Source organism: Cheilinus undulatus, linkage group 16, assembly GCF_018320785.1.
Source record: "Cheilinus undulatus linkage group 16, ASM1832078v1, whole genome shotgun sequence".
NCBI lineage: Eukaryota > Metazoa > Chordata > Actinopteri > Labriformes > Labridae > Cheilinus > Cheilinus undulatus.
In genome coordinates this window covers 8,295,281-8,367,369 of record NC_054880.1, presented here as the reverse complement: position 1 = coordinate 8,367,369, position 72,089 = coordinate 8,295,281, and the positions used below count along the sequence as shown (strand labels likewise).

The following is a 72,089-nucleotide window of genomic DNA, read 5'->3' as shown; positions in this document are numbered from 1 at the left end:
GTTTGTTTTGCTTCATTGTTTGATTGTAGCCACTCTAGGTGGAAAGGAAAGCCCAGTGAGGGTTGAATAGAAGCCAACAAGTACTACTCAAAAACGAGAAGGTTTTTGGTGGAAAGACGTAGAAATCTATGTGATCTTGACTGTTATTTTGTCCGCTGAAGGCAGCGTCAGCCGATCAGAAAAAAACCAGATTCTACAGTCTGAGGTGAAGTACAAAACTAACCCCAGAAACTCTAACTCATGAGGGTTTTTGATATTGTTATATTATGCAATCTGTCGAGTCTAATTGACTCAGTTTCCATTTTGCTTTATGAGAGTTTAGGTACATTTTTGGCTGAGCTTAAAATAAAGTAAAAAGGTTTTTCAAACTCATATCTTAGCCTCTGGTTGGACTCTGCTGCTAGAACTGTTGGAGTAACCTCACACACTCTCTGGGTTTTAAATTGTTCCCATTTCTCTTTGGATTGCTGAAGATGCAGATCCATCGCAGGACGATTTTTCTTCCAACCCTTGTAGGTGAGACTCAAGAATCCACACGGCTTCTCTTTCTTCTTTTCTAAAACACAACAGGCTCACGTTACACACATTCAAAGGGGGCTTGGTTAGAGAAGTAGGGATATATTAAGCTCTGAGTTCTCGCCGCCTATGAGGGGCAGGAAACCACAAACCCTACTAACACTACAGCAGATACGAGTGAGGAGGGAGCTGCAGACTAAAGTCAGACAGGATCAAAACATTCCTTGTAGCTATTCAACACTCAGAGTTTGAATCAGATCACTGCAGGGGTTCATACCTGACTGAGAGATGATTGTGACGCCTTTAGTAAAACTGTACTTCAGCTCCCCTAAACACTCCAGTCTGAAGAAGAGCACCTGGCTGTAGTTCTTTGGGAGGCTGTGGAGTGTGGTCGTGCAGTTCTTCTTCCTCAAGTCTCCATCCATGCTCCCCTAAAAGAAAGAGAAGGCTGTGGGTGATTATTCAAAAATATATGAAAACCAAAATCTTAGAAAACCACTAAAGGAGATAAACCTCGAATCCAAAACCCAATGCTAGCGTTGTAGTACTCAAGAACGGTTTTGGAATGTCTTGGACTGACCGAACTCGGGATTTTCTACAAAGACCGGTCGAGACCAGCACCGATCTGATATTCTTCAACTTCATCAATGTGATAATAAGGAGAAGCACTTGCTAAAACAACAAATAGCTACACCTGCGAAAACTCAGACATCAGTCCATCTTATTCCTAGTCAGAAAGTAACTTTACGCCTCATTTACCTGACAGATCTAGATAAACATCTCATTTTCAGATATTTAAAATAATTCCAGACTTTTCAGTGGCTTTTAAATACATACAAGGATTTATTTTTTACAAGGAGTTAGTTGAACAAATTTGTAAAGATTTGAGGTTTTTGAATGTTGTGCTTTGAAAGAGTTGCAGACACCTCGTTTTTATCTGTCAAATTTATTTAAAAAAAAAAAAGCTAAAATCAAAGACAGAATGCTCTTTAACTGTTCGACCTTGTTATGCTTTTTAAGAATTGATTTTTATGGTCTTGGTCTTGAATTGGTCTCAACCCCCCAAAGTCGTGGTCTTGTCTTGGTCTCGGTGCACTCTGGCCTTGGGCGAGTCTTGGTCTCGGATAGTGTGGTCTTGAGTGCAACCCCATACCATACCCGTTTTTAAATCTCTTCTTAAGACCCATCTCTTTTCTCTGGCCTTTAACACACAGTAGTCGTCCACTTATATATTTATTTGGTATTTTTATGGGGGCCTTTTCATGTTACTTATGTTTTATGTCTTTTAAATTGATTCTGTATTTTATATATGTAGTGCTCTGCTAAGTTTTTATGTACCTTTATTTATTCTGTACTTTTATTTATTCTCCTGTACAGCACTTCGGTCAACTGCGGTTGTTTTTAAAGTGCTTAACAAATAAAGTTGGATTGGATACCATTACAGATGCAGGCTTTTGATCTGTGCGCTGATAACAAGCTGGATGGTCCCCCTGCTCTTTTGTCTGCGTGACACGGCATCCATGGTTTCCAAATAGAATTTTAAATTTGATTTATGTGACCACAGAACAGTTTTCCCTTTTGCCTCTGTCCATTTTAAATGAGTCTAAGCCCAGAGAAGACCGCAGTGTGTCTGGATTGTGTCCACATATGGCTTCATCTTTGGATGATACAGCTTTAACCTGCATTTGTGGCTGTCAGGGACAGACAGTGATTTTCCTGTTTTTAATGCAGTGCTGCCTGAAGGCCTGAAGATCACAAGCATCCATTACTGACCTTCAGCTTTATCCCTTGCACATGATTCTCTGAATCTTTGACGATATTAAGGGCTATAGATGGAGGGATATTCAAAGTGTTTGCAATTTTATATGGAGGAACATTTTTTGGAAATTGTTCCACAATTTTTCAATGCAGTTTTTAAAGATTGGTGAACCTCTGCTCATACTTCTGAGAGACTCTGCCTCTCTAAAATGCTCCTTTCATACCCAGTCATGTTACTGACCTGTTCCTGTAATTACTTGCAAAACGCTCTTCCACCTTTTTTTCCACATTAGTATCACCTATGTTTCCAGCTTTTATTGCGCTGTCCCTACTTTTTGGAGATGTGGTGCTATCATCAAATTTAAACAGGGCTAATATTTTTCATGAAATAGTAAAATATCACTGTTTCAATATCTGATGAGTTTTTTATGTTCTACTGTGAGTTAAACATGAATTTATGTAATTTGCAAATCATTCTGTTTCTGTTTTATTTACACAGCGACCCAACTTTTTTGGAATTGCATTTACTTCTTATGTTAATGTTTATGATGTGGAGCTAGGTTCAACTTATTTCAAACTGATTTATGACGTTTGTTGATGTAGTGAAGTGAAATATGATCTGGCATTTGTCTGGCATCAACACGGAGGATTTTATTCTGAAATTTACCCAAATATTTAATGTTTTTGTTCTCATCCGGCCCTGCTCGATCTGCTCCGAGCTGAATGGGTGCCCAGTGCTCTGACATGTGGCAAAAATAAATACATAAATTCAGCCATAGCCTGTTCGTTATAGCTACTAATAGAGATTATACAACCCCAATTCCTTCATTCATCTGGATCTGTGTAGCCATCAGGGTGGGTTTTAGAGAGAGACTCCTCAGTAGGACCGACCTGTAACTTGTTGAGTTTGGGGTTGCGTTCACTCAAGACATCAGGACCATAGTGTTTTCCTCTCCTCCAAATAGCTCCAGCTGAGCAGTTCACCTGCAGTTCTGGTTCATAGCTTTCAGGGATGCTGAAACCACATGGGATAGTGAGACAGGGCCCAGCGACACCCATGATCCTTTGAGGCAGAAACACATTCCAGGTTTGACAATAGACACCTGGAGGGGAGAATGGTCAAATCTCATTCGGGTACTTTATCTGTGTAGGAAGCTTTGATTTCACTGGCAAAAAAAATAAAGAGGTACATCCACTTGTTGAAATACCCAGCATGCAATTAGGGAAGTACTGACCTTGCATCAGAACAACAACTAAAGCGACAGACGTCAGATCAACACCCATGTCAAACTCTGAGACGAAGACTTTAAATCCAAGCTGTGGACATAAAAACTGCAAAATAAGACAAAAAGAAAGAGAAAGTTAGAGAGGAGCATCATTTTAGTGACTTCTTCTCCAGTCAGCACTCACTCAGTCTAGAAATGATTGAAAACTGAAACCTTAGCTCTGCTTCACATCCATCCACAGCCAAGACAAACTTGCACAAGTCAAAGGAGTTACAAGAACTGTTTTCATGCTTTTATTAAAACTTTTCTATTTAAGGAGAAATAAGCAATTTCTTCATCTTCCAAACAGTAAATAGAAAGTTTATTCTAATGAATAACAGAAAAAGCATTAAAGCTCTAACAAAGGCTGGTAAAAAAGGCAAAATGTGCACAAATGAACACAGATTTAAGAACCGTCTTACCTGGAACTGATTTTCAGGGCAGTGAAAGAGGAATAAACATTTAGAGGAAGAGCTGATGCAGAAAGGAAATGTGTGGTGAAGTAATTTTTTAAATTCCTGAAAGCGTGTTTGCACAAACAAGTCCAGCTGTGCAATTGTTTATGCAACTGTAGAGGAAGTGTTGACCAGTGAAACGCAGACGTGCTGCAGCGATGGCATCTTTTCTAGTTGTATTAATCAGATTTCAGGGGTTTCAGCTTGGAAAAAGGGATTTCATTGCAGTTCCATTTCCTGGTTGAAATGAGCCTCAAAAATACAGAACCATTGTTATTCTGTTATTTTTCTGTCAAAAGTGGAGAAGAACAAACAAACAAACAAAAAAGGCAGAGTCATTTCCCCATTTCTTGTTTCCGGGGGAAAAAAAAAATAAATAAAAATTTTTTTTTAAAAAAATCCTGTCGGAAAAACATAAAACAGGAAAGCATTTTTTATAAAGGGTCCAATTTTTGTTTTTATCAGTTCTGTTAATTCATTTGGTATTTCTTTTTTTTTTTTTTAAATCTTTTTCGGTGGCTGACTACTCAAAATGATCAACAAGAACATCGACTTTTGTGCACTTTTATTTTTTTTCACTGTGGCAGATTTAACAAAATAATCACACATTTACTGCTAAGTCAGTTAAAATACAATTAAATTTTGACAGAAAAATATTTTTTAAATATTCCTGTTTCTCTTTTATTCTTTACTAAGAGATAGCTATTAAATGTAAATTTTCTCTTTATCAATCACATTAAAAATTAACCCTTAAGTTGCCAGTTTTGATCGAATACAACCAACTGCCATATTAAAAAACACAAAAAATGATCACATTTATTGTTAAGAACAAAATTGGTCGGTTAAAATGCAGTAAAATTATGATAGAACAATATTTGCCATTTGTATTTTTGTATTCTTGTTTTAAACGCTTGAGGAAAAGGAAATCCTGATTCAGTGGGAAATGGGAACACTTCAAAATAAAAGCCCTCATGTTAAAATTAAAGCCTACATAGATATCTATTGGGTTTTGCAGTATAGTAATAGGCATTTATACAATGTATCAAAAATAATAATGTCTTGAGTACTGGTGAGGAAGGGTAATAAATAAAACTTTCCACCAAATAAAACAGTCGTGAATTGAAATTTTCACTCCTGTGGGATGAATACCCCAAGAAGTCCTGGCTGATTTATTCATATTCTTTTTCCCCCCTAATATTAATATAGTCCATTAATTCACCAGTAGTTTTTCCGTTGACCTTATTTTTTTATACACTGTGTAGAGCACATATACTTAATTGGCACAGTTCGTCAAGCTACCTGGGTAATGTTTTTTAATTTTTCTCCTTGTTTTTTAGTTATTTCCTGTTTTATTTTGAAGTGTTACTTACCCTTGACTCTGTCTTACAGATCCTGCTCCTCGTGTCTGTTCGAAAAGTCCAAATAATACCTCCTATGTCCTTTCCTATACATTTTTACTTAACCCCTGTGAAAAACGTCACAGGGTCAAGGAAAGGTGTGAGTAAGAGGACAGGAAAGGAGAACAGCAGTGATTAGGGAATCCGACTGCACTTTCCCTAGACGGATGTTACGGACGTGACGTGTGTTATTTGTGTAAAAACTACAATTTAACGTTGATGGACTTCAAAATTCGCACCCACCACTCGGTGCATTCTCCTTGTTTTTATGTGCAGCGAATGAAACGTGAAAAACTGGGCGATAAATCTGAACTCATTAAGATTTTTTATATCCTAAAGTCTTTTCAGGAGGAGGAGCTGTGACTGTGAACATCTAGAACAGCAGAAACTTTACTTTTAATCTGAACTTTCTGCAAAGGCAATGCGACTAGATGAATAATGTTCAAGACCTTTTTTTCACAACGATATTAAATATTTTTTTTTATTCCCTACCTATCCATTTTCTTTAATTTTCTCATCTTAATTTTATTTGTCTACTCTGGTTCCGTCTTTCTTTCCAGTCATCATTCGAAACGCTCTATAAACCGTGTCTTGCGTAATTATGATGATAAATATAATAATCACAATATGGCAACACGCTGACTTTATTGCTGAAATTGGTTGTGATTTACAAACGTTTATCACATTTACTTTTATATTTCAAAATGGCAAACCAAATGCAGTTTGAAATAGTCTACTTGAATAATCAGTTTACTGTTTGGATAAAAATGGGAATGTGAAGAAATAAAATTGTTATCATAAGTAGACTGATATAGTTTTCATGTCTGTAATAGTCCTCCTTTTATCACATGAGTTGTAAGTTTGACTGAATTTTACAGTTTAAATCAGGGCTAGTAAAGTTACAAAGTAATCGCTCGTTTTGATGAGCGGTCAACAGGTGCGTCACTTTAAATAAAGTTTACACAAAGAATTGTGGGTCATCTTTTCATCTCTCCTTTGGTAAAGGATGGCCGTTTTCCAATTTGCCTACTATGCTAGCAGTGCGTACTGATTTGCCCAAAATGTCGTATGCAGTATGTAGTATGGGAACAAAAGCAAAAGTTGCATTATGCCAAAAATACCTAACCTGACACGCCAGATGGATTTGAAAAAAACTTGGAATGTGATCGGAAGAACGTTCAGTCTGTCATATCTCTACAGGCCAAATAGAGCAACAAAACACGTGACGTAGCCTCTATAAGCGACGCTTGTGATGCTACGGAGGATTAACGCAAAACATGGCGACTATAGACATGTCAGTACTCGACTTTTGTCGTTTTTGAAAAGAAGACAACTCACTGCTGTTCTTTGTTCTTCTTTTAACAAAGAAATGTTGTCAAGTTCTGATAAAACTTACGCTTTAGCAGCATCCATGCTAAGCTCTTCCTCCATAACTGCACCAGCTCTTGCTGCTGCTTGTTTACGTCACGACTCTGCCGTGCCTGAAAGTACTACCCCTCGTCACTGATTGGTCCTGTCACTTTCTAACTGGGCCCAAACAGTTCAGATGGGAGATGGATTCGCCAGTGAAAAACAAGGAAACAGGCATATCCATCTGCTTTGATGGATTCGGGAAAATTTCACAGTATGCATCGGACCAGTCTGCTTCGCCTACTGTTCCCACGAGGCAAAGCACCGGGTCAGAGTTCGTAATGGCAGAGAGCAGCGAAACCTTCACTGGAACGGCTGATCGTTACAAATGGAAGTGCTATTACTTTTTATCTTTACCTTTTTAACATGTACTATAGTGAAATAAGTTGTAAAAAGGTCACTGTTGTATTTGTTTTGCCGTTAAGGCTCGTAACGGCCGGAAAGGTGCTGTCAAGTGTGTTCTTTCACTGCACTATACATGCTAAGCTAAAAACAATGGCTATAAAAATCCCGAAAAATCAAATAAAGTTTTTTTTCGGTACGTAACTGGATGGAAAACACTGTAGGGTCGTTTGCAATTGACCAGGGTATGATGCACTTCTGCGTACCAGAAACCAGCTAAACTGGGCCAAGCATACTCAATAACATCTGACTGGCAGTCATACTGCATACTACTGTCGAATGCATTACGCAGTGCGCAATATATACTGCATACTGCGTTTGGCAGGGGTATGCAGTAGGCCAATTTGAAAAACGGCCAATGGTCCAGTGTTTCCTTGGCTAAAGGAGATAATAAAGGAAATAATGAAGCTCCCTTTCTCTTCAGTTGAAGAATTCAAATGGCCTTTATCATGGCTGACAATAAAATACTTCCGGGTCGTTTCACTCAGTTAGGAACCTTCCAAAGCAAAATGGACTATTCAAACACACCCCTTGTGTTTCCCACCTCATGTGTCCGCTCCTTCCCTGATTACCCTCACCTGTGTCTCCTCAGCCCCTGATTGTCCATGTATTAAATCCCAGCGTATGCTCCCTCATGCCGCCAGTTTGTAGCGTTCTCCCCCCGTGTGACCTTTTGTTTTTTCTTTTGTCTCTATAGCCCCATAACTTTTTTAAACTTCAAGTGTCATAGCTGCAACACACATATTCTTAAAGCCTAGTGCGAGCCTGTGCACCACAGGATTGATGTTTTGCAAGATTTTTAAGACAGTAACTCCAGGTGAGACACAATGGTGAAAAAATAATTGTGAGCTTTAAGGGTTAAGAGGGCAAATCTTTTACTTTTGTCCATTTAGAGGAACCCAAACGAGTGAAAACACTAAATGTTGTCAGTAAAGCGGACATCAAAAGAGTAATTTGTCAAATTTTGCACATTTTGGAGGCACCAAAGGTATTTTGTCAAATTTTGTTGATTCAAACTTTATCCATTTAGAGGGCAATGTGGCATCCAAAAGGGAACTTTTGGAACGTTTTTCAAACATTACTGCATCAGAAGGGGCATAACCCCCCTTGCCCCATCTCTGAGTCATCCAGAGGTTGATTTAGTTTTTCATCTACACACAGATATTTTTGTTGGACAACAGTCTCCATACAGCACATTTGCAAAGAACGGCAGAGAAAGAGCATAACACAAAGTGTGGAGAAAGGTGCATTAAAAAGCATGCAACTTTCTGCCACCAGAGGGCAGCAATGGCGGGATAAATAGCTGTAAATGCAGCACATATTCAAATCAACACAGGCTTATAAGCACATGCATGGTTGAACCACCAGAGTGTGCCATAAGGAGATATTTTCACTATTTACTGTTCCCTCAGACTGAAAATTCATTTGTAACTTTATCCCCTTTAATTACTGTCATTATCATTTTATTTTTGGGGAGACACTTCTTGAATGGTCAACATCGGACTAAACCTACATGTTTGAATAGATCTGCAACAAAGATAGTTGCTGCTGGTGCAACAGTCATTTATATCTATCCTCTCATTTATCTACACTCATGACAAAGTGAAAATAAAATGTTAGTATTTTTTCAAATGTATTAAAAATAAAAACTGAAATACTGACATAACTACTCAGATCCTTTGCAAAACCACTTCCCAATTATCTCAGGTTCCTCCTATTTCTCTGGATCTTTGCTGAGATGTTCCTGCAGCTTGATTGGAGTCCACCTGTGCTAAATTAAACTGATTGGACATGATTTGGGAAAGGCACACACCTCAAAGGTCTCACACCTGACAATGCACATCAGAGAAAAAACCAAGCCATGAGGTCAGAGGAACTTCCTGCAGAGCTCTGAGACAGGATTGTGGACAGGCACAGATCTATCTATGCATGGAGTCTGCAAAAATAGCCCCTGAAGAAACAAAGATGAACCTGTTTGGCCTAATTTCTTGTTATGTCTGGATGAAACCAGGCACCGCTCATCCCCTGCACAATACCAACCTAACAGTGAAGCATGGTGGTGGCAGCATCATGCTGTGGGGGTGTTTTTCAGCAGCAGGGAGACTGGTCAGGGTTGAGGGAAAGCTGAATGGAGTGAAGTACAGAGCCTCAGCACACAGCCAAGACGACACAGGAGTGGCTCCAGGATGACTCTGTGAAAGCCTATTCAAAAAGACTCAAACATTAATGAATGCTAAAGTTGCTTCAATTAAATACTGAGAAAAGGCTCTGAGTACTTCTGTCAATGTGATCGTTCACTTTTTTCCTTTTAATACATTTTTAAAGACTTCAAAAATTCTGGTTTCATTTTTGATTTATTTCAGTTTTAGGATGAGTACAAAACAAACAACAACAACAACAAAAAAAACAGCAGGGAGAAAAAGAAACTGACTTATAAATTCTGTTGGATTTATTGAGTTTTTTAAAATGTTTTTGCTGTAGTCATCAGTGTAATAGACTTGCATTTTTCCCTGACTGTGAAGGCAGTGGCTGCTATAAATGATGGTTCTCTCTGAATGTGTTTCCCAAAGATTCAGATAAAAAAAAAAAGATTCTAAAGAAGTGCAGATGCCTTTCCTCCTTCTGTGGGATATTTACTGACCTTTAGCAGCATTAGGAGGGGTCAAGTCACTCACTTGGCCAAACACAACCAAAGAAGGAAGTGATCACTGATTGTGACATTATTCAGAGGAAGAGGAAAATATGAATGGATTCAAGCTAGGAATGGGCCATTAATTGCAAATAACAAAATACCAGTTTAATTCAGTTTTGTGTTGCAGCAGCAGATATTTTATGCTCTACACATTATGCAGACATTTAAGTGTCATTTTTAGATTTTTAGATTCTCAACAAGATTATTTTTATTTTTGCCTTTTGACCTCCTGACAAGCGTCCAGATCCTTTTCTCGTTGACATGATACCCCAAACTTAACCCCCAGGCATCACTAGGGACATTTTTTGTTGATTAGGGCAAATTTTTCCTCTTTCTCTAATCACCATTTTGGCTGTGTTAATGCATATGGTCTAATTTTTTTGCAACAAAGTTTCTTTCTAGTCAAATTTTTGAATTCAAATTTCAACTGCTCTAATAGGTCAGGGGAACACTGAAACAAATTTGGAACCTCTTTAATGGGAAAATGGCTGGTTTTAGTGATGAACAGTAAAAATGACAAATTTGACTATTTTTTGACCATTTTTCTCAAAAGTGAAACAATAGCATTACAGAATGCATGATTATGTCATGCAATGGCTATGAGATTTAAAAAAATGTGGTTTGAATGGGAGTCAATGGGATGTTTTTGTCCACAAGTGACTCGAAAGGGTGATAAATTTTAAACTTGACGCTACACAAAAACTAATAATGCATCAAAGTCAATATTTTTGCTAATTATTAACATACCCAGGACTGATTTAAAAAACAACCCCCACAACCCCAACATTAGTTATCTGGAAAATATTTACTGTTTTGTGTGCTTTTTTTTTTTTTTTTTTTTTTTAGAAAAAATATGACCATCCTGTAATCAAAAGGGCATTAAAGGGTTAAAATCCTAAAACTTATTCAATATTCAATTGTTTTGATCAGAACTAAAGTTGTTCAAAAGATTTGACCTAAAAAGCATAAAAAATATTAATGTTTGATATTTTTATTGCCCTCTTTGAAAGTGGATGTTTTTGTCCTTAATGACTTGAAAGGATTGTAAATTTTAAATCAGATGCTACACAAAAACTAAAAATGCATTAAAGTCACTATTTTGGCTAATTATAAACACATCAAAGCTGGATTTAAAAATAATGCCCCAGCCATCCAACATATGCTTTAAGGAAGATATCACATTTTTCACTTTTTTTTCCATAAAAAACAACATTGACTTTAAGTAATCAAACTGGCTTTTAAAGGGTTAAAATCCTCAAAATTATTAAATGTTTGGTAGTTTTGAGCACAGCTGAAGTTGTTTAAGAGATTCATGCAAAAAAAGTAGAAAAAAATATTAATCTGTTAAGTTTTTACAGCAGTTTTTTGGACATGGACATTTTTGTCCTTAATGGCCATTAAGGGTCGTAAATTAAAGTGATGCCTGAGGGTTGAGTTTAAATGAATAAAAAAAACAAAAAAAAAAGAACAAATGTTACTCTCAAGGGACTCTTTTATGCAAAGCTCAGTGGGGAGATAAAAACAAACCCAAGAAAACGAAAGCTGCATTTGAACGACAATAACAGGGGGAGAGATTACAGGATTATTATGACAGGTGATTTTCACACGCTCACTGATTCAGCATTATGGTGAGCTTTATTGATTCTGCTCTTTGTTTGTATCATTTTATTCTGGAGTATTTATCCCCCACACACAGATGGCAGCTGTTTTGTTGATTTCTGATACCTACTGAAATGTGCGACTTTCCATTTGAATGCAAGGGTAAATGGTTAGGGTTAGGGTGAGGGCCAGGCTCTATCATTTCACAATGCTGGAGTGATTTCAACAAAGACAGAAAAACATGAAAACGTTGTTTTTCATGAAACCAGTTTGTGGCAGAGACTGCTGCTGTACAGGGTGCATAATATTCTTGATCTGAATGCATTGCCTTGCTATCAGGATGACTCTGCTTTGTTTGTGCCAGAGGAAACCCTCCTTACCACTGAGAGTTACTGCAGCTCTGTCAAAGTGAAAAAGTGTGGTTGAACTTTGTCTAGTGTGGACTCTTTTAAAGTAAATTTGAGTTTAACACTGTTCACTGTACGACTCCTTAGTAGCTACTCAGTTCTTAAAGTGTACTTTAAATACGTTTTACTTTAACTTGAGTAGATTTATAGACCAGTACTCTTACTTTAGTTAATCTTAACCGGAGTCACTTTTTTCCACCTGTGCTGGCCGGGCTGTGGACACACCTGATATATAAAAATGTCCCTGATGTGTGGTGTGACTGCAACAGAGCACAGCATGCCTACTAATCTATCAAACTAAACACACAAACACACACACACACACACACACACACACACAATTTAATTGGTTCTGGTTAAAAATAATGATGCTGAGAAAACTGTTAAGATGAATTCCCTTAAAATGTTTCCACAAGTCAAATTCAAACATGGAGCTTTATGGATCATTCTGAGGAAGAGGGAAATAAACATGATGTTGTTTATTCTAGTGTAAAACGGTCATTCACTCCGTTTGGAGGAATCTGATTGGCTGAGCCGACAGAGGGTCATCCACACTGTGTGTTTATGAATCAGTGTGTTTGTGTTGTTACAGGGAAAAAAGTGTGTCTGAGAAAAGAGAAGCAGCTGACAGGAAGACAGGGTCAAACATAGAGAGAGAGAGAAAGAGGAAGGGTTGAAGTGTGTGTCTGAGAAAGAGAGAGAGAGAGAGAGAGAGAGAGGATACAGTCTACACACTTGCATCCTACACTTAACATGAAGTAGAGGGACTTCTGCATGAGCAGGGTTCATGAAGATGCATCTTCATTTCTCTCTCTGACCGCTGAGACTGAAGCAGCCGACCTCTGCTGAGATATCAGCCCCACATCTGCAGGTAAGAAATCACAGCACATCTCTGGAAATCGAGTTCTTTGCTGCTAAATGACTTTAGAATTATCAGACACATAATGTGGAAAATGATTATTTTGCTCATTTAACACTATCAGGTCCTTCTCTAAAGTTTGATCAAGTTTGCAGTTTTCTCTTATTTGATGAAGTTTCATGTTCATTCAGTTAAGTGATTAATAAATTCTTATTTTATCCATAAACTGAAAGGAAAAGAGAAATATCAATGTAATTGAGGGGCTTTTTCGGGACATTTTCAAATGCAAGTTTTACTTTGACTTGTGTAAATTTTGTTGGAAGAACTGTACATTTAGTACATTTTAAAAAGCATCAGATACTGAGTAAAAAGAATGTGAGGCTGGCCTTTTGTTTGACTTTGACCAAAGAATGATCTCACAAAACATCCCAGAACAGTTGCTGCATTTGACTGAATCACAGAGGCACGGCTTTACCTGAACAACCTGGTTGGAGATTCAGACTCTACCTATGTATCGCCACTGAGGAAAAAAATCATACAAGGTTAAAAAATAAAACTAATACAATTATCAAAGCAGTGCAGCAGGTCTTCAGACAGTTGTCTCTGAGCCTCTGATGTCTTTTCTTAACTTCTGACAGAATCAAAAACTCTGAGCACAGAGGTGATGTTAGGAAGAAGGGAAACGTCCCACAGTGAGAGGGGTCAAATGTGAGCTGGAGCGTTGCCTTGATGAAGAATGAAACCAATTTTTCCAAACTATTGGTCTCTTTGGGTCAGTGTATTCTCAGGCGGATCCATTTCCTGGTTGAAAGCAAACTCAAAAATTGGGAGAAACTCTGGTTGTTTTGCATTTTTTCTTTTTCGACAAAAAATGGGGGAAAAGGAAAAATGAGCTGTTTTCTCATTTTTCCATTTTGGCCAAAGAAACGGAAAAACTAACTAACTAAAAACTAACTTTGCTATATACAGGGTATCAAAATAATGCCAATATTAAAACTTCTGGTGATTTAATTGACTACATTAATTTTAGGAAGGAAAAAAAATGAATATGAATAAATAATCCTGGTATCCATCCATGCACACAGCAGGAGTCATTTTATTTATCAGTGTGTGTTAATACTAAATATGTGAATAAATAAATGCATCAATAATAAGAGCAAAAAACAAACAAATATTGATATAAATGCTTTTAATATGAAATTTCCCAATGGGTCACATGATTTCCGTTTCCTCAAGTATTTAATCAAAACAAGAAAATAAAACAATGGAATTGAAAACAAAAAAAGTTGGACCTCTTTCTATTTATTTATTTATTTATTTGGTTAGTTGTTTTTTTTTTTTTCCTTTTTGGTGACAAAATGAAAAATGGCCTGTTTTTCAAGTTTTTTGCAATTTTTGATTTTTTTTATCAAAAATGAAAAAAAATAAAGTAAAAATAAAAATGAGAAATGGCTTGTTTTTCAGTTATTTTGTCAATAATGACAAAAAGAGAATTGAAAAAATAAGAATAAAAAAAGAAATGGTTTGTTTTTCTCTCTTTAAAAAAAAAAAAATTTTGTCAATGATGAAAAATAGAGAAAACGGCTATTTTTTTCCATTTTTTTGCCAAAACTAAAAACCTGAATAGCAAGAGTTTTTCTCAGTTTTGTAAGTTTGGTTTCAAACAGGAAATGGATCTGCCAGAAAATAATCTGACCTCTTTGTTCGACCCTTCTGGAACCCACTCCTCCAAAATGACCCTCTCATGTCGAGGACAAAATCTTTCCTTTATCAGTGAGACCATTTCTGCTTTCATTTTTATTCTAAGTCATCAACAATTTCCAATGATTTGTTCAGTTTGCTGAATGTTTTCTGAAGTTTCTGGCGTGTAGAACATTTATGGTCAAACATCCGTTCTGTCTACATAAAATCTTTTGTGCCATTCAAACAAATGTGGTGTTATTAACAGGACAAACTGACATTTCTCTCATTTATGAGTGAGGGAAAGAGAGAGAAGCAGCTATTTGCTGTTCAAACATATTTTAAACTCTCTCTCTCTCAAAAAAAAAAAAAATAAAAAATGTTTGGCCTCCAGTATTTTATTGTTATCTCCTTAATACTTTATAGTTCCCACTTTATTAAACATTTTATTGCAGGCTGCTGATGTTATTTTATGATATTTGCTCTATAATAAATATGAACTATTATAATTCTTAGATAAAGATAATTAGAAATAAAGGCCTGACTCCAATAATAAGCCTCCTCCATAAAACAGCCTGGTACCCTCTGTAATTCTGTAAATGAAGGCCCCGGTTATTATTTGAGGATTTACACACTGTAAACAGAGTTTCTAAAAGCCTTCTCCTTGGAAGGAGTTTTCAAAAGGTGTAAAAAAACAAGTTTTCTTTAGTAAAAATCACAAAAAAAACTGACAAAAGCAACTGCTGCTTATCAGCTGATCCAAATAAGTGTTTAAATAAGAGAGAATGAGGGAGAATGTCATGTGTTTGGAGGAGATTACCTTTAAAAATGGAGGAGGAAAACCTCAGACCATCCCGCCCTAGTTGTGAACCAGGCCTTAGCTGCAGAGAACAATTGTTGCCCCACAGCTGACCTTTAAACGCTCCCACACAATATTGTAGTATTACTCACAGCTCCATGTCATCATAATCATTAAACTCAGATCTGGGCAACACAGCAGTTTTGACTTCAAGTTATCATGACAACTGATACAGCCATGCTCAAAAAAAAAAAACAAAAAAAAAACAGGAGTAATGACGAGGACAGCCATACATTTATCTTTTCAATGTTGTTCCTCTCTTTGTTTTCTCTCTTTCTGCATCTGCCTCTTTACCTCCGTCTCTTTTTAATGCATTTCCCTCTTCTCTTTCTGCATCCCCCCTCTTCTTTCTTGAACATCCCCTTTCTTTCTACATCTCCTTTATCTCATTTTCTTCCTGCATCTTCCTCCTCTGTTTCCTGTATCTCCCTCTTCCCTACTGCATCGTCCTTTTCTCTCTTCCGGCATCTCCCTCCCTTTCCAACGCTGACACAGCTTTGGCAGATGATTGTTCAGCATGAGTCTGGTTCATCTCCAGGTTTCTGCCTGTGAAAGAGAACTATTTTTCTTGCAATTGAAACTTTGCTTCGTGTTGCTTCCTGCAGAACTCATGGTGTACAAACACGAGGCATTTCTTTTTTCTTTTCGAAAATGCCTTAAGATATTTTTAGTTATGAGTTGGCACAACAGAGAGAAATATTGATTTATTGGTCGATCGCATTCTTGTCATATCACTTGTGGACACGGTGGTATTTTAGGACAGAACTGAGGACACAGAGATGCAAACCCAGACACCTTGACCCACTTTCAGACACTGATGTAGAGTGACTCAGGTCTGACTGGTCTACTGGCACAGTTTCCAAACTGCTTTTATTTAGAGTCATGTGAAGATTCAGGCTCATGATCAGAAACCTTTACTGCTTTTAAACCATGTGACTGTTTATTCTCTCTGGTGAAGCTTTGTAAAGTTTTTTTCTGCACGATTTTGTGACACTTGGGAGTTTTAAGTGTGAAATGAAAAGAGGAAATAACTCAAAACTAAACTGCATTTATGTCAACAATGCTTCAAAATTAGAGAAGGTGTTTGGTGAAGGTGTCTGAACAAAGGTCTGTTCAAACACCGTCAGAGGAAGAGAAAACGAGAAGGAAACAGGCATTTCTGTAGTTTTACAAGCTGTAATATAGAAGTTAACCATTTAAACCACAGACATGTTGGATTTTTTCCCAGTGTTTGACCTGTTTAGTAGAGTAAGAACATGTTAGTAAGTCTTTCTGGTGAATTCAACACATTTAGGTAAATAATGATGGCCTTTTTGTTTTTCAGCCAATACAAGAGACACAAATGAAGCCCTTTAATCTCAGTTCTTGACTTTTATGGGCAGATTTTGCAACATGATGACAAAGAACATCTTACACATGTCTGACATTTGCTACTGCTGACTAGCAGAGATGAGTGAGTGGGTTACAGACAGATGGGTTCCTCCAGAGTTGAGATGAAGCCATTGCAGAAGTGGAGAGTCCTTCAAGAGTCCACTAGAGTCTGGCTGCATGAGTCTCATAAACACTGACACTACAGGGACAAAAGGATTCAGCCGCCTGACATCATATTACTGTAATGGCATTTTATTAATGTATATACTAGAATATGGAGCTGACCTGATTTTGCAGCAATAGGAGCCTTTTAGTCCAGTCTTTATAGTCCTTTATGTGTGCACTGAGGCACAGTCATTAGAACAGAAAAGAGTCTTCCTCAAACTGTTGCCACAAAGTTGGAAGCATTGCATCGTCCAGAATGTGTTGGTATGCTGAAGCGTTAAGATTGGCCTTCACTAAAGATAAGGGGCCTAGCTCTAACCCTGAAAACCAGCCCCATACCCTTATCCCTCCTCCACCAAACATCAGTTGGCACGGTGCAGTCAGGTTCAGGAGCTCAGCCTTGCAAACTCATTCCATGAAGCTCCCGTCCTACAATGTTTGTGTTTACATTAATGCCAGTGGAAGTTCAGAAGTCTTCAGCTACAGAATCAGCAGAATGTTGGCGACTTTACCCACCATGCACCCTGATTCCTCTCTGTGATTATAGGTGGTCTTCTGTTTTGTGGCTGAGTTGCTGTTGTTCCTGAATGCTTCCACTTTCTAGTATTCACTTACAGCTGACTATTGAATATCCAGCAGGGATGGAATTTCTTGAACCGTGGATGCAAAGCTTGCATCCCTTACAACCATGCTTAAAGTCCCTGAGCTCTTCAGAACAACCCATTTTGTATCACAAATGTTTGCAATTACAGACTGCATGGCAGTGATTGATGTTATACACCTGTGGCAACGGGTCTGATTGAAACACCTGAATTCAATTATTAACAGATGTGGCCAAATAATTTTGTCCATAGAGTACAGGGCTGGGTAACTTTGTTTAGCAAAGGGACCAGATAAATTCTGTTTTTGCTGCCATATTTTTATAAATTGTCAGATACTCCCAATTGGACAATTATTATAACTTAAAACTTAAAAAGCACAAACATGTAGCTTTCATTAAATTGTTTGTACCAACATGTATGTTTTTAAGCTCAAATGCAAATAGAAATGCATAATTAATGGGTTTAGCACATAGAGAAAAACATATTGTAGTAATCCAGTAATCCAGTAATAATTAGAGACTCAACTTTTTTCCAAAAGTACCAGATAATGAATCTGCTGCTTTTGTCACGTACTGCGTCTACTGTGTCTATTTCAGTCACCTACAGAGGAAATGCTGGCAGCTAAAGCTGCATGCAAACTCTAAACTTTGCACAGATAAATCAATGGCTTCTTTTTACAAAGCATTGCTTATTTTTTGTGCCTTTAGTCGGTGGAAATGGATTTGTAACAAATTCTGTTAATGATAGGGATAAAAAATGTTGGTAACATAATAGGCCTTACTTTTACATTATTCTCTGATTTGAGTTCATGCTATCATTCAAGAAAAAGCTTCTACTTGTCTTTTTATAAGTTTTAAATTCCAAAAGTTAACCAATAAAAGTCCCAAATTTCTTGAATTAGTCACCTATGTTTACTGTGTGTTATCAATAAAACAATCTTTGAGTTTCAATTTCTGATCTGTTTTTTTGTTTTTTTGTTTTTTTTGTATTTAAAGTCCTATAACTGTTTTAAAGTTCAAGTAGCATTATTGCAGCAGACATATTCAAAAAGCCCAGGTTGTAGCCAAATTTGTCAAAAAATGGCTAGGGTTCAGAGGTTTAAAATCCATCCTAGACATCTTTGCAATATATAATGTGATAGACACTAAAAAAGTCATGCACCTTGCATGTTTTTTTTGTTTCTGTGGATTGACATTCTACATTGCCACTCTCCTTGCAAAACTTCTTTGGGAAAAAATCAAACTTGAATCAAAATGAATCATTTTAATGCATGATTAGTTTCTATCAAGATTATCTATTCTCAAAATACTTCATGCTTTCCTTCAAATAAATAAAATTATGTTGCTTTATCATGAAATAAAGGTGTTCACATGTGAAAAAAATCTGCTTTTGGTCGTTTCAGATTTACCAGATCTCTGTCAAAAGGGTGACTGGACTTGATTGAGGTTTTGGAAGACATTTAGCCTCTCCACCAAAAGGCTTCTTCACTTCTACTGTGACGGGCCAAAGCTGGGATTTACTGCCTCTGTTGACCTGGTTTCACCTGAAGGTGTGTCTTCCTGGGCCTCTTCTGGTTCACAATGAGTGAAAGTGGTGTCTGTGATCCAGCGTGAAAGTTTAGAATGCAGTAAGGAATCCAAGGCTGCGTTGAACGTAGGGATAAAAAGTGTTTTAGTCCGCCGCCTCTCTTTAAGGATGGCTTTTCCAGCTAGACATAGGTGGCCTCCATGACACCTCTCTCAAACCAGCGATCTTCTCTGGATGGTATCCTGACAACATCAGTCTTCAAGAACCTCAATCAAGTCCACCTTCTGACAAAGATTTGGATAACCACGACCAGGGTGAATTTGAACCGACACAGATGTTATGGATTTAGAGACACGGTGATGATAAATTGGAGAGTTCTGCCATTAGACATGTTGATCATTTCCCCAAAATATCAATGAAATATTTTTTCCTGTTCCAGCACGTATGCATTCTGTATTCTAGAGAGAAACTCTGGTCTCTCAAGAGTAAAACTGCTTTACCTCGTTTGGAAAGTCATGAGAGATTTAAACTTCTAGCTCTGACTCTCATCTTTCACATAAGGTGTTGTTATTCCTCCGCTGTTGTCAGCAGCTGTTAAAAGCAGTAACATGAGATTTTCTCATGTTCTTGTTCTGCAGACACACAATGTCTCCTAACGCCTCCCTCCACATCACTGAGACTCCCCACAGCGACCAGATGACGACTGTGGACATCGACTCCATCATGGACAACGTCTCCATCGTCCTCTACACGCTGACCGTCGTGCTCGGCATCACCGGGAACTCCATCGTCATCTGGGTGGCTGGGTTCAAGCTCAAGGTGGATCAACAGTTGACGATAATTTTTATAAATCCTTTCTGAACTTAAATGTGATGTCAACCAATGATTACCTTTATTTATTATTGATTATTCATGCCACTTTTAGACCGCTCTACATTGCAGTTTCGGCCCATTTTTGCCCCTGAAAACCAAATTTTGCCATTTTAAATCTATTTTTGGTACTACGCAAACTCTTACAATACTGATTTTGCCACCTTTTTGTAACTTTTAACCTATTTTTGTCACGTCTTGCCTTCTTTACACAATTTTTTTTATTCTAATCATTTTAACTCATTTCTTGCCACCTTTAACTGCTTTTTACCATTTTTGCTGCCCATTTTTACCCTTTTTTCCTTTCTTAGCCCATTTTTGCTGCTGTTATCTATTTTTTCTCTTTGAACCAATTGTTGCCACTTTTTGTTACAATGTTACAATGTTACAATGTCATTTAGCAGACGCTTTTCTCCAAAGCGACGTACATTTGAGAGCAAGAACAACACAAGCAATGATCTAGACAAGAAGAAACAACATCAGTAAGTGCCATCAAGTGCTTCAGGTTCAATTGGACGCAAGTGCTGCCGTGTAGAGTTTAAGGCAGAGTACCTAAAATATACGTTGTTTATGTAGTTTTTTTTTGTTTTGTTGTTTTTTTTTGTTGTTTTTTTTTTTTTTTTTTTTTTTTTGTATTAGACAGCAACAATGAATCAAGGAAAATGTGGGATCACTAATCGCCATTCATTAGACTTCACAACAACTATTTACCAAGTACCAAGTGCTGGATCATTCCCAAAGAGCTGGGCAAAGAAATCCCAGGAGTAGACTTTTTGTCTTCCAAAAGCTGTTGCAAATTTGATCCCATTTTGTCTCTTTTTACTAATTTTTGCAAACTTTTTAACCCCTTTTCACCATTTTTCTCACCCAGTTGTCTTTCTTAGCCTATTTTTGCTTAAGTTATCTGCCTTTTCTTTACTTTTAACAAATTTTTTGCTGCTTTATACCTTCCTGAGAGCATCGTTGTCACTTTTATCTCTCCTTTAACTGATTTTGGCCACTTTTGAACCACTTTTCACCATTATCCTGTCAATTTTTACCACTTTTGCCTTTGTTAGCCTATTTTTGCAGCTGTTATCCATTTCGTTTGCTCTTCTTATCCATTCTTGCCACTTTTTGCCTTCCTTAAAACAATTTTTGCCAGTCATCCTATTTTTTTTGTCTCTTTTAACTAATTTTGCCTCTTTTCAACCACTGTTTATCATTTTTCCTGCCGATTTTTTCCCTGTTTTCCGTTCCTAGCCTATTTTTGACACTCTTATCCATTTTTGCCACTTTAAATTCATTTTGTCCCTCTCTTTTACACTTCTCACTACTTTTTCAGATGATTTTTGCCACTTTTAACCCTTTTTTCCCTCTCTTCGCAATTATTGAATTAATTTTTCCCTAAAGTTTTCCTGTTGATCAGCATAAGATGATCAACAGGATATTTTTCATATTAAAAGGCTTCTGACTGCATAAACCCTGAATATCACCTTTATGTCTTCTCCATCATCTTTATTTTCTCCTTGTCTCCTTCCTCCTCAGGCTAAGGTCACCAACGTGTGGCTGGTTAACTTGGCGATAGCCGACCTGATCTTCTGCTTCACACGAGTCTTCTCCCTCATAAAGAAGCTCTTCTTCGACCACTGGCCCTTTGGCGTCTTCCTCTGCAAGTTCAACGGCTTCTTCAAGTACGCCAACATGTTCTGCTCTGTCTTCCTGTTGGCTGTCATCAGTCTGGATCGGGTGCTCTGTGTGTGGCGGCCCATCCTCACCAAGCAGCACCGCACCATGTGGGCCGCCAGGTTAGTGGCCGTCTGTGTATGGATCGCCGCCATCATCTTCAGCACGCCGTACTTCTTCTACCGTAAGGTGTACTTAGGGAAGAACAACCTGAGTAAGTGTTCTGTAGACTCAAAGGAGAAGGACGGCAACAGCGGCGCCAAACTGGCTCTCTACTCCATCCGCTTCCTGTGCGGCTTCATGTTGCCTTTTATGGTCATCCTCATCTGCTACATCCTGGCTGGTCTCGGCATCCGAAGAACCCGCCTGTCAGGGAAGTCCCGCCCCCTGCGTATATTAGCATCATTAGTGATTGCGTTCTTCTTGTGCTGGGCGCCGTACCACTGCCTCCTGCTGGTGAAAATGGTGGACAGTAAGAACCCCGTGGTGAAGATCTGGCACCCCATAGCGTCTGGCATCGCCTACTTCAACAGCTGTGTGAACCCGCTGCTGTACTTCTGCATGGGCGTGGACGTGAGGGGGCGCTTCAGGCAGAGTCTGTCCGGTGTGTACAGGAGAGCTCTGGCGGACGACATGGACGTACAGTCGACACAGTCAAACGAGCGCTCTTTGGACGACAGCATTGGGTCCAAACCCAGTCTGGCTGTGGGGAGGAGTCAGACGTCTGTGGCTAATTTCTGAACTGGGACTCATTTTTCATCAGTGAAAGGTGACATTTTTCATACTTAACCAGGAAAAACGTTTTTATTTGGGTTATCTAGAGCAAAATCCTCAGAAATGACTAGCACCTTCAAATTCCACATACTCTGTGTTTTGCTCCTATCCAAAGAACTGGATGTTTTCCTGAGATGATGCTGTTCTCTTCGTTATCATTCTGGGTTTTTTTTTTTTTGTTGTTGTTGTTTTTTCCACTGGTGAGAAACTTAGAAAGTTGAAAGCTTGATGTTTTCTAAAGAGGATGTGTTGTATCAAATAAAACCCTGTGGTTTTCCTTCTCAAAAGTTAACTTTTTTCCATCCATGGTGTCATGTGACCTCTGACTGACTGATGACCTGAGACACAAGACAGGGAGTTGATAGAGAAAAAGGCCAGGGTTTAAATTATGTTTAGACCCATTTTAGAAGTTGTTTCACAGACAGTCCATTTTTAGCTATGCTAGCTACGTAATTAACGTTACATAATAAGCCAATTGATTTAAGTTAGCCTTAGCAAACATAGCTAAAGCTAACTTAAGCTAAGCTAATGTAGATATACGCAGCCAACATAACTACTTAAGCTACAATTACTGCATTTGAGTTTTTTCATTAAGGGCAAGCTTTTTGCTGTAAGCAGACAATTACTCAGCTTTATTAAATGTTACATAATCAGGTTTTGCAGGTCAGATTTTTACCTTTTAACTTCTGGTTCCTAACCCTTACCCTAACCCTAATCCTAAATGGATTAATGGATCAATCCAATTTTATTTTTTAAAGTTTCAGCATGTATTTCTATTCTGAAATATACGGTGTCCCAAGAAACTGTGAGAGTGGGCGTCAGAGATGTATGGTCCACAGCCAGACCCCTCTCACTTTTTAAGCTAATATCTGCCAATACTGATAACTTGTCAATAAAATTGTGCATCCCTAGTAAGAACAATGGCTTAAGTTATCAGTGCAGGATCACTGAACAGACTTCTATGAATAAAAACCGTCAAAACTTACAGTTTAAGTTAATATTTCACTTTTTCTGCAGTCACCAGGTGAGGTAAACTTGCATCAGATTGAAGAGATGGAGAATTAAAATGCCCTGTACTGCTGTCCTAAGCTTTTTTTTTTTTTTTTCCCCTCCAGCACCCCACACTGGTGGTTTGATTGAAAGCTGTGAATCAGGATCCATTGCCATGTGCTTATTTTGACATTTTGAATTGATGCTTTGTATGTTTTGTTACTATCTGGGTTGATCTGCTTGACACGTAATCAAGCGTTTTAGCAATGCCCTCCCCTGAGAACAGACTGCTGTTGAATTATGAAGATTGATGAGAGAGAAAGCCATATACCCCACTGTGCTCTTTGCGTGCGGATTGGCATGTGGACAGAGTATGTGGAAATCAAAGGTCTGAGCTTCAGGAAATGTCGGGAAAGAGAATGGAGGAAAACGCGCACCCCGAGATTGTGGCATTGGATAGTTACGCAAAAGTAAGAGTGACTCCACAAACATGAAGTGAAAATGAGCCGTATTTTTATCCAGTTTTTGCAACTAAAGACACGGAAAGTGGCTTAAAAACAACACATCCTCTTTCATTTTCAATTCCTTTTAAACTCTTGGACCTGATCCGTACCTCCACAAATGCACGAAACAAAAAATAGAAATGAAAATGTAACAATAACAACAAATCAAATCTGGAAGCAGACGTGCCAACCCTGGACTTTTATCTGTTTATAGTGTCACTGAGAATGAACCGAAGAGACTGAAAAATGTTCACAAACTGGACTAGAAGGGTGTTAACTCACTGAGGAGCGGACTCATATTTTCCTGTGTGGGTGTGGGATGATAAAGTCTGATAAAACGAGGAACTGTGCTCACTGGGAAGGCAGAGGAAGGAGAGCTGCAGAGGGAAGTGAGAATATTAAAAGGAAAGAGTCTTCAGTCTTCACAGTCTGCTGTGCCTGGGTTGTAATGAAGGACACATGAACTGAAACTTTACACCCAACACTTGACACCATTTTAAATCATCTTAGTTTATATGCCATTTTTTTCCTTGTTTTAATGTCTGCAATTAACATTAGATGAAGGTAAGCCTGGATAATATAACAATATGTCAACTTTAAGTTATAATAATTAATTATTTAATAAAAGACAACCTTATGAGTAACTCTTATGAGTCTCACTGAGGTAGTGCACCTGAGATTTGAGGTCTTAACTGTGACATTGAAAATTAATTTAGACAAAATTTCAGAAGAAGAAAAAGTACATTTTTTGTGACTTTTTTTAAAACATATTTTTCCTCTTTTTAACCCTTTTTTATAGTTAGGGATTTTTTCCTTATTATTTAAATTACATAAATGCCTTTTTTCAGTTTTTTTTTTCACTTTATGTCAAAATTTTGTCCAAAATTATTTCAACTTTTGTTTTTATCACTGTTTACACTTTTAAAATTTCTATATTGCTGAATTGTAACTGGACTTGAGCTTTTAAAGTTAAAGCTTTGTTGTCACTGGACTTTCCAAACTGCTTTTTACACCCCAGATCACACTTAGCCAATCACACCTCCTCACTCAGCGTTGGTCAAGGCTGTTTTGGTGTCTATTAGTATCAGATTGAGAGATGTCTGACCCAACCACTAGCACAGTTTATTTTCATCTTTTTTCAGCTTTCAGAAAGCGGCGTCTGTGTCCTCAGCCAGACGAACATTTATGATGTTTGTGAAACATGCTCATAGGTAATGAAGGGACGCTGCTGTGCTGATAATCCTGCAGAATAAACATCAGCTCTCAGCAACCAGATCATAAACCAGAGCTCTGTCTGTTCTGTGCATTATTTACACTTCATTAAATAACATGCTTGTGTAATTTATCTCTTCATTATGAACTCTGTTATTGTACGTCTGCAGCTGTTGGATAAAGTGTCTGCTCACAGTGCTCAACTTTGGTTTAAAATGAACTGCAATGATGGATGATAAGGTTTCACTTACTGGCTGTAAATGTCAAGAATAAAATTATCCAACACACAATCTTACTTTGTAGATATTTATGCATATAAGACAACAGGTGTATTTTATTGTTGATTTTACGGTTAGATAATAAATTCACGTTGTGTAAAGAGTCAAGTGTTGGTCAAAAGTGAATTTTATTTGTTTTAATTGGTTTAAATGCAACCGTTCTTGTTCATATCCACATTGTCAGGATCAAATAACTGAGGAAAATAAACAATCTTAAAAATCTGTTAAGTTTTTCCATGTAAAAATTGTTTTCTTCTGATTTGTATTTAAAGAATAAGGCTGAACTTGAGGGTAAATATTGTGTTAAGATTCCCGGACTCTAAGAAAAGTTTTTAACTACAGCTTAACACATGTAAAAGATGAAATCACATGGCAAAGCCAGTGCCCCAGCTTTGGTTAATCTTAATTTCCATTTCTGAAAAGCTAAAATGTGACAGGATAAAAAAAAGTCAGACAAGAAAAATGGAAAGAGGATGTGACATGCCTGAAACAGAAGAAGATTTAAGGAAGTACAAACACAAACAAGGCAGATAGTACTTCTTTTAATCAAGTTGTTTCTGAGGAACTGATAAATTTAAAAGATACGTGACAAATTTTGATGATCAGTCTCTTTATTTCAAAATATTTTAGGCTCTTTGTGCATTCCTTTAAATTCTCTTTTCCTTTTCCAGTCTTTGCCTTCACCAGTGCGTCTAAGTGTTCACATTTTGAAGACCTACTGAAGTTTTGATGAAAACTTTTCTTCATTGTAAATCTTGTCTTTAAATATCTGGCCTATATTTTGGTGATATTCTGATCCATATGTGCAGAGATTTATCTCTAAGGTTCAGTCCTTGGTCCCCTCCTTTTCTCAATATGCACCACTCACTTGGTGCAGTCTTTCGCTCACATGGCTTCACCTCTATGCAGACGATACCCAGCTTTTCCTATCCTTTCTACTAGATAACACATCTGTCTCAGCTTGGATGTCATCCTGCCTTGCTGATATTTGATTCCCTGCCTGTGGACGAGACTGACCCCACAATGCCCACAGCATGGTCTTGGACCAGGATCCTTGCCCCAGCCCTGGTGTCGGCTAATCTCTGCATGCACCGGCACCAAACATTCCTTATCTTCTTTGATAAACAGCAGGACTTTTGTAGAAATCATGTAATACTTTTCCTGCATGCTAACCCATGGACCTTTAAAGTGCTGACACAACTTTTATGGTGTCCTCAAACGTCAGATATGAGTTAAATAAAAGGTCATTGTTGTTGAGTTAACAGAGATCAAAGCAGGATAATTATATATCATTGACATCCTGTGACCTCAGTTTGCTTGTTCATCTTGGAGTCTATACAATTAATGTGAGCATTCAAAGACAGAAACAGAGTGGCACCCAGCTTTAAAAATACCACACTGATTATTCAAATACATCATTTAAATACAGTAATTAAAACTTCACAATAGAGCACAGGACAGGTTATATCAGGACCGGATTAAAGGAGTCAACGCCCTCCTTTTTATACAAGTGAGTCTGAAGATGACTGCTGTTGGGATAGAAAACAAACAACTTCTGATGGAAAAGCTTAAAAAAAAAAAAAAAAAAAGAATTACTGTGTAAAACTGGGAGCAAAAAGACAATACAGTCAAATGTTACCAGGTCATTAATGATCATTGATAGAAAAATGTAATTTTGATTATTTTTCTCGATCAGCATAGTACATTTTATTCTAGATCAGTTAAGATTATTACTTAAAGAAAATGAATCAATGATGGCCATGAATACCCACACTGTAAAAAATGTCCGTAGAAAATACGGCAAAAGACTGTCAAATAGCAACAGTAAAAGACCGTAAAACAAATAAACATATATTACTGTATAAAATACACAGAATTGCTGTAAATCAAGCAACAGTATGAAACATAAATTTTTACAATTAAAGTACGTAATAATTACAAAATTGTACCGTTTAAACAAAAGAAGATTGTGAAAATAAAGGAAAAATACTGTAATCTTCAAGACGGGCAATTACTCTAAAAATTACAGTAGTATTTTGTTAAAATTACAGACTTTTCTCTCATGTACATTTAAATTCACAGTAAAAATCTGTGAAAAAAATTGCAATCACATACCGTAATTTTAGCAGGGACAAGAGGTTAAAAATACTGCATGATCAGGAAAGTTCTGTAGAAAATACAGTAAAAACCTGTCAACCTGCAAAACCTGTGAACAAGCACCAATTTGTTGTTATGTTCACATTTGTTTCTCAGTGCTACACCACATGATGCTGCCTTGTGAAATAAACGGACAGTTACAGTTAATATGAAAACCTTACTGAAACCAAGAATGGTACCAAAAATCATTTTGTTTGTTCTTAATTTGATGGATGAAAGTGGTCAATTATTTTAGTTTAACTGATTTATTGGAAAAGAATGATGTTAATTGCTCTCACAAAGAATGCCATTGCATTTGTAAAGCCATTCCACTTCCTTTAATGCATCTAACACAAAATACATTGATGTACTTTAATGTTTCAGTCAATCTTTCAGAACTGAAATTGGATGACACATATTACCGATAGGAAATATAACAAGGTAATTGGAAAGAACTATTTTATATATACATAAAGAGAGAGAGAGAGAGATACATACTGTATATATAATATGTATATAACACAGTTGAATATATAGTATATACATTATATAAATACAATAGTTATTTTTACTGGTTAAATAACTTAAACATGAATGCAAATAGAATGACAAGAAACCCTCCATAATCAGTTTTAAAAATGAATGGGAACTGTACATATAGTCTATCAAATTGATTTCTAAGGGGAAAAAAATTCTTAAAAAAAAACAATATGAAACCATGGTTTAGTTTCTGAAATTTTAATTTACTTCTCATACCTTATGTAATTTAATCTAAACTTCTCTTTACCTGTATGTGGGGTTATTTATGTCTAGAAAATACGTTTTGTTTCATGTGCCAATGCTGTATTAACTATTGGAATCTGTTCAATAAAGTTGTATCAATATAAAAATAAATATATAAAAATAATTTTGAAAAACTGTTTCCATCGCCATTCAACCCTGTCTACACAGGAACGTTTTCTATTCTGTCTGTACTAGAACAGCGATTTGGGTGTTTAAAAATGGAACAATTTGGAAACGAGCTACAGAGTGAACAGTTTTCAGTCGCCTCCTCCATGTACACAAACAGTGCTGCTTTCTCGAAATGCGTTTGCGCACTGTGGTTGCAGTCAATTGCCATGCGCGACACGGTTTCGCGCAGGCGCGGGAAAGAAGGACCTTATACGCATGCGTGTGTGGTTCGTTGGAAAATCAAACCGCCAACGGCTGCCTGGTAAACTACAGCGTTTTCGTGTCTTCTGTGGTCTCGTGCGCGGAAATATTTCATAAAGTTGCTGTCTGCTCGCAGAACGGGCTGCAAACGAAGATGGAATACAAAGCAGGACATTGGCGTGTATTAATTCGGCGTCACCGGAGCATCAGCCTACGAGCTATTGGTAAGGTATGTAGAACTTCTTTTGTCGTAGTGTCAAATATTTCTTGAGTTCTTTTCATTCAGTAACACCACGTGTTTATAGGTAGAAGTTAAATGGGTCAGGAGGCATTTTGTTTCAATTCTAGACCAGCCAACATTGCTGTTTGATTTGTATTTTTTGCTGTCATTTTAGCGTGGAGAACGTTTAACACTTGCTTTGTTGGGGTCCATAAGTGAACCCCAAGCTCAGAGCTAACTCCGCCCACTTCAGACTTTTGAAAAATGCACAAAAAATGGGCGGTTGGATACTGGGAACACTGGGAAGAGGGAAAGAAAAAGGACGGAGTTTTCCAGATGAGGTGGGAGTGACCGTGAGGACCGTGATGTCCCCTAGCCAAAAGCCGCAGCACTGATGCTTCAGATGAAGGATTTTTCCCCTTCAGAGTCATATTCATATCTGTGTTCAGAGTCATATTCATATTCATATCTGTGTTCAGAGTCCCCTGAGGCAGGCTTTCCAGCTTATTCCTACCCCTCCATGAATATGGGCGCAACTTCCGCTCCGTTCTATCTAAATGGGACTTTGCATAGAAACCAGATGCTAAACGTGACTATTAAAGCAATTTTAATACCAAACTACATAAACTTAGACTGCTTCACCTCAGACGGGATAATATTATTATTATTTCTCTAGCCTCTACTGGAGAGTTCAAATTGATGACATTACTTTAGATAACCTACAAGGGCATATTTAGCTAACTTTAGTAGCTTTATATCGGTATAAAAAGATACATTTCTAGTTTGTGGAGTTGCTGAAATTCTCATTTTACAAACTAATCCCTCTTAAATATGGGAATTATATTTATAAAATTATCCATGACTCAAGTTGCCAGCTCTTCAGTTTGGTAAATGTCAAGTTTTGTATTAAGAATTAATGATAAATTAATACTAAAAGAATCACATCCCCGATGCATTTAGACAGTGGACAGCATGTTGTGAGAGACATATTTAACTTTGTCATAATATTAGTACCATGAACATAGCAACAGGTACTGAGCATTACAGAAAATATGATTAAAACATTTCAGCTCATTGATTTAACAAAAATGAAGCAGTATTTATTACAGCAAATATTTATTTATTTCAGAACAACCACTGTTGACACTAAATCACTTTAGTAAGCCTTTGGAAAAATCATGTTTTTGCTATTATTGTTACTGTACTGGAAGTTCCACTTCCATTCATAGCTACAGTAGACCCCCAGGAATAATGTGGTATCCACCTTATTTACTTATCTACAGCTTATAATACAAACAATGTGAACATGTGATAACAAAAATATAAATATTTACAAATTCCAGAAGAATTCCTATTGAAACAACTGTGGTTCTTTGTTAGCCTATAGTTAGCTGCTGTACTAGAATACATGTATTTAATGTAGCCTACTTCTGTTTTGGCACCGGAAGTTTCGCCCATATTCACATTTACAGTAGCGGCCCCAGGAATAAGGGGGATAGTGTGGTGGTGGACTGTGGTGGTCCTGGGCACTACCTGTTGGCTCCAGCACCTCCTAAATGCACAATGGGGATATGTGCACGTCAGTGTCATGGCACTAAAGATTTAATAGCTCACTTGATTTTTGCAGGATGCCACAAAGCTCAAGATTCAGAGAGGACAGTTGGAGGGCTGCTCAGAGGACATAAAGGGCTTCTCTCCTGTTTCGAAAAAAGAAGACAACCTCTTTTGCCTTGTTGAAACATTCTTGCCAGATGGGGTACCAGTGGAAAGCCTGCCCCATGTATTGTTTTTGTAGTAAGTGGATCTCAGAAACACTTTAAAGACTCATTTGGATGGTAATGGATGATTTGCTTGTAATTCTTTTCTACTTTTATCATCCTCCCAGGAGCCTCTTGCTAGGCTTCAAGGCAGCTCATGCTATGCATTGACCAGCATTGGGATCCACTCAGGAGTTCCTACAGAGGTAATAATTTTTCCTCTTTAGAGGTAGTTATATGGTATAGTGTAATGCTGGCAAAATGTTTTATTTCCTTCCAGCCGTGTGCATCATATGATACAATATCAGTTATTTTTATAACTGTGTTATCGTCACCTGTAACAACTGCTATCCTGAGGAAGACGGTTCAGGACAATAAGAGCCAAAACTAACAGACTGAAAAACAGCACATATCCCAGAGCAGTTGCAATAATAAACTAGAAAAGCACTCAGAGAGCGCAGACCTCCGCCATTAGCCCTATCTCCCAATAGTGAAAAGTCCTTTAAAAATTCCTAGATCCAGACGATGATCTGGATCAGTCCCAAAATCAAATCAGTTCTTCCTTTTGCCATTTCTGACATTCCCTGGAAATTTCATCAGAATCTATCCATAACTTTTTGGGTTATGTTGCCAACAAACAAACTAACAAACCCTGCGATCACATAACCTCCTTGGCAGAGGTAATAATAATTGCACTGAATGGAACTGTGCAAAATTTCGTTGTACTTGTGTACAATGACAATAAAGATTCTGGTTCAGATTTTTAGGTTTGATAGTATCCAAATTTTCAAATTTAAAAAACAAAAAAAAAATAGATGTACAGCATTTTTTCTAAACCAAAACTGTTGTGAGCAGAAAAAGCGCAAGGGCGAGCAAGATGACATACAGAGCTGTGGGATCAACACACACTCGGGTAGCACCAGTCACAGCTTAGTGTTGATTTTAGAAGAACATATAAACACAGCAACACCCGTCTGATAACTGCTTAACAGCTGGATCACTCTACATGTATGTCTGCATTTTGTGTCTGCTGTAGCTTCTGCCACAAAACACAAGGGATGTGACAAGACATTCAGCTCACGGGACAAGAAGAGATTGGGTCCCCTCCTTTTTTGAGTGAATTCAAAATTGGATAGTACTTTGCAATCAGTGCATACATAAGTGTTCAAAACTTCTAAGTTGACATGATTTGGTGCTTTACCTTGTCTTTCTATTTTTCCTTACTCTTTTTTAAGGTCCTGTTTCTTCTGCTAGTGGTGACTAGGACTCCATTACTTTATACTGTCTCCGGTATTCCACTCTTCTAAAAAGACGCCAGTTATCAAGGAAAAATAATGGTAAGCCTTGCACAGCATTTGTACATACCTCAATAAATTCTTTAGATTAATCTTTCTTTAAGCAACATGAAGCCATTTTATGTTTATTTTATGTAGTTTACACCAAGCACTGCATTAATCTGGTCATGTAGAAATACCCAGAATACTGCCATGCCACTGCTTTGTCCAGCTTGTTCTCAGTGTTCTGATGATCACACCATATGGGGGCCAATACAGTTTTCTGTGTGAGTCATATGTTTTCATTATGATTGATTTAAAATTCAGCGCCCATCATCTTTGTTACAGCAAAATCCTTTTGTAGCATTTAGGTAAGTGTACCCATTAGGCCCACCAAAATCTAAGTTCACGTATTTTCATAGATACTAAGATGGTTTATAAACATGATCATTTGTTAGAATGAAGGATTAATCCCTCATTTGAAGGTATATTTATTTACTTATGCATATTTTAGAGAACAAATTAAAGAAATGTTATGAATAAAGTCAAAAGTCTGGCATGGGCTTAATTGGTACCTAAGTACCATTTAAGCCCACGTGTGTTCCAAATAAGCCCACAACCACGTTTATTGACAGCAATATAAAAATTATTACATTTTTCAAGTAGTAAACATATATTAATTCAGTAACATGTTATACATGTTAAACACAATTTATTTTGAACTTGGCTTTAATGTTTGGCTTGTAACAATGGACCACCACAAACATGACTAAGTAGGCCTAAACCTAATTTTCATTGGCTTCAGTATTTAACATTTCATTGAACATTTTATTTAATATTGACAAAATTTGATTCAATATTGACAAAATAAAAAAATGTGTTTGTTTTTAAAAGTATTAAATGACATTACAGTGAATCAACAATATCTTATTGAACTTGGATTTAATGTTTGGCTGTAACAATGATGATTTTAGGACAGTTGCTGTAATTCCTCTTTTTGTTGGCATTTTTCTCACTATAAACAAATATTATGCAAAATTAACTGACATAACAATTCTTCTGGTCAGTGTGTGATCTGTGATGTACTCATGTTAATGAAGTTAGTATAACAACATCCAACACAGGATTACAGCGAAAAGCTATCAAACCTCAAAATTTCATTTTTTTCTATTGAAACACATCAGATGGGCTTAAATGGAACACACTGGGCTTAAATGGTTCTACAGTGACTACCAGGAAATGAAGATAATATGTTCTCACCAAAATTAAACAAATGTTTAAAGAAATGCCTGTAGCCTAAATATGCTGCAAAACTTGCCATCACAGTTATTCCTCTTCTGCCAAACTTTCTGAATTATCAAGGAATTCTTGTTCAAAGTTTTATGTAAGATTTATGTAAAATGAATCAGAAAACACTTAGTTTGTGTACTTATCATTTTTAATCATTAAGCAGTCTATCTATCAGTAGGGCTACATGTATTGACTAGTGATTAGCTTGCTACGCTAGCCAGCATGACTCATCTTTTCACATAAAACTAAATAGTAAGAAATTACAAAAAACTACCTGTTTATACACAAAAAAACAAATCAATAATCTCTCAAATTACATAATATGAATGTACTTAACAAGTCAGTGGCTGAAAATGGTTGAAAAGAGGTTCTTTCTGAGGGGTCCCAAACACCAAAGTTTTGAGGCGACTTTATCTGAGCCTCCTTGAGTCTTCACAAATGTAGGCGTTCCTTTTTCAATTTGTACAAATGTGTTTGGTTTCAAACAAAAACTGAAATATAATTAAGTATTTGTGTGTTTGTACCAAATATTGTATAGCTTAAGTCTTGCCCCTTTTTTTTTTTTTTTTTAATTGACTTAAATGTCGCCAGTGGGCTTAAATGGTGCCTGGGCTTAATGGGTAAGGCTTACCCTAATACAATACAATAATAACTTTATTCATCCCGAAGGGAAATTATATAGAAATTATATATAAAATTATATATTATATTTACATGTAAAAGCAAATTCTATATTTATTTGGGTGGTCTTACAAGTAAATATATAAATAAAGAGCATAGTTTGCAAATATTTATCTTGTGGTTCAACTACCTAAAATCACAATATAACCCTTATGAATGGTTCATACCAAGGTCTTTTGCTAACACTTGTGGTTTGGGCTATGGTGTGTAGCTTTAAACCAGTGTTAATTTCACGACTAAAACTATGACTAAAAATGTTCATCGACAGCTTTGTTTTCCATGACAAAAACTAGACTAAGACTAACAAAAATAGATCTGTGATGACTAAAACTGACAAAACTAAGTTTAGTTTTTGACTAGAATGTAATGTAGTTTTAGTTGGACATTCAAAATCCATGATATCTCTCCACTGTGGGTAATTCTGTCAAAAACAATGCAGCTGTAGCTCTTCTGTCTCTCAGCTGTAGAAAGCAGGGACCCCAGGTTTGGCAGGGTGCAGAGAACATCCCACTATGACTTGGTACCAGATTTAAGCAAGACAATAAATGCTTGGACTAAAAGTAAAACCTAAATTGTGAGGACTTTTATGGACTAAAACTAAATGGACAGAAATTACTAAAATGTGACTGAAACTAAAATTCATTTCACTTAAAGACTAAAACTAAGACTAAAATTAAAAATATCTGCCAAAATTAAAACTTCTTTAAACAATGACATCAATTCAAATTTATGTTTAGTTTTTACAGCAATAGCTATGTCACTTTTTTGTGTGGGTCCATATCTTCTTGGATATGTGAAGGAGGGGGGAGCTCAGTGGATACAAGCCTGGGCACCACAGCTCTAAACTATAAAGGAAAAGCAAATTGCAATTAATATGTCATAACTGTCTCATTATAATCAATAACGGAAAAAGTAATTGGCTGTTGTTAGGTGATTGCTGACTTAATAGCTGGCACTTGTGGGTACATTTGCGTTTCTTCACCATATTCTATTATAGAAATGATCTGTATGTACTGTACACACTGTTTATTTTATTCTGTTGTGCTGATTGTAAGCATGGCTTATTAGAGCCTAGTTTTCGCAAATTTCCATCTGTGTAGGCATTAAACTGAAGCACTGAATCACTCTAACTTTGTTTTGTATATGTACTTCCTGCAGAGAGGATGGAGCCAGTCCAAAGTAGAACACCTGATGAACTGTGCTCGAGTCTTCAAGAAGATGAAGTTTCTTGGCCATGTGAAGCTTCCCAAGTGGAAGGCCTTCTTCAGTCAAGACTGGACTCATTACTCTTGAATCATTTAGGGGCAAGTGACTTTGTTTCATCTTCATGCATTACACCAAGGACTACCTGTCATACATATGGACACAAGCTTTTTTTTCCAAGATCTAAACTGCTTTGTGAGTTTACAGACAAGTTATCAGATGTGTTGAAAGGTTTTTTATAGCAAACATATAACTGCAGAGTTTCTTATTGTTTATCAGAGAGCTTGAATCTTTTGTTAAAAGTAGGAGTATTAGGGCACTACTGCAAAAATCTAGCAAATTAACTGAAATTTCACATGTTTTGTACTGTATTTTTTACAGTAAATTTCTGGCAACCACAGCTGCTGGTAATTTACTGTAAAATTTAAAGTAAGGCAGTATTAAGCTACTACTGTAAAATCTGCAAACATCAGCTGTAATTTCTCATGTTTTGTCCTGTATTTTTTACAGTAAATTTCTGGTAACCACAGCTGCCAGTAATTTACTGTAAAATTTAAAGTTGGGCAGTATTTTGCTACTACCGTAAAATCTGCAAATATCAGCTGTAATTTCTCATGTTTTGTACTGTATTTTTTACGGTAAATTTCTGGTAACCACAGCTGCCAGTAATTTACTGTAAAATTTAAGTAGTTATAATAAAATACCGTTTAACATTATACGGGTCTACTGTTTTTATTACTGAGATAGATTGTATTTAGGTTTACAGGATTTCTGGTGTTTTTACAGTAATTTACCGTAAACAGGTTTGTTTCATTATCGTTATTTTTACAGCCAATCCCTGTAGAAAATGTTGTAATAGAGCTGTAACTTCTACATCAAATTACAGTAAGTTGTACAGCAAATTACCGTAAATATGGTTACAGTATAACTGTTATTTTTACAGCAAATCCTTGTATAAACGGTTACAATATTGTATTTTTTTAACAGAAATTTACAGTTAAAAAAAAACAGGTTTGAACTGTAATATTTACAGTTGTAGAATGAAAACACCGTTTTTTCTCATACATTCTCACCGTAATTTTTACAGTAAATCTCTGGTAACCACAGCTGCCAGCGTTTTACCGTAAATTTAACGGAATTTTTTTTACAGTGCAGGATTGCAAAGGCAACATGCTAGGGTTGATCCTGGATTAGGTTAGAGCTGCTATCCACAGATGTATGCACAGTAATCTGCAGAACTTTTAAGCATTTTGGGGACAAAATCTGAGGCAGAAGTATGGCGTAAATACAGCTTGAGGAAACCATCAGGCAAAAAGGAAGTTTGACACAACCCAAGTCGTGTTCTTGATGTCCTTGCTTAATTGTTACTTTAAAAAAAAAAAAAAAAAAAAAGAAAGCACCTTTAGGGAAGAGTAAGGGGTGGATGTGGCGAGTAAGCTCACCTTGGGATACCATTCAGGTGGGTAGTAGGGTTGCCACAAGCCCTTGGTCATGCTGAGGCTGTCCCAAGCGGCTATCTACGGGCGTATTAGCAGGGGTGAAAAGGCCCGGACAAAAGAGACTGGGCTGTGGCATATTTATGAGTCCTTAGTGCTCTACATGCCAACCATTATACGTTATTTAAAAAAGGGAATGAGGAGAAACGAGAACTTTAACGAGGCATTACTAGGTTTGTCAAATATTCTTAAACAAATCAGGATGTTTCTATATATATAAATCTATAAATAAATAAATAAATATATATATATATATATTTTATTTTCTTGAAGATAAAGGGGTCGGGACCCCTTGGGGGTCACGAGACACTAAGAGGGGGTCTCCAGATTCCCTAAAAAAACTAAGAATATTTTTTAAATTCCACTGTTGCCACTTAACACCAATTTTGTCAAATTTTAACCAGTTTTCACCTTTTTTTCCACAAATTTTAACTCATTGTTGCCATTTCATACTTATTTCTGCCATTTTAAACACTTTCCACCACTTTTTCTGCCTGTTTTTGCCACTTCTAAACCAATAATCGCCACATTAGCCTAATATAGCCTGAGTTGACCCATTATTGCCACTATTAACCCCATTTTACCACTTTTTATGTCCAATTTTTCCCATTTTAACCACATTTCAAAATCTGATATGCCCCTTTTTGCCAGTTTGACCGGTTTCTGCCAATAACCCCCTTTTTTCTCTTTCTCTGTTAGCACTATTTTGTCAGTCAATATTGATATTTCTTCCCTAGTATCACGAATGTTTGCAAAAGGAGACTGCATAGCTAGGTGATGGATTTTATACACCTGTGGTAATGAGTCTGATTTAAAAACCTGAGTTAAATAATTAACAGGTGTGGCCAAATTCTTTTGCCCATATGGTGTACAAATGAGCATTAAAAGACAGGATGCAATGAGCAAAAATAAAATAGCATCATAAGAAATATGCTATGCTAGCTTATTGCTGTTGCAAGAAGGCACCATTCAAATCTGAGAGACCTGGAGCAGTTTCCAAAAGAAGAGTGGTCCAAAATTCCTGTTGAGAGGTGTAAGAGCTTGTTGGAAGTGATTGGTTTCCGTTATTTTTTTTCCCAAGGGTGTGCAACCAAATATTATGTTGAGGGTGCCAACAATTTTGTCTGAACCATTTTTTGAGTTTTGTGTAAAAGTATGTCAATTTTGGCTTTTTTTCTACTGCTTTTTTGTGTTGTTCCAATGCACAAAAAGGAAATAAACGTGTGTATACCACAAACATTTCTGATTGCAACAATTTCTGGGAGAAATTGTGTATTTTCTGGAAAAAAAATCAGGGGTGCCAATACTTTCATTCATGACAGTATCTACTACAGTAATGTCATTTGAATTTTTTAAAAGTTATTGGACTCTAAAGACAAAAAAAAAAAAAAAAAAAAATCGGAATTTGAGACTCAGAGATTTTTTTTAATAACTTGTAGAAAACATCAGTGACTAAGCATTTTCTTTGCACAGACTTATTCTCCTATTTCTTGGGGACACAACAGTGAAAAAATAAACATTTTGTGACTAACGGTTTTCAAAATATCTACATGTATACAAAAAAAGTCCATGCGTTTTTTTTTTGCAGTTAGATTCATTTGTGCCATTCCTCAAAGCAGTAAAGATGCAACTGGTCGACTGCTACTCCCACAATGCATTGCGGTAAACAACATGGTGATGCCCTGGGCAAAAAGCTGAAGTAAGTGATTGAAAATGGATTAAAAATTGATTAAAAAGATGTTTAATATCGGATCTAACAATGAAGTGGATTCAATCTGTAAAACCCCCAAAAAGTCAAGTTCCGGGCTCACTAGAGTGGCATCCCTTAGGGCTACGGATACATCGAGTGTAGCAAACGAACGACAAAAAAGTCAGTTTTCAGGGGGGAAAAAATTAAGTGTCTATGACTTATGTTTCAAAAGTTATCAATGTTTTTATAAACTTGTCACTTCTTGTTATTTACGACAACACCGTCCTCAGAGACCCCGGAAAGTCAGCCCAATTCTGGGCTCATTGGAAAATGTTCTGTAAGCGCTACGAATGCATGGAGAACATAATCAGAGAGGCACAATGGAGAGCTTTCAGATTAAAAATCAATGAAGTGATTTATAAAGGGATGTGACTGTGGCAAGGATCCATGCTGTGTGTGCTCTGAAGGGGTTAAACCATGCGACTCTGCTTATTCTCTCTGGTGAAGCTTTAGAACGTTTTTTCTGCACGTATGTGTGACACTTGGGAGTTTTAAGTGTGAAATTAAAAGAGGAAATAACTCAAACCCTAGCTGCATTTATGTCAACAATGCTTCAAAATTAGAGAAGGTGTTTGGTGAAGGTGTCTGAACAAAGGTCTGTTCAAACATCGTCAGAGGAAGAGAAAATGGGAAGGAAACAGACATTTCTGTTGTTTCACCACCTATAATAAAGAAGTTAAACATTTAAACCACAGACGTGTTTGACCTGTTTAGTAGAGTAAGAACGTGTTAGTAAGTCTTTCTGGTGAATTTAAACACATTTTCTCCTTATCTGCACACAAACTACATTATCCAAAGCTGACAGTCTCTCCCTCACAGTCGACAGCTCCTCAGTCTCCCCCTCCCCTCAGGTTAAGAGTCTGGGTGTCATCCTCGACAGCTCTCTATCAGTCCAAGCCCACATCAATAATATCACCCGGTCTGCATATTTCCATCTATGCAACATCAATCGCCTCCGCCCTTCCCTTACCCCCCCCCACACCACTCCTATTCTCGTCCACAGCCTCGTTACCTCTTGTATGGATTACTGTCATTCTCTCCTCTTTGGTCTCCTTCACAAATCTCTCAATAAACTTCAACTGGTTCAGAACTCAGCTGTTCGTATCATCACCAAAACTCCCTCATTTCACCACATCACCCCCATCCTACAACAACTCCACTGTCTCCCGGTTAAATTCAGAATAGAATTCAAAATCCTCCTGTATGCATTCAAGGCCACCCACAATCTTGCCCTCCCCCCATCTCTCTGATCTCCTCCACATAGCCACCTCCTCCTGCTCCCTCAGATCCTCCTCTTCCATCCACCTCACCGTGCCCTCTGCCCGTCTCAGCACCATGGGGAGTAGAGCTTTCAGCCGCTCTGCTCCCCAACTCTGGAACTTACTCCCACCAGACATCCAGAACACTGACTCTCTCCCTCTCTTCAAATCTAGACTCAAAACTCACCTTCAGGATAGCCTACTCTTTGTAATTACTTTGTCCTTTTTAATTCTGTGTTTGCTTTTATCTGTTGTTTTATTGTAATTGTTCTATCTGTAAAGTGACCTTGAGTGTTAAGAAAGGTGCTTATGAAGAAAATGTATTATTATTTTTATTATTATTATTATTGTTATTATTAGTTAGGTAAATAATGATGGGCTTTTTTCAGCCGATACAAGAGACACAGATGAAGCCCTGTAATCCCAGTTCTTGACTTTTATGGGCAGATTGTGCAACAGGATGACAAAGAACATCTTACACATTTCTGACATTTGCTACTGCTGACTAGCAGAGATGAGTGAGTGGGTTACAGACAGATGGGTTCCTCCAGAGCTGAAATGAAGCCAATGCAGAAGTGGAGAGTCCTTCAAGAGTCCACTAGAGTCTGGCAGCATGAGTCTCATAAACACTGACACTACAGGGACAAAAGTATTCAGCCACCCAAAATTACACCAACAGGGACTGTAATGGCATTGTATTAAAATAAATACACTAGGATATGGAGCTGACCTGATTTTGCAGCAATAGCAGCCGTTCAGTCATACAGTCTGTGCTTTGTGCACTGAAGCGCAGCCATGTTAGAACAGAAAAGAGTCTTCCTCAAACTGCCGCCACCAAACATCAGTTGGCACAGTGCAGTCAGGTTCAGGTGCTTGGCCGCAGTGTTAATTTCGTTGACTAAAAGTGTAAAAAAAAACTTTGTTGACAGCCTTTTTTTCCATGAAAAAAACTTGTCTAACGAAAATAGATCTGTGATGACTAAAAGTGACAAAAAGTAAGTTTGATTGTACCAACATTTATGTTTTTAAGCTCAAATGAAAATAGAAATGCATAATTTATGGGTTTAGCACATGGAGCAAAACAGTAATCCGTTAAAGAGAGGGATACAACTTTCTTCAAAAAGTACCAGAAAATGAATCTGCTGCTTTTTGCACGTACTACATGAGTCTATTTCGGTCACCTACAGAGGAAATGCTAACAGCTAAAGCTGTGTGCAAACTCTAAACTTTGCACAGATAAAACAATGGCTTATTTTTGCAGAGCATTGCTTCATTTTTGGTGCCTTTAGTTGGTGGAAATGGAATTGTAATAAATTCTGTTAATGATAGGGATAAAAATGTTGAATACATCACAGGCTTTACTACTTTTACATTATTCTCTGATTTGAGTTCATTCTATCATTCAAGCATGTAAGCATCAGAAAAAGCTTCTAATTGGCTTTTTAAGAGTTTAAATTCCAATAAACCAATAAAAGTCCCAAATTTCTTGAATTATTCACCTATGTTTACTGTGTGTTATCAATAAAAAAATCTTTGAGTTTGAATTTCTGATTTGTTTTTTCTTTTGTATTTAAAGTCCTACAACTGTTTAAAAGTTCAAGTGGCATTACTGCCAGAGGTGTCAAAAGTATTCACATTCATTACTTAAGTAGAAGTATAGATACTAGGGTTTAAAAAGACTTTTGTAGAAGTCTCAACTCAAATGTTTTACTCAAATATAAGTATAAAAGTACTGGTTTCAAAACTACTTAAAGTATAAAAGTAAAAGTAAAGTAAAGTAAAGACAAAAGTTTGCGCCGTGCCACAGAAGCCTATGGTGCACTACCTCACCTCCCCAAAAAACATTTTTTAAAGGCCATGATGACGATAATGTTATATTAAAATGTTAATGTTGAAAAATTTGGGATGCACCTGTTTCAGTCGCATTTATGTTCATTGAAAATGAACACATTTTAGTACAATGCAAATTCATTCAAGAACCGTATACAGTATGTACTACCAACCTCCTCGCTGGTGCTTGGTTGGGACATTTCGCTCGAGTTCTCTTGAGTCTCTGCCACGGACATCTTCGTACTAGGCTACATACTAGTACGTCTGCTATTGCCTTGCTGTAGTGTGATTTGATTTGTGTCGTGTGCAGGTGCGATGGTTCACGTACAAACCGATAGGGTGTCGGAATGGTATTATGTGTATACTTCTCATCCAACCACAATCAAATTCACTCTATCCGGATGATGCAATTTATCTGGATAGATTTTTGGGTTCTTTATTTGTGTTTTTTGAACGATGACAAGCAGGAATAAAAACAAGCTGAAATGAAATAGGAGTAACAAGGCTTTTTTTTAAAATGTAAGGAGTAGAAAGTACAGATAATTGCTTGAAAATGTAAGGAGAAGAAGTAAAAAGTACGCTGAAAAATAATTACTCCAGTAAAGTATAGATACCCAAAATACTACTTAAGTAAGGTAACGAAGTATTTTTACTTATTTACTTGACACCTCTGATTACTGCAGTAGACATATTCAAAAAGTCTTGAAATAAAGGATTTTTAAAGCTTGTCTGTGCACCACAGGTTTGATGTTTTACAAGCTTTTTAAGAAAATAAGTCCAGGTGAGCCAAATTTGTCTTGGGATCGTACTAGAACATATGGCTCAGACAGTAGCCTAGACATCTTTGCAATATATAATGTGATAGACACTAAAAAAAGTCATGCAACCTGCATGTTTTTTGCTTCGGATTGACATTCAACATCGCCACTCTCCTTGTAAAACTTCTTAGGGAAAAAAAAATCACACCTTTGCTGCAAACATTAAACATTTTAATGCATGACTAGTTTCTATCAAGAGGTTTAATTCTCAAAATACTTAATGCTTTCATTCAAATAAATAATATTATGTTGCTTTGTCATGAAATAAAAACGTTAATGTGTGAAAAAATCTGCTTTGGGTCGTTTCAGATTTACCAGATCTCTGTCAAATGGGCACCTGGACTTGATTGAGGTTTTTTAAGACGTTTAGCCTCTCCACCAAAAGGCGTCTTCACTTCTACTGTGACGGGCCAAAGCTGGGATTTATAATCTCTGTTGACCTTGTTTCACCTGAAGGTGTGTCCTCCTGGGCTTCCTCTGGTTCGCCATGTCCGTGTGAAATTGGTGTCTGTGATCCAGCGTGAAAGTTTAGAATGCCGTAGAAAGAAATCCAAGGCTGCATTGAATGTAGGGATTAGAAGTGTCTTAGTCCATCATCTCTGTTTAAGGATGGTTTTGCCAGCTAGATATAGATGACCTCCATGACACCTCTCTCAAACCAGTGATCTTCTCTGGATGGTGTCCTGACAATGTTAGTTTTTAAGAACCTCCATCAAGTCCACCTTCTGACAAAGATTTAGATAAATGACCAGGGTGAATGAGAACACATGAGGTGTTGTCATTCCTCCAGTGTTGTCAGCAGCTGTTAAAAGCAGTAATATCAGATTAACTCATGTTCTTGTCCTACAGACACACAATGTCTCCAAACATCTCCCTCTACATCACTGAGACTCCAAACAGCGACCAGATGAAGACTGTGGACATCGACTATATCATGGACAACGTCTACAGGGTCCTCTACATGCTGATCGTCGTACTTGGTATCACCGGGAACTCCATCGTCATCTGGGTGGCTGGATTCAAGCTTAAGGTGGATCAACAGTTGACGATAATTTTTATAAATCCTTTCTAAACCTAAACGTGATGTCAACCAATGACTAACTTTATTTATTCTGCTCTGTATTTCTCTCTTATCAGACCCATTTAAGTGAAATTAAATTCAGGTTAAAAACTAAAAGAACACATCTGTGTTGGTATGAAAATGGTTAAACACAAAACAAAAGCAGATAGGGTGGAAATAAACATTTAAATATGAAAGAACATGACCTTTAACCTAAATCTGACTATCCATAAGCCATCTAGGAACAGTTTTGAATATACAAAGATTAAAAATAAAGCAGTTAAAGCAGCAGCAATATCTAAGTATCATTAATCAAGGTGACAAAAGTTACAGGCATGCAAAATTAACTGGTGATGAATGGCTTTCATTATATCAGAGGTCAAGTTAAAGAAAAACATCAAAATTTGATGCACACATACAGTTTATCATCCCCAGGTTTGAGTTATTGTTGGATCAGTAGCATTGGTGCTAGTGTTCTGGCTGACAGTTTCTTCATTTTGGAGCTGAGAATGGTATCTAGAATTGGGTTCTAGTGATCAGATTAATTATTCATGCTACTTTTAAACCCCTTTTCATTACTGCTTCTGCCTATTTTTGCCACATTTTTTAAAACCTGTAACCATTCTGAAAATCAAATTTTGCCATTTTTAACCCTTTTTTTAATCTCGTTTTTCTCATTTTTGCAGCTTTTTAACTGATTTTCTTCATTTTTCTTACCCCTTTGCCTTTCTTAGCCCATTTTTGCTGCTCTTACCTGACTCTTTTTACTTTTAACCGATTTTGCCACTTTATGCCTTCCTGAGAGCATTTGACACTTTAATCTCTCCTTTAACTGATTTTGGCCACTTTTTAACCACTTTTCACAATTTTCCTGCCAATTTTTTACCACTTTTGCCTTTGTTAGCCTATTTTTGCCACTGTTATCTATTTGTTTTTCTCTTCTTATCCATTTTTGCCACTTTTTGCCTTCCTTAGAGCATTTTGTGCCATTGTTATCCCATTGTCTGTTTCTTTTAACTCATTTTGCCACTTTTCTACCACTTTTCATAATTTTTCCTGCCAATTTTTTACCTGTTTTCCTTTCTTAGCCCATTTTTGTCGCTCTTATCCAATTTTGCCACTTTAAACTCATTTTGCCCCTCTCTTTGACCACTTTCCATCACTTTTTCAGATGACTTTTGCCACTTTTAAACTTTATTTCAATTTTTCACCTGTTTTGCCTCTTTTCTCAATTATTGAATTACTTTCCAGTAAAATTATTTTTTTCCTGTTGATCAACATGAGATGATCAGCATGTTTCTTCATATTAAAGTATTTTTGACTGCATAAACCATGAGTATCACTTTTATGTCTTCTCCATCATCTTTATTTTCTCCTTGTCTCCTTCCTCCTCAGCCTAAGGTCACCAATGTGTGGCTGGTTAACTTGGCGATAGCCGACCTGATCTTCTGCTTCACACGAGTCTTCTCCCTCATAAAGATGCTCTTCTTCAACTACTGGCCCTTTGGCGTCTTCCTCTGCAAGTTCAACGGCTTCTTCAAGTACGCCAACATGTTCTGCTCCGTCTTCCTGTTGGCTGTCATCAGTCTGGATCGGGTGCTCAGTGTGTGGCGGCCCGTCCTCACCAAGCAGCACCGCACCATGTGGGCCGCCAGGTTAGTGGCCGTCTGCGTGTGGATCGCCGCCATCATCTTCAGCACACCGTACTTCTTCTACCGTAAAGTATCCTTAGGGAAGAACAACCTGAGTAAGTGTTCTGTAGACTCAGACGAGGAGGGTGACAACAGCACCAAACTGGCTCTCTACTCCATCCGCTTCCTGTGTGGCTTCTTGTTGCCTTTTATGGTCATCCTCATCTGCTACATTCTGGCTGGGCTTCGCATCCAAAGAACCCGCCTGTCAGGGAAGTCCCGCCGACTGAGTGTACTAGCATCATTAGTGATTGCTTTCTTCCTGTGCTGGGCGCCGTACCACTGCGTCCTGCTGGTGAAATTGGTGGACAGGAAGAACCCCATGTTGAAGATCTGGCACCCTGTGACATCCGGCATCGCCTACTTCAACAGCTGTGTGAACCCGCTGCTGTACTTCTGCATGGGCGTGGAGGTGAGGAGGTGCTTCAGGCAGAGTCTGTCTGGCGTGTATAAGAGAGCTCTGGCAGAAGACATAGACGGACAGACGACGCAGTCAAACGAGCTGTCTTTGGACCACAGCACTGGGTCCAAACCCAGTCTGGCTGTGGGGAGGGGTCAGACGTCTGTGGCTAATTTCTAAACTGGGACTCATTTTTCCATCATTGAAAGGTGAACTCTGTCATACTTTATAAGCAAAAACATCCTTATTTGGGTTATTTAGAGCAAAATCCCCAGGAGTGATTGTAACCCTCAAATTCCACATACTCTGTGTCTGCAGCATTGCATGCATGCTGCAGTTTTGCTGCTATCAGAAGCACTGATGTTTTTCTGAAGTGATGCACAGCCCTAAACAGCTGTTCACTTCATTATCATTCTCTTTTCTTTTTTTTGCTATTTCCAAAGTTGAGAACAGAGGTGGGGGACTCCAGTTACGTGACTTGACTCGAGTCGCAAATTTGAGGACTTGAGACTTGCTTGACGAACACTGATAATAGACTCAACTTGCTTGTGACTTGGTCTTCATGACTTTAGACTTGACTTAGACTTGAGACAGATGACTCGAAAAGACTTGACTTTTTAAATTTAAATATTTGCATTTTTTTAAAGTTAGATTCTGTTAGAAATTATGTTTTATTTTGAAACATGTTCAGGTAATTTGACAGTGCAATGCATGCAGCACGGACTATCAGCGGTCTGTAGGTCAACACAGGAGCAGCAGTCATGGAGGCAGCTAGACCAAGGATAATTCAATTTGGGTTCAAGGATTATGTTTGTCAATGACAGTATGAAGAAGAGAACAGCGGTGTGCAAGGTCTGCAGCTCAAAAATCAGTGATATGACCACCCCAAGTCCATTCACCTGTCACTACAAAACCCACAAGAAAGGTAAGCTACGTGAATGTGTCTTTTAGCTAGCTGTTAGAAAGCTAACGTGTGCCAACACTAACATAGCTTAAACAAGCTACCTAATGAAGGCCTATATGTCTTCTCAATAAAATGTGCAGTAAAAGTGTCTTTAGCTAACTTATTGTCTTGTCAAATGGGTCAAACATTAACTAGAAAGTATGTTTGCGTGTGTGTGTGATATAAAGTTTGTATGGATTAGCTTTTCGTAAGCAGTTTGATTCATATTTGATTCATATTTGTTGTCCAATGTGGACAGATTGACTGGTGCCTTTCTGTTTTTTTTTTTTTTTTATGTTGAGGCAGCAGTGTATACACTGTCTGACGATAATGTTTGCTAACACGAATGCTAATGTAGCTTATAAAACTAATGTTAAGTTTAAGATGTGCATAAGATTAAGGTGACTTTATATGAAGTAATATTCATTTTTTGATATGATGACCAGGCGGACAGCAGGGCACCAGACACCCAGGTGTATGGTGATTACATCCCAGGTGTTGATTTTATCATGGCAGATGTTGCTTCATTAATAATTACATAAGTTCCAGTATTTCTGATATTCAAATGCATTGTAAGTTTTTTTCTTCCTGAAAGTTTCTGAAAGCCATGAAATGTAGGCCTTGTTGAGGGTCACTTAATAGCATACACATGCACAAAAATAATCATCAGCTTTGTAAATGTTTGATTTGAATATGTAATATAAACATATCAAGCTCTTATTACATTATTACCTTACATTGTAAAGCAGCTTTTAAAAAAGAGAAGTGAAGAATTGATTGATTTTGATTGATTTTGTTTACATTATAAATTTATCCTAAAGTCAATATTTTCTGGGGTAGATCATCCGATTTTTGTATGACTTGACCGGGGACTTGCTTGACCTGAGCAATGACTTGACTTGTGACTTGCTTGACTTATAGCAGGGACTCGACTTGACTTGCTTGATTCTCACCACAGTGACTTGGGACTTGCTTGAGACTTGCACATGAGTGACTTACTCCTACCTCTAGTGCTTCGATAGACAAAGGGTCTATGTATGATGAATAAGTATTTAGTTATGTTTATCTTATTGTGTTATATAAATCTAAAGGAAGCTGAGTAAAAGATGAATTTGAAAAGGGTAGGTGAAATAAGCAAAGGCTTCAGCCTACACCTTTTCAGTCCTGTTTTATTATTTGTTTTGTTGGTTTTATTTTTTTTGTTGTTGATTGTTTGGTGTTAATGCAGAAATAGCATTAACCCAACTTTTGTTCACTAGTAAATTTTCACTTTATGTTGTGCAACCGAGTCTTCATGTTTAAGTGACCGAAATAAACTAAACTAAACTATGTACCTGTTTGGCTTCCTTCATGTTTTTTTTGGCATCAGGCTCGGACCTCTCTGTATCCAGGAAGGCCACAAAATAGATCAGTGTGTATATTCTGCAGGAGGGAGAAGAAGTTAAAGATAAAAAACATCAACAGATGTATCCTCAGCAGTATCATCATAGATAAACTGACGCCTGGGTGTTACCTGTGGTACAGCATGGCTATGAACTGGACCACCACCAGCAGGACAAAGGCCAGGATGAACATGAAGCTGATGGGGTCGATGTAAATTTACTCTCCGGTGAACTGCAGGTCGATGTCGACTTTGGGCACCTAGATGAAGACGGATGTCTGAGTGAGCTGCAGAATGAAGGTGGCGATGAGCCAGAGGGCATTGAGAATGAAGCAGGTGATCTTGTGCATGAGGAGAGAAAATCAAGAGTTTCATAATCAGTTGAATCCCTATTTATCCATAACATGTCAAAGGGGATGTGCAGTTTTATTCACGAGGCTTTCTCCTACTTTGTTCCTCAGCTCTCTGAGTTCAGCCACCATCTCTCCCTGCTTCAGTCTGTCCTCAGGCAGAGATTACAGATATTTGGCTGTGAGCTGTCTGAAGAACTGATCCTCATCCCACAGAGAAAAAACTCTCCCAGTAAAATATCTGTTTGATACCGCATGACAGGGGCGGACTGGGGGGAAAAAGTGGCCCAGGAGTCACTGACAGACTGGCCCATTTAATGTGCGGTATGGGAAGCCAGCCAGCTGTCAGCACACGTTTCATGTAACTTGATGAAAAAAAGCTATGCAATCTATGATTCATACAGTTATCATAAAACTGAAGAACCCAATTGAGAAGCCTTCAAGAAACTGCATATACCTGTGCAGTGATTTTCATGCCTACAGATCACTGATTCAACTAGAAAAGCACTCAGAGAGCGCAGACCTCCACCATTAGCCCTATCTCCCAATAGTAAAGAATCCTTTAAAAAATTCCTGGATCCAGACAGTGATCCGGATCACTCCCAAAATCAAATCAGTTCTTCCTTATCCCATTTCTGACATTTCAATTTAATGTGAATCCGTCCATAACTTTTTGAGTTATGTTGCTAAAAAACTAACTAACAAACGAACAAACCCACCCGATCACATAACTTCCTTGGCGAAGGTAATAATATAAGGATCTATCAATATGCCATTGGAATTCCACTATCTATACCCTGAATAAACCACAAGAGGGCAAAATAATTACAACAAGAAGCCATAATAAAAGACATTTTATTCAAAAACAGATTAGCAAAGCTAACTATAAGTGCATGAAAACTTAACCCAGAGCATTTATGGAAATTAAAACTAAACTGAAAATAGTAAACTGACATTTGAAAACTAAATACATGAAAGGTGAAAGACATTCACTTGATTCTCCTTACTTAAGCACCTTTCCTCTGCTTTTTTGGTCCTTACCAATAGACAAGCTAGTAAGTAAGTCAGTTAGTGCCAGTCAGTCTTCAACTATCCTCCTCCTGACTGTGTGGTATAAAAGTGAGGGATGTGAGGTGCACTGAAACTCAAACACATAATGGTATGTAGAGAACTCATCTATGTGTTGCTTATAAAGGCTGGGTTGAAGTGGTTTTTGTTAACAATGGGTCAGGGGTAGAAAGTAACTAATTACATTTCCTGTAGCTTTTTTGTGTACTTGTACTTTTTTGTGTAGTTTTTAAAATCACTATTACTTCAGTATTTTTTGAAGTTTTGTACTTAATTACAGTTTAAAACGCATCAAGTACTGAGTAAAAAAATAAACACTAAATGCCAAAAGCAGGTTCAAGCTTTCAGTCAACAACATGAAAATGACCAGTCGTTTGGCTTTAACAACACATGACGTAGTACATGCACATAGCAAGAGAATGATTCTATATTTCTTCCCTAAACAGCCGCTGCATTGTACTTTAGGTTGGTCAAACATATCAGATAACCTGGTTGGAGGTCCATATTTTCTTGTTGTTATTTCACATTAAGGACAGGTCATATTTCACTGTGAAAGCCCCTTGGGTATCAAAAGTAGCTACTCAGTACTCCGAGTAAATTTTAAATGACTTACTTTTTACTTTTACTTGACTAGATTGATAGACTAGTACTTTACTTCTACTTAAGTACATTTTAACCAGAGTAACTGTACTTTTACTTGGGTACAATAGTCTGGTACTTTTCCACCTCTGCAATGGGACCACAGTCCTCTCTGGAGTCTCCCCTGGAACATACACTACATTGTCAATATAATTCCTACATTTAAAGAGGGGTTAGAAGCTGAAATAAGACTTTCAGCAACCCCACAAACTAACTAGAGAAATGTTATCTGAAGGTGGTGTCCAAACTCCTTTAACAAAACATGATTGTCTATTACTATACTGATACGAAGCTAATAAAGTTAGCTTAATATGCTCTGAGGTAATGTCGTCACTTTATTTTCTCTAGTGGAGGGTGGAGAAATAATAATATAATCCTATTTGAGGTGAAGTTTTCATGTTTTAATGTCCAAATTGTTCTAACAATCACATTTAGCATCTTGTTTCTATGCAAAGCCCCATTCAGATAGAAAGGACCGGAAGTTGCGCCTGTAAGCCATGCAAAGAATCATGGGGTCTAGGAATAAGGTGGATACTGAAAAAAAAAACTTCAATTGTTGATAGTGACAGTGCATTTCTGACAGGATCCCCCTTGTGGTCCCCACAGACACCCACAATGTCAACAAATGGCAATAAAAACATCCCTGGCTTCACCATCTTCACTGACACAAGAGGCAGTCATCCAGAAAAACACATCAGTCATCCAAGGGGATCTGTCTGGTTCTGATCTGGAGAAAAACATCAGAAAACCTCTCTTTAAATCAGTCAGATCACTGGGAGCTTTTTCCTAATGACATCATGCCAAACGGTCTGAATCCTCCACTAAATAAAGATGTGTGCAGTACCTTATAGTAGCAGTAGAGGGCAGCGTTGTTTATCAGCAGACCAGCAAGCAGGACGACACCTCTGATGATCAGGTCTATCAGAGGGGCTGAAACAGATCTGACATCATCACATTTGATCACATGACAAAGTCAGCTCAGTACCTTCAGACCACTGAACCTGAGTACACTCTCAGAAAGGAGGTGTTAAAAAATGACACAAAAAATGTGTTGGTACATGCATAACACATTTTGTGTGGATCTCATCACAAGATGTGTTAAAAAAAAAAAAAAAAAAGCCTAAGAGGTTGTACACACTGCATGTGTTAGACCAGTGGTTCTCAAATGGTGTGCCGTAGCACACTGGTGTGTCTTGAGACAAGTCTAGGTGTGCCTTGTAAATTCGTCTGACTTTACATAAGTACTACAACTATGCAACAACTAGAGACCATAACCAATGTCCTTACTGCATGCAAGCGTTACACATTGCATTGCATCATATAGCATTGCATGCTCACTGTCGATCTGTTATCTGTTAAATATGCCACATGTAAAAATATGACATCTCATGCTTTTACTTAGAAAATCGGAGGTATGGTGCCTCTAACAGCTATGAGCCACATAGTTTTGTCTCCATGTTAGCATAGGTCAGACCATAAAAATTCATAAATGGGTATGGAGAATATCCATGCAACACACTCCTCTTTGTAAAACAAGCTAACAAGTTTCGGGAGTGAGAAAAGTGGAAGAAAATTAAGAATATCCTCTGGTGGGACACCCCTGGTGTCTTCTCATCCTTTGTGCAACCTCTTCCCTTGTTACTTGTCCATCTTAATAGGAGCGACAGAGAGAAAATTGGGACAGGGTGACTTGGGATAAACCTGGGGAGCTGCAGTGCATCACTTGCAGAGTGTCAGGATGCTACAAAAGGAACCTCTGTAATCAAAGTGACGTAGCTGGCACTTGCTCGCATTGCATGCAGTTGGGACTGGGACATGTTGCTACCTGCTACACATGCTAAAGAGGCTATTTTGCAAGGACATTAATATGGTGTGCCTTGAGACATCAGCTTGCTTTTTGGTGTGCCTTGGGCAAAAAAAGAGGTTTGAAAACATTGTGTTAGACAGTTTAACACAATTTGTGTTATTTTAAGTGGCGGGAAGGGGGCGCCCTATTTCATGTTCACGGTTCCTGACAAAGAAGACTAAGGAGACTGAGAAGAAGGCTGTTTTGCTTGGTCACCTCCCCAACACTTCAGTAAGTATTCATTTCTACTTTGTTTCATTATATATCATCAAAATGTAACATGTTAGGGTAAATTTAGCATGTATATAATCCACCAACTAAAACGTTTTTGAAAGGAAATTCATGATGAAGGTTAGGTTGTGTTCAACAGGGCTGCATAGCAGTTTGCTAATGTTACATCGCCAAACTTCATTTGTTGGTTTTTAATTTCATTTCTACCTTAACGCCAAAAATATGCAATGTAAGGTTCAATTTGGGACTTTATAGTCAGCTTAACAATCACTCCTTTTAGAAAAGTCGGCATGAAACCTGGTCACAGTTAACATTTAGCTAGTTAAGTTGAAGTCACAAGTTTCATTTTTACTAATATTTTTGGACTGTCTTAGACCACAGGAGTGAAATGGGTATGGTTTCCTTTTTAATATTGCTGCTGCCCTAAAAATGGCAACACTTGAAAATGACCCCAAGGAGAGAGAATGGTAAGTTACCTTTCATTTATACCAGATACAATGACTTTCAATCTAGTGTTCATTTGTTGGGCACATGGCCTGTGCCATTCATTTTTGTTATAGGCAAAGTATCTGAGGGGAATCACAGGGCCATAATATATTATATTAAATTGTACTTTAATCCACATTGCCACTTGTGCTGAACAATTGAAAACAAAAAAATGTTTTTATGATTCTTTCAACTGATGGGTCTGAATTCCTCCAGCACATCCTTGTGGGTACTGTTTTTTTTTCTGTGGTAGTAATTTATTAAATAGCCTATGTCAGAGATGGTATGTATGCCATTTGTTTTTGAGTTGCGCTCAGAGTCACTTTGCTTCAGTTTACCTTTTAAAACTTCATTTAGATTAAACTCATAAACAACATAAGAAATAATCAGGCTAAATAACTAATAGATTACTAATAGATCATACTAACTGTAGGCTTTTCACCACTAAATTAACTCAGAAGACTAAGCTCGAAAAGAGGAAGAAACCAACTGATACCAATATTCAACTCAGGAGACTCAGACTCAAAATTGTTGTATTAGAAATGTAACAAAAGTAAACACACAAATTGAATAAGCACAATAACAAAAATGGTACATCTTTCTATTCAAAACTAATGTGACCCAACCAAGGAATACCTAAAAGAGCTGCGATTACTACTAGAAGAGGGACGTCTAGATGGTGATATTTCACAAAAAGAATCAAACTTTTATAATCTTTTATCTTAAATCTTTTGTAAAAGACAGCTCTGAGTTTCTAATTTTTCTTAAATCACTCCCTCCTATTGATCCAGATAAAATCATGTGTACTCTTGACATTGAATCCTTATATACTAACATCAACCATCAGCAAGAATTGGACACCCTAGAGTATTTTCTTGACACCAGATCAGTTCAAATCCTTTCCACCACTTTCTTAGTGGACCATAGAGACCATAGAGAGGTGCAGTCGTGATGTAATTTTGTAGGCAAACCTGAAAGTTAGCATCGCATGGGTTCCCTTGGTGTCGAGCCTATGGGATTTTTGAATGGGATTTGGATTATTGCTGAAAATATGATCAGTGTCCAATTAAAGTTTATGAAACTTGCACGTTTTGTTCATAAAGATAATCTTCATAAATTGATCATATACGCATGATATCTGGTTCGTTAATCTAACTGACAAAAGCAAAGAGCTCATACTGAATTTCAACACAGTCAACTGAATTTTACGTCATCACCTACGGAAACAACTGAACAGCAGGCTCAGTTGCCGTGCTTCGGATGATGACGTATAGTCTTCCTGACAAATGCTGTAGTCTTTGTTAGCTGTCTTTTAGCAATCGCCTTTATTAAGATGTGAAAAGATAGACAATTGAAAGTTGGGGCACGTTTCAGATGTATTTTATGTCGTAGGACAAAACATTAAACTCTCTTGAGCTCTTGTGTACCACAGACCTTATTTCAGGCATTTAACCAAGAACTCATTCAAAAATCCCATAGACTCTCAGACAAGGGAACTGGAAGTGCTAAAATGCTAACTTCTGTGTTTTAGGACTCATTCCTGCACCACTCTATTAGACACTCCCTGTACTGCTTTAGCAGTGTCTGTCGGTCAAAAAGCAGATGATCATTTAACCAACCCATTGGTACTGTTACCCCATTGGCTGGTATACATATGTGGCTGTTTCTGATTGTTTAGAATTATGTAACTTAGAAACATTTTGAATTTTTTCACATTTTTTTCTGTTTTCACACTACCCTATTTAAATGTTGCTTGCAATGTGGTTCTTGATGACCCTGATGAAGGCTGCATGCTGAAACGCGTCGGTCTAATAAAGTTGTTCCTTAAACTACAAGTGTTGCTGGAGATTTCTGTTCTCTTCTTTTTCTCTGATCACACCAGAAGATGTGAGTTCAATCCAACTATTTTTGTTGTCAGATAAGTTTGTCTATAAATGAATAAACAAATACATAAAACCAGTTCAACTGATCTTTTTGAGTATTCTGTGTGATTTCAGTATCAAATTCTTAAACAAACATGACCTCTAACCACGTAAAATTAACAAGGTCAGGTGGTGTAACCATTCTGTGTCAGCTGGTGTAACCACTATTTTTCATCAAAATATAAAAATATACAGAAAAATGAATATGGCATGGAAAGAATTATTCTATCACAAGGGGATCAAATGGTTTTAACCTTTTTTTGCAAAATTTGCCACCAATTATTTAGAAAATTGAGATTTTTTAGGCATGTGTCTCCAGCTCAGTATTACAAAAAATGTATTACATTTAAATGAAAGGTTCTCAGATAAAATCTATTTTCATGTGATATTTGAGGGTGAGTTACTTGTTTACATGAGTACCTTTGAATTTACCTTTAGATATATTAAATATGACTTAACTGCAATTCTTTTATGTTACACCATTTTACATTTTAAGCTCATTTTAGTCTAACTTTTTGACAAAAAAAATGTGAATACTTTATTTTAAAGTACCCGAAACCAACCAAAACACCAAATTTACATTCTAACAAACCAAATGCGTGCTTTAAAACAAGTTTTTGGGAAATTCTATTTTTTTCATCTTGCCAACCTTGTTTGTCACTGACCCTTCTGCAGCTTGATTGGAGTCCACCTGTGCTATATTAAACTGATTGGACATGATTTGGGAAAGGCACACACTTCGAAGGTCTCACACCTGACAATGCATATCAGAGCAAAACCCAAGCCATGAGGTCAGAGGAACTTCCTGCGGAGCTCAGAGAAAGGATTGTGGACAGGCACAGATCTGGCAAGGGTGAGTATTCTCGCTATGAGGATGACTCTGCTTGGTTCTCGCCAGAGGAAACCCTCCTTACCACTGAGAGTTACTGCAGCTCTGTCAAAGTGCAAAAGTGTGGTTGAACTTTATCTAGTGTGGACAATTTTAAAGAAAATTTCAGTTTAACACTGTTAATGTCTCTGTTGGATTTTGCTGTGTTATAGAGGTGTGACTTCACCTGAACAACCTGGTTGGAGATCTGCCCCCCCCCCCCCTTGTTTTTGCCAGTAAGGAAAGATCCTATTTCACTGTAAAACTCCTTAGTAGCTACTCATGTCCCTGATGTGTGGTGTGACTGTGACAGAGCAGAACATCCCTACTAATCTATCAAACTACTCATACACACAAATCATACAGTACAATAACAATGAAAGGAAATTACATAATGTTATTGCGCCATTATGCTACTTTGGCTGTCTTTTTCATCTTTATTATTGAGAAATATCCGCTTCTTTGAGTGTGAAACAGTGTTTACTGTGAATGTTGAGAGTTTATGATATGGGACCATAAAAAAGGAACTTTAATTCTGGTTAAAAATAATGTTGCTGAGAAAACCGTTAGGATGAATTCTCCTAAATTGTTTACACAAGTCAAAGTCAAACATGAAGCTTTATGGATCATTCAGAGGAAGAGTGAAATAAAAATGATGTCACGTATTAAAAGCTGAACTAAAATCAATAAAAAGCATGCGTGCATAAGCCTTGGGGGCTTCTAGTTGTTTCACACACCTAGTCACTAAACACCTAGGTGTTTATAGGCTTATGCACGCATGCTTTTTATTGATTTTACCTCACCTTTAAATGCAAAAACTTAAACAGATGTATGTGAATCCTTTTATCTTGAGATGGTTCTCTGGTTTTTAACTAATCAAACACAGCAAGTCAGAGAAATAATGCCCTCACAGCTCAGACTGATCAGTACTGGTGCTTCTCAGGGTTGTGTCAGCTCTCCTCTCCTCTTTACTCTGTACACTAATGACTGCAGAAGAATCCATCCAGAGAACTACATCATTAAATTCTCAGATGATACAGCTATCCTTTGCCTAAAGAGAAGAGATAGCAGCTCCTCTATTTATCACTCTGAAGTTGAGAGATTTTAGTGGTGTGACGATAATAACCTTTTGCTTAATGTAAAAAGTGGGAGATAGTGTTTGATCCCAGGAGTGTTGGTGATCACCAGCCCGTGGTCATCCACAGTGAATCCATCACACAGGTCTGCTCTGAGTACCTGGGGGTTCATGTTGACAATACGCTCAGCTGGAGGACCCATGTTGAGAGCCTGTGCTCAAGACTGCAACAGCGAATGTATTTTTTACACAGACTTAGAGTATCTGGAGTTCAGCAGAAGCAAATGCTGTTGTTTTATTCTGCTGTCCTTGAAAGCATCATCAGATATGGAATAACAGCCTGGTATGGTCATTTATCTGTTCAGTTAAAATCACAGATAACTCGTCTAGTGCAGACTGCTATGAAAATCATGGGTGTCAAGAAGCACCCATCTCTCCAAACATGAGCAGTCTGTTGTTAGACAGGAACAGAAAATTGTTTCTGATCTGACCCATGTTCTCCACTCTGAGTTTCAGCTCTTACCCTCAGGAAGAAGATTTAGAGACCCTCGGACCAAACTGAACTGTTACAAACGCTCTTTTGTGCTCATGTCTATTCAATTTCTGAAGAACAAGTGATGTAAGATGTGCCAAGAGGTTGTGCAATATGCCAGTATGACACTGCTACCAGACGTCTGTTTTTTATGTAGACGTAGAAAATTGTTAGATGGATATGCTGCTGCTACAGGATGTAATGTATGTGTTCTGTATGATCTCTATTTATGTATTTTTTTAATTTTGTAACTGTGATACAGAGTCCAGGATAAATTTCCCTATTTCGAGTCTATCTTATCTGATCTCATCTCATTTTATCATATATTATTCTGGTGATAAATGGTCATTCGCACCGTTTGGAGGAATCTGATTGGCCGAGCCACCAGAGGGTCATCCACACTGTGTGTTTATGAATCAGTTTGTGTTGTTACAGTATGCCAGTATGATCTGGCATCAGATCCAGGCAGCTAAGGCAGAGAATAGGGAGTTACACATAGTGTTTTTAGATCCAACAAATGTGTTTGGATCAGTACCTCGTAGTCTTCTCTGGAGGGCATTTGAGTTCTTTAGGATGCCAGAGATAGTGGTAAACAGTGAAGACATATTTTAGAGATGTTAGGATGTGTATTAGTACTGCAAACTTTATGACAGTCTGGCAGAGACTAGAGGTAGGTATTATGGTGGGCTGCATGATTTCCCCTCTAGCTTTCACAATGGCAATGGAAGTCATTGTTGGAGCTTCCAAGTGAGTGGTAGGAGGGGAGAGATGGCAGGATGGGATGCGCTTCCCACCAGTCAGGGCTTACATGGATGACATGACACTGGTGACTACGACAGTGCCATGCACGAGAAGGCTACTGGAGAAGCTAAATAAGAATCTCAAGTGGGCTAGCATGAAGATCAAGCCTAGTAAGTCCAGGAGCATCTCAGTATCCAGAGGGAAGATTGTTGACAGGAAGTTTTTTGTAGATGAGGAAGAGATACTATGTATCAGGGAGAAGCCAGTAAAAAGCTTAGGGAGATGTTATAATGAAGAGCTTAATGACAGTGAACAGGTGGTGCAGTTTAGAGAAGATGTAGTGGGGGGATTAGAGAGGATTGATAAATCAGGGCTCCCAGGGAGGTTGAAGTTATGGTGTTTGCAGTTTGGGCTGTTTCCTAGACTGATGTGGCCCATGTCAGTTTATGAGATACCAATATCAAAGGTAGAGAAGCTGGAGAGAGTAATTAACTCATTTGTAAGGAAGTGGTTGGGCGTTCCTTGGTGCCTTAGCAGTGTGGCACTGTATGGCAAAGGGATACTCCAACTCAGGATCACTAGCTTGGCAGAAGAGTTCAAGTGCTCAAAGGTTAGAACAGAGTTGCTGTTAGCAGGGAGTAAAGATAAAATAGTTAGCAGTGTAGGTCCAAGTCCAACTAGGGGAAGGAAATGGAACCCAAGACAGGGAGTAGAGGAGGTAGAGGCAGCTCTTAGGCATGCTGAGATTGTAGGCAATGTCCAGATAGGTTGGGGAGGCCTGGGGCATGGCTCAGGTGGACCGCATGGAACAAAGAAGGTCCTAAAGATAGAAGGAGACTGGTAGTGGAACAGGTACATAAACAGGAGGAAGTAGTCAGGTGTACTAAGGCTGTGGCTCAGGCTAAGCAGGGACAGTGGATGAACTGAGAGTGTAGAGAAGAGGAAGCTGAGTTGGAGAGACCAATGGAGTATGGAAGATAGGCTGATCAAATTCCTGCTAGGGTCTACCTATGACATCCTACCATCACCCCAGAACCTAAAGTGCTGAGTTGATGTGGACCCATCGTGTCCTTTGTGCTCCAAGACAGCAACCTTGAGGCACATTTTGACAGGATGTCAGATCAGTCTGTCACAAGGTAGATATACATGGAGGTATGACAGGGTTTTGAAAAGTCTAGCAGCAGGAATTGAAAACAGAAGGCGACAGGTGAATGCAGGATGTGATTAGGGAATGAGGATGGTTCAGTTTGTCAGAGAAGGAGAGAAGGTTAAAGGAGGCAGGTTTTTAGGTAGGCACCAGTTAGGCCAGTAAGAGGATGCTAAGGACTGGGAGATGCAGGAGGGAAACTTGTTGTGCCACAGGAGATAGTTTGCACCAATCTTAGGCCTGACATAGTGCTGTGGTCTGCCAGTCAGCGTTTAGTTTATTTTATAGAGCTGACGGTTCTGTGGAGGAAGACTATGAAAGGAAAAAGCTGAGATACGATGATTTAGGAGTAGAAGCTGAACAGCGAGGATGGAAAGTTAGTACTCGTCCAGTAGAAGTGGGATGTAGAGGGTTTGTAGCAAGGTCACCTGTTTCGTTACTTAGAGAGCTAGGAGTGCAGGGACAGAATTTGCGAAAGACAGTTAAGGAGATCTCAGATAAAGCGACTCAGGCCAGTCAGTGGATTTGGATGAGGAGGAGTAATGCCAGCTGGGGCAAAAATGAAGGTTGATGAAACCCAGTAACTTCTCTATCTGTTAGTTTCGTTTAATCCTCTCTCTACTCTGTCTTCTCTCATGAAAATGAGGGAGTGGGGGGGTAGAGCACAACGCCAGGCCGTGGTGTGTGTTTACACACAACAGGGTAGCTCTGCCTCCCACACCCCATTGCAAAGCTTGCTCTCTCTCTCTCTTTCTCTCTCTCTCTCTCTCTCTCTCTCTCTCCCTAATCTGTCTCATTTTCCCCTCTTTTTTACTCTTAGTTATGGGTAATGTTTGTACTATAATTGTTGCACTGTAATAATGAGTGGTGTGAAAGAAGGTAGCATCAGCATCGTCACTATCTGGAGCTTGCATGTACAAAGCCTGGGTCTGTTGAAGGTGGCATGCTGTTGAGGCTGTTTGGGCCATGTGGTAAGATAGGTAAGATGATGTCTCCGTGTTGGCATAGTGGGTGGTGGGAGCCGGCATGGAGGGGGGTGGCTCTGGGATGCTGGAGATCACTGTTTGGCCCTCTGGAGGTGTCGTGGGACTAACTGGACAAAACACCGACGAAGGAGGGTTCCCACTTGACAACCCCTGTGAAGGGCAGGTTCCTACTACCCATGGGTCTGCATGGTTGACTTGTGGAGGCAATAGTAATGGATTAGGGATTTCATTACTGAGTGCTGATCCTCTTTAAAAGGCACAAGTATCTTGTGTTTCATTCAAATTCAGAGAAAAAAGTGTGTCTGACAAAAGAGAAGCAGCCAACAGGAAGACAGGGTCAAACACAGAGAGAAAGAGGAAGGCTTGAAGAGTGTGTGTCCAAGATAGAGAGAGAGCGAGAGAGAGAGAGAGAGATACACTCTACACAATTGCATCCTACATGAAACCACATAAAGTGACATAGAGGAACTTCTGCATAGCGGAGTTCATGAAGATGCGTCTTCATTTCTCTCTCTGACTGCTGAGACTGAAGTAGCCGACCTCTGCTGAGATATCAGCCCCACATCTGCAGGTAAGAAAACACAAAAGATCTCTGGAAATCGAGTTCTTTGCTGCTAAATGACTTTATAATTATCAGACATATAACAAGAAAATCATTTTCCTTATTTAACACTCTCAGGTCCTTCTCTTAAGTTTGATCAAGCTTGCAGTTTTCCCTTATTAGATGAAGTTTCATATTCATCCAGTGAAGTGATTAATAAATTCTTAATTTCTCCATAAACTGAAAGAAGGAAAAAAAAATCACTGTAATTGAGTGGCTATTTTGGGACATTTTTAAACGCAAGTTTTACTTTGACTTGTATAAATTTTGTTGGAAGAGCTGTACAATTTAGTACATTTTAAAAAGCATCAAATATTGAGTAAAAAGAATGTGAGGCTGGCCTTTTGTTTGACCTTATAACCAAAGAATGATCTCACAAAACATCCCAGAACAGCTGCTGCATTTGACTGAATCACAGAGGCACGGCTTTACCTGAACAACCTTGTTGGAGATTCAGATTATCATGTTGTTATCACCACTGAGGAAAAAAATCATACAAGGTTAAAAAATAAAACTAATACAATTTTATCAAAGCAGAGCAGCAGGTCTTCAGACAGTTGTCTCTGAGCCTCTGGTCTTTTCTTAACTTCTGACAGAATCAAAAACTCTGAACACAGAGGTGATGTTAGGAAGAAGGGAAAAGTCCCACAGTGAGAGGGGTCAAGTGTGAGCTGGAGCGTTGCCTTGATGAAGAATGAAACCATTTTTCCACACTATTGGTCTCTTTGGGTCAGTGTATTTTCAGGCAGATCCATTTCCTGGTTGAAAGCAAACTCAAAAATTGGGAGAAACTCTGGTTGTTTGTTTGTTTGTTTGTTTGTTTTTCAATTTTGACAAAAAATGGAAAAATTTGCCTTTTTCTTATTTTTTCCATTTTGGTCTCAAAAACTGAAAAACAAAAAAACTTTTGGAAAAATGTGTCCAATTAATGTTTTTTTTTCCTCAATTCCATTGCTCTGTTTTCTTGTTTTAATGAAATACTTGAGGAAAAGGACATCATGTGACCCACTGGGAAAAGTGAACATTTCAAAATTAAAGCCCTCATTTCATTATTTACTGTGTTTTACAGTATGATAATAGGCCTATTTGCTTTATCAACAATGATTAGTATAAATTAGTATAATTAAATAATCCTGGCCTGCTTGAGGCATCTATCCATGTGTACAGCAGGAGTAAAACAAGAAAAGGAGTACAAAAAAAAGAAATGGCTTGTTTTTCCATTTTTTTCTATTTCCTGTCAAAAACATAAAAACGAAATAACAAGAGTTTCTCCAGATCTTTGAGTCTGGTTTCAGCCAGGATCTGGATCTGCCAGAAAATACTCTGACCTCTTCGTTTGACCTTCTGGAACCCACTCCTCCAAAACAATACTGTTAATGTCAAAGACAAGAATCAAAATGGCCGTGAATCTGGACTTGCTGTGTCATGCACATTCTTTTGTGATGACGGTGTTTTCCATTGTACTAGACCATCCAAGTGTCATTGCATATAATCACTCCTAAAAAATGTGGGTTTCCTTCCGTTTGTACCAAAATGTCTCCATGATTTAGCTTGTGTTTTTCCTTTTGATCAGGAGTCAGAAATTTTGGCGTACTTTTTTGTAATATTCAAATTTTTATGCAAAATTTCTGCTATCATTCTTATTCTGAGTCGTCAATGATTTCCGATTATTTGTTCAGTTTGTTTTTTGAAGTTTTTGGCGTCTAGAACATTCATGGTCAAACATCCGTTCTGTCTACATAAAATCTTTTGTGCCATTCAAACAAACATGAACATGACATGTAGAGTTATTAACAAGAGAGAAAGAGAGACAAAGAAGCAGCTATTTGCTGTTAAAATTTACTTTTGTCAGACATATATTAAAAAAGTCCAGGTTGTCCTGAAATAAAGGATGTTTAGAGCTTGCCTGTGCACCACAGGTTTGATGTTTTACAAGTTTTTGAAGAAAATAAGTCCAGGTGAGCCAAATTTGTCAAAATATGGCTTCTATTATTAGGGTTCAGAGGGCTTATATCCATCCTAGACATCTTTGCAATATATAATGTGATAGACACTAAAAAAGTCATGCAACTTAAATGTTTTTTTTTCTTCTGCGGATTGACATTCTACATTACAACTCCCTTTGCAAAACTTCCTTGGGTAAAAAACCTTTGCTGCAAAAACGAATCGTTTTAATGCATGATTAGTTTCTATCAAGAGTATCAATTCTCAAAATACTTTATGCTTCCCTTCAAATAAATAATATTATGTTGCTTTATCATGAAATAAAGGTGTTCACGTGTGAAAAAATCTGCCTTGAGTCGTCGTTTTAGAGTTGCAGATCATTGTCAAAAGGGCGACTGTAATTGATTGAGGTTTTTGAAGACGTTTAGCCTCTCCACCAAAAGGCTTCTTCACCTCTACTGTGACGGGCCAAAGCTGAGATTTATAGCCTCTGTTGACCATCCACATTAATGAACAGAGTGGTCACTAAAGTTTTGTACACTGCTGGGTCACTGGAGTCCTCAGCAGAGTTGTCGACTTTGTTTCACCTGAAGGTGTGTCCTCCTGGGCCTCTTCTGGTTCGCCATGTCTGTGTGAAGTTGTTGTCTGTGATCCAGCGTGAAAGTTTAGAATGTCGTAGAAAGGAATCTAAGGCTGAGAACCGACACAGATGTTATGGATTTAGAGACACAGTGAGATGATAAATTGGGGAGTTCTGCTATTAAAAATGTTGAATGAAATATTATTTCCTCTTCTGGCTCATTCGCATTCTTATTTATATTCTAGAGAGAAACTCTGGTCTCTCAAGAGTAAAACTGCTTTACCTGGTTTGCAAAGTCATGAGAGATTTAAACCTCTAGCTCTGACTCTCATCTTTCACATGAGGTGTTGTTATTCCTCCGGTGTCGTCAGCAGCTGTTAAAAGCAGTAATATCAGATTTTCTCATGTTCTTGTTCTGCAGACACACAATGTCTCCTAACGCCTCCCTCCACATCACTGAGACTCCCCACAGCGAGCAGATGAAGACTGTGGACATCAAGCCCATCATGGAGATCATCTCCATCGTCCTCTACACGCTGACCGTTGTTCTCGGTATCACCGGGAACTCCATCGTCATCTGGGTGGCTGGATTCAAGCTCAAGGTGGATCAACAGTTGATAATTTTTATAAATCCTCTCTGAACCTAAACGTGATGTCAACCATTGACTACCTTCATTTATTCTGCTCTGTAGTTCTCTCTCATCAGACTCATTTAAGTGAAATTAAATCAGGTTAAAAACTATAAGAACACTTATCTGTGTTGGTATGAAAATGGTTAAACACAAAACAAAAGCAGATAGAGTGGAAATAAACATTTAAATATGAAAGAACATGATCTTTAACCTAAATCTGACTATCCATAAGCCATCTAGGAACAGTTTTGAATATTCAAAGATTAAAAATAAAGCAGTCAAAGCAGCAATAATATCTAAGTATCATTAATCAAGGTATCAAAAGTTGCAGGCATGCAAAATTAACTGGTGATGAATGGCTTTCATTATGCTGGAGGTCAAGTTAAACAAAAACATCAAAATTGAAGCGCACATACAGTATATCATCCCCAGGTTTGAGTTATTGTTGGATCAGCAGCATTGGTGCTAGTGTCCTGGCTAACAGTTTCTTCATTTTGGAGCTGAGAATAGTATCTAGAATTGGGTTCTAGTGATCAGATTGATTATTCATGCTACTTTTAGACCCCTTTTCATTACTGTTTCTACCCATTTTTGCCATTTTTTAAAACCTTTAATCTATTTTGGCCTCTGAAAACCAAATTTTGCCATTTTTAACCCATTTTTGTCACTTTTTGCCTTCCTTAGACAATTTTTCCACTGTTATATCAATTGAATCCCTTTTCCCCTAATTTTTGCCACTTTTTAACTGCTTTTCACTATTTTTGCTGCCCATTTTTACCCCTTTTGCCTTTCTTAGCTAATTTTTGCTGTTGTTATCCAATTTTTTTCTCCTTTAACCAATTTTTGCCACTGTTTGCCTTCTAAAAGCCATTGCAAATTTGATCCTTTTTACTCATTTTTGCAACTTTTTAACTGTTTTTCTTCATTTTTCTTACCCCTTTGCCTTTCTTAGCCTATTTTTGCTACTGTTATCCATTTCTTTTTCTCTTCTTATCCATTCTTGCCACTTTTTGCCCTCCCTAGAGCATTTTTTATGCTCTAACGAATTCTTCTTCTTATTATTATTATTATTTATTATTAAGTCCATTATTTCTTGGACTTGTACAGTTATTTCACATTAGACAACATATGTTGAAACCTGTGAAAACAAAGAAGATGGATGGTCCAGAACACCTTTGAGAGAAAGAACGGGAAATTTCCATCAAGAAAAAACAAAAAAAGGTGAAAACAAGATCTCTGTCTCAACTACAACTCCTGGCTAGCTTAAAAGCTAACAACAACTTCCAGTAACTGCAACAGAACACTGTCTGATCAACAGTAGACACCTGAATGCTACCTACTGAGGTAGCATAGGGCGGCACGTACAGACACAGCAGCCCAGCGCTCCATCACTAGCAGCAAAAGAAAGCCCTACACTTACACCAAAACTGATAGCGTGCCCCATGGAGTTTACATCCTTCCTGATGGAGATTATCATGAGAATGGGGTGCTCGGAGACTGACAGGAGGAGGACGTGGAGCAGCAGGACACCTACAACCAGTGGGAAGGAGGCAGCGAAGGCATTGTGTGAGAAGGCGAAAGTGGTGCAAACAAACCGGGCTGCAGACTAGGCTAAGAGCAGCCCCACACAAAACCTGCTGTACCAAGCATCTTTCTCCTGGGTGCCTACTCCCTTGCCAGCAGGGTGGATGACATGAGGCTGCAGATTTCTAACCACCACTTGGACGACTGTGTTTGCAGCTACAGAAGAGACTGCCAGACGTAATTTCATTGCATTTTTACAATGCAATGACAATAAACATCTATCTATCTATCTATCTATCTATCTATCTATCTATCTATCTATTTTTGCCATTGTTATCCCATTGTCTGTCTCTTTTAACTCATTTTGCCACTTTTCTACCACTTTTCATCATTTTTCCAGCCCATTTTTACCCATTTTTCCTTTCTTAGCCCATTTTTGCCTTTCTTATCCAATTCTGCCACTTTAAACTCATTTTGCCCCTCTCTTTTACCACTTCCCATCACTTTTTCAGATGACTTTTGCCACTCTTAACCCTTTTTTCCAATTTTCACCTGTTTTGCCTCTTTTCTCAATTTCTGAATTACTTTCCCATAAAATTATTTTTTTCCTGTTGATCAACATAAGATGATCAGCATGTTTCTTCATCTTTAAAGACTTTTGACTGCATAAACCCTGAATATCACTTTTATGTCTTCTCCATCATCTTTATTTTCTCCTTGTCTCCTTCCTCCTCAGGCTAAGGTCACCAACGTGTGGCTGATTAACCTGGCGATAGCCGACCTGATCTTCTGCTTCACACGAGTCTTCTCCGTCATACAGATGCTCTTCTTCAACTACTGGCCCTTCAGCGTCTTCCTCTGCAAGTTCAACGGCTTCTTCAAGTACACCAACATGTTCTGCTCCGTCTTCCTGTTGGCTGTCATCAGTCTGGATCGGGTGCTCTGTGTGTGGCGGCCCATCCTCACCAAGCAGCACCGCACCATGTGGGCCGCCAGGTTAGTGGCCGTCTGCGTGTGGATCGCCGCCATCATCTTCAGCACGCCTTACTTCATCTACCGTAATGTGTCCTTAGGGAAGAACAACCTAAGTAAGTGTTCTGTAGACTCAACAGAGAACAACGGCACCAGACTGGCTCTCTACTCCATCCGTTTCCTGTGTGGCTTCTTGTTGCCTTTTATGGTCATCCTCATCTGTTACATTCTGGCTGGGCTTCGCATCCGAAGAATGCGCCTGTCAGGGAAGTCCCGCCCCCTACGTATACTAGCATCATTAGTGATTGCTTTCTTCCTGTGCTGGGCGCCGTACCACTGCGTCCTGCTGGTGAAATTGGTGGACAGGAAGAACCCCATGTTGAAAATGTGGCAACCCTTGACGTCCGGCATCGGCTACTTCAACAGCTGTGTGAACCCGCTGCTGTACTTCTGCATGGGTGTGGACGTTAGGAAGCGCTTCAAGCAGAGTCTGTCCGGTGTGTATAAAAGAGCTTTGGCAGATGACATAGACGTACAGACGACGCAGTCAAACGAGATGTCTTTGGATGACAGGGTCCAAATCCAGTCTGGCTATAAGGGGAGTCAGACGTCTGTGACTAATTTCTGAACTGGGACTCATTTTTTATTATCAAATTCCACATACTCTGCAGCATTGCATGCATGCTGCAGTTTTGCTCCTATCAGACGCACTGATGTTTTCCTGAAGTGATGCACAGCCCTAAACAGCTGTTCATTCTGTTTTTTTTTTTTCTTTTTCCACAGTTGAGAAGTTTAGAAAGTTAAAAGCTTTATGTTTTCTAGAGAGAATGAGTTGTATCAAATAAAACCCTGTAGTTTTTCTTCTCAGAAGTGAACTCTTTTCCATCCATGGTGTCATGTGACCTCTGACTGACTGATGAGCTGTGGCTTGTGACACAGGATGGGAAGTTGATAGAGAAAAAGGTCAGGGGTCAAATATGGGATTATATTATGTTCAGACCCATTTTAGAAGTCGTATCATAAACAGTAGCTCACTTTAGCTTTTTAGCAATGCTAGCTTCATAATTAACATAACTACATAAGCCATCTAAGCTAGGTTAGCTTTAGCTAATGAATTTTAGTGCAGTGATCAAAGCTTACGTAAATACGTTTCCTACGTAGCTTGTGTGACCTTAGCTTTAGCTACATTCGCTATGTAGCCTATCTATGTGGCTTACGCAGTTAACAGAGCTATGTAAGCTATGCTTGCTGCATTTGAGTTTTTTCGAGGAGGGCAAGCTTTTTCAGTTAGCAGACTATTACTTGGCTTGTTTAAATGTTTTGTAATCAGGTTTTGCAGGTCAGGTTATAAACTTTAAACTTTGTTTTGTTGCTATTTGGGTCGATCTGCTTGACATGTATTCGAACATTTTGCATTTATTATTACACTTTTGATATTTCTGTATTGGTAAGTTGTAACTTGACTTGAGCTTTTCAAGTTAAAGCTTTGTTGTCAACTGACTTTTCAAAGTGCTTTTTACACCCCAGATCACACTTACGCACCCAATCACACCTCCTCACAAAGTGTTGGGGAAGTAGTATCAGAATAAGAGATGTGTGACTCGACCACTAGCAAAGTTCATTCTTCCTCTTTTTTTAGCTTTCAGAAAACGGCGTCTGTGTCCTCAGCCAGACAAACGTCAGTCAATGTCCTCCTTTTTAGACAAGTGAGTCTGAAGATGACGGCTGCTGGGACAGACAACAAACAACTTCTGATGGACAACTAGCTAAATGAGAATATGTATTAAATTAAACACAGCTAAAAATAAGAATTACTGTGTAAAAGAGGGGGCAAAAAGACAATAAAGTTGTCAGTGAGCATGAATCTGAAAGTGATTATCGTTGTCTTTTCATTCATTTTTTGTTTTTTTAGTTTACAGGAAGGGTTTGGTTCTGATGTTTTCGTTCAACTACTACTCAAATGTTACCAGGTCACTGACGATCACTGATAGAAAAATGCAATTTTGATTGATTGAGCAGTGGAAATAGTAGCTTATATAATAGTAGTTTCTTAACATTAAGTAGCTGTGGTGCAGCAGTAGCAATAATTCTGTGAGTTGCATTCGTATTCTCAGATGTAATATTAGTACTGATAGTATTAAAGCAGTTAAATGCACCTGTTTGGCGTCCTGCATTTGTTTTTTTTGGCATCAGGCTCAGACCTCTCTGTATCCAGGAAGGCCACAAAATGGATCAGTGTGTATATTCTGCAGGAGAGAGGAGAAGTTAGAGTTAAAAAACATCAACAGATGTATCCTCAGCATTATCATCGTATATAAACTGATGCCAGGGTGTTACGTGTGGTACAGCATGGCTTTAAAATACATATTATTTAAAAATAGATTAACAAAGCTAACTACAAGTGCATGAAAACTTAACCCAGAGCATTTATGGAAATTAAAACTAAACTGAAAACAGTAAACTGACATTTGAAAACTAAAAACTTGAAAGGTGAAAGACATTCACTTGATTCTCCTTACTTAAGCACCTTTCCTCTGCTTTTTTGGTCCTTACCAATAAACAAGCTAGTAAGTAAGTCAGTTAGTGCCAGTCAGTCTTCAACTATCCCCCTCCTGACTGTGTGGTATAAAAGTGAGGGATGCGAGATGCACTGAAACTCAAACACATAATGGTATGTAGAGAACTCATCCATGTGTTGCTTATGAAGGCTGGGTTGAAGTGGTTTTTTGTTAACAATGGGTCAGGGGTAGAAAGTAACTAATTACATTTCCTCAAACTACTGTAATTGAGTTGCTTTATGTGTACTTGTACTTTGTTGGGTAGCTTTTAAAATCACTATTACTTCAGTATTTATTGAGTGAAGTTTTGTACTTAATTACAGTTTAAAAAGCATGAAGTACCTAGTAAAAAATAAACACTAAATGCCAAAAGCAGGTTCAAGCGTTCAGTCAACAACATGAAAATGACCAGTCGTTTGGCTTTAACAACACATGACGTAGTACATGCACATAGCAAGAGAATGATTCTATATTTCTTCCCTAAACAGCCGCTGCATTGTACTTTAGGTTGGTCAAACATATCAGATAACCTGGTTGGAGGTCCATATTTTCTTTGTTGTTATTTCACATTAAGGACAGGTCATATTTCACTGTGAAAGCCCCTTGGGTGTCAAAAGTAGCTACTCAGTATTCAGTACTTTGAGTAAATTTTAAATGACTTACTTTTACTTGACTAGATTGATAGACTAGTACTTTTACTTCTACTTAAGTACATTTTAACCAGAGTAACTTTACTTTTACTTGGGTACAATAGTCTGGTACTTTTCCACCTCTGCAATGGGGCCACAGTCCTCTCTGGAGTCTCCCCTGGAACATACACTATATTGTCAATATAATTCCCACATTTAAAGAGGGGTTAGAAGCTGAAATAAGAATTTCAGCAACCCCACAAACTAACTAGAGAAATGTTATCTGAAGGTGGTGTCCAAACTCCTTTAACAAAACGTGATTGTCTATTACTATACTGATACGAAGCTAATAAAGTTAGCTTAATATGCTCTGAGGTAATGTCGTCACTTTATATTCTCTAATAGAGGGTGGAGAAATAATAATATAATCCCATTGGAGGTGAAGTTTTTATATTTTAATGTCCAAATTGTTCTAACAATCACGTTTAGCATCTTGTTTCAATGCAAAGTCGCATTCAGGAAGGACCGGAAGTTGTACCCATAATTCATGCAAAGAATCATGGGGTCTAGGAATAAGGTGGATACTGAAAAAAAAAAAAAAAAAAAAAAAAAAAGTTTCTCACATTGAGATAAGAAGCCCAAAAATTCCAGTTGTTGATGGTGACAGTATATCTCTGAGAGGATCCCCCTTGTGGTCCCCACAGACACCCACAATGTCAACAAATGGCAATAAAAACATCCCTGGCTCCACCGTCTTCACTGAGACAACAGGCAGTCATCCAGAAAAACACATCAGTCATCCCTGGGGATCTGTCTGGTTCTGACCTGGAGAGAGAAATCAGAAAACCTCTCTTTAAATCAGTCAGATCACTGGGAGCTTTTTCCTAATGACATCATGCCAAACAGTCTGAATCCTCCACTAAATAAAGATGTGTGCACTACCTTATAGTAGCAGTAGAGGGCAGCGTTGTTTACCAGCAGACCAGCAAGCAGGACGACACCTCTGATGATCAGGTCTATCAGAGGGGCTGAAACAGATCTGACATCATCACATTTGATCACATGACAAAGTCAGCTCAGTACCTTCAGACCACTGAACCTGAGTACACTCTCAGAAAGGAGGTGTTAAAAAATGACACAAAAAATGTGTTGGTACATGCATAACACATTTTGTGTGGATTTCAACACAAGATGTGTAAAAACTAAAAACTAAGATGTTATACACACTGCATGTGTTAGAGCAGTGGTTTTCTAACTTTTTTTTCACCCAAGGCACACCTAAGCTTAAGCCAAAATCTCCAGGCACACCATATTTAAATAGATACAAAATAGACTTTTTAAAATAATGTTACTGTCAAGGTGGCCTGTAAGGGGAGATAAAGGGGAGAGCTTTCTGGGGCCCAGCCAACTGGGGGGTCATGGAGATGGCAAAATTGGGCAAAAAGTGGCAAAACAAAGTCAGAAATGGGCAAAATTGGTTAAAAAATGGCCAAACAATGTCTTGAAATTGATAAAAACTTGTTGAAAGAGTCAAAATAGTGGCAAAAATCGGTTACAAGTGGCCTAAAAGGCTTAAATGTTGTAAAAAGATGGTAAAAAAATGGTTAAAAGTGATAAAAAAAAAAGGCACAGTTGTGGTCAAAAGGTGGTCAAACAACGACAAAAGTGGGTAAAAATTGGCATAAAAGGTGGTATAAATGGCTTGACAGTGTCAAAAAGGTGGAAAAATAGATTACGAGTGGCAGAAAAGTGGCAATAAAGGGTTAAAGTTGCTAAAAGTCAGTCAGCAGGTTGACATCTCTTCTAGTGTTTTCCCATTTACCTGTGCTGTGAGCTGTGTGAGCTACAAACACACAAGTTGTAGGAGATTCTGAAGCCTTTAAGGATAAACACAGGCTTTTCTCTGCACACCTGCCTCTCTTCTTAATGTCAATGCAGGATCGGTAAATGTGCTGCCCTATACATGTGTGCAGTCCCAATGTCTCTCAGACCCTCGCACACGGGCTGGATAGTTCGGTACGTTCATATACAGTTTAATATTCCCATGATATTCTTCTCTAAAATTATAACACCTCAAAGTATGGAGGTGTGATATAAAGACAGAGCTTCAATCAGACTTACAACTTTACAGGAAGTATGGGTTACTATTGATAATTAATGGGTATAAATATTCTTCCCTTTGCCTCAGTAAGGCAGAGGGAAAGAGAGTGGCTGTCAGATTAAAGATGTGAAGCAACAGCTGAATGAAACAGTCACTGATTTAAGTTATTTGTTCCTGTTATATTCCTTCATCAGTAAGAGATGCAGCTGCAGTAAACCTTTCTGTGTCTATGATTAGATTTATCAAATGCACATAAAGATGAATAAACAGTGTTAATCTTTCCAGAATATGAACTTGAGCAAGAAATTTACTTTATTTATTATTTGAATAGATAATTTGACACATTATTTTTTTTACATAGGCTGTGAAATATTTAAAAAGCATAATTCAGCATAATCATGTGAACAACAGGAAATAAAGGGTTGGCACACAATTTTTTGGTGTAGATTAGTCGGAGTTAAAGTGAGGGATAGTTATGTGACCTGTTGCAGTTTTGACTTTTTTGGCTCAAGTTTCATTTTTACTGATATTTTAGACAGTCTTAGACCACAGGAGTGAAACGGGTAAAATGGTTTCCTTTTGAATATTGTTGCTGCATTATCTGATACTTTCAGTTTGATGCAGAGTTCTGAAAAATGTTTCTGGGGAAGGAGGACCTGTTCCTTTGGATATGGGAAGGAAGCATCATTCTGAAAGTCCTAAAAATGGCAACACCTGAAAATGACCCCAAGGAGAGAGAATGGTTAGTTACCTTTCATTTATACCAGATACAATGATGTGCCAGTTTATTGTGGTTTTATTTGATAGGCACATGGCCTGTGCCATTTTTATTATAGGCATAGTATCTGAGGGGAATCACAGGGCCATGATATATTATATTAAATAGTACTTTAATCCATAGTGTCACTTGTGCTGAACAGTTGAAAAGAAAAAATGTTATTGTGATTCTTTCAACTGATGGGTCTGAATTCCTCCAGCACATCCTCGTGGGTACTGTTTTTTTTCCTGTGGTAGTAATTTATTGAACAGCCTATGTCAGATGGAATCACTAATTGGATGT

At 38.0% G+C, this 72,089-nt stretch overlaps 3 protein-coding genes across 7 annotated transcripts in view; 2 read left to right on the top strand and 1 right to left on the bottom strand.

The window, feature by feature from the left end:
* The window catches only part of si:ch211-171h4.5 (myelin-associated glycoprotein), a 25,783-nt gene extending 18,937 nt beyond the window's left edge, over positions 1 to 6,846 (bottom strand). For 2 of the 3 annotated variants that reach the window (XM_041809239.1, XM_041809240.1), the window contains exons 1-4: positions 6,788 to 6,846; positions 3,510 to 3,606; positions 3,166 to 3,377; positions 794 to 947 (exon numbers count right to left, since the gene is read on the bottom strand). In XM_041809239.1, the coding sequence (XP_041665173.1) occupies positions 794 to 947; positions 3,166 to 3,377; positions 3,510 to 3,558 (415 nt within the window). In that variant the 5' untranslated portion in view covers positions 3,559 to 3,606; positions 6,788 to 6,846. Of the gene's footprint in view, positions 1 to 793; positions 948 to 3,165; positions 3,378 to 3,509; positions 3,607 to 3,961; positions 4,093 to 6,787 lie in introns of those variants that run through there. The other variant, XM_041809241.1, reaches the window with a different exon arrangement.
* Positions 6,847 to 12,635: 5,789 nt separating this feature from the next.
* On the top strand, positions 12,636 to 47,513 carry LOC121523219 (C3a anaphylatoxin chemotactic receptor-like). Of its 3 annotated transcripts, XM_041808006.1 has the most exons (4): positions 12,636 to 12,772; positions 18,840 to 18,986; positions 19,603 to 19,783; positions 21,362 to 25,256. In XM_041808006.1, exons 3-4 carry the CDS (start codon positions 19,610 to 19,612, stop codon positions 22,238 to 22,240), a joined length of 1,053 nt encoding a protein of 350 aa, XP_041663940.1. In that variant the 5' UTR covers positions 12,636 to 12,772; positions 18,840 to 18,986; positions 19,603 to 19,609; the 3' UTR covers positions 22,241 to 25,256. The 3 variants fall into 3 exon arrangements, with proteins under 3 accessions (XP_041663940.1, XP_041663941.1, XP_041663942.1); XM_041808007.1 differs by lacking the exons at positions 18,840 to 18,986; positions 19,603 to 19,783; positions 21,362 to 25,256 and adding exons at positions 42,972 to 43,152; positions 44,578 to 47,513 and having other exon boundaries at positions 12,674 to 12,772; XM_041808008.1 differs by lacking the exons at positions 12,636 to 12,772; positions 18,840 to 18,986; positions 19,603 to 19,783; positions 21,362 to 25,256 and adding exons at positions 42,454 to 42,578; positions 42,972 to 43,152; positions 44,578 to 47,513.
* A 12,439-nt stretch (positions 47,514 to 59,952) lies between these two features.
* LOC121524297 (formyl peptide receptor 2-like) lies at positions 59,953 to 67,596 on the top strand. The gene is made up of 3 exons (XM_041809620.1): positions 59,953 to 60,059; positions 63,035 to 63,215; positions 65,506 to 67,596. Exons 2-3 carry the CDS (start codon positions 63,042 to 63,044, stop codon positions 66,367 to 66,369), a joined length of 1,038 nt encoding a protein of 345 aa, XP_041665554.1. The 5' UTR covers positions 59,953 to 60,059; positions 63,035 to 63,041; the 3' UTR covers positions 66,370 to 67,596.
* Positions 67,597 to 72,089: the final 4,493 nt, after the last annotated feature.

Bases quoted from the DNA above. Each gene is read 5' to 3' on its own strand.
- LOC121523219 (XM_041808006.1), top strand. From the start codon at position 19,610: ATGTCTCCTAACGCCTCCCTCCACATCACTGAGACTCCCCACAGCGAC. The intron at 19,784-21,361 runs GTGGATCAACAG...CTTCCTCCTCAG, and splicing joins TGGCTGGGTTCAAGCTCAAG to GCTAAGGTCACCAACGTGTG.
- LOC121524297 (XM_041809620.1), top strand. From the start codon at position 63,042: ATGTCTCCTAACGCCTCCCTCCACATCACTGAGACTCCCCACAGCGAG. The intron at 63,216-65,505 runs GTGGATCAACAG...CTTCCTCCTCAG, and splicing joins TGGCTGGATTCAAGCTCAAG to GCTAAGGTCACCAACGTGTG.